This window comes from Vicia villosa, unplaced genomic scaffold (assembly GCF_029867415.1).
Source record: "Vicia villosa cultivar HV-30 ecotype Madison, WI unplaced genomic scaffold, Vvil1.0 ctg.001463F_1_1, whole genome shotgun sequence".
In the NCBI taxonomy this organism is placed as follows: domain Eukaryota; kingdom Viridiplantae; phylum Streptophyta; class Magnoliopsida; order Fabales; family Fabaceae; genus Vicia; species Vicia villosa.
This window is the reverse complement of record NW_026705625.1, coordinates 345,571-417,659: the sequence shown is the minus strand read 5'-3', so window position 1 is coordinate 417,659 and position 72,089 is coordinate 345,571. Positions and strand designations below refer to the sequence as shown.

General features: G+C 33.4%; 2 protein-coding genes across 2 annotated transcripts; one reads left to right on the top strand and one right to left on the bottom strand.

The window, feature by feature from the left end:
• Window positions 1-25,315: 25,315 nt before the first annotated feature.
• Window positions 25,316-32,202, top strand: LOC131635296 (linoleate 13S-lipoxygenase 2-1, chloroplastic-like). Its single transcript, XM_058905909.1, has 8 exons — window positions 25,316-25,748; window positions 27,898-28,166; window positions 29,514-29,751; window positions 29,884-30,204; window positions 30,287-30,372; window positions 30,458-30,568; window positions 30,657-30,958; window positions 31,047-32,202. Exons 1-8 carry the CDS (start codon window positions 25,331-25,333, stop codon window positions 32,074-32,076), a joined length of 2,775 nt encoding a protein of 924 aa, XP_058761892.1. The 5' UTR covers window positions 25,316-25,330; the 3' UTR covers window positions 32,077-32,202.
• Window positions 32,203-42,327: 10,125 nt separating this feature from the next.
• Window positions 42,328-46,864, bottom strand: LOC131635303 (linoleate 13S-lipoxygenase 2-1, chloroplastic-like). Its single transcript, XM_058905916.1, has 6 exons — window positions 46,388-46,864; window positions 44,958-45,226; window positions 44,295-44,850; window positions 44,120-44,205; window positions 43,912-44,022; window positions 42,328-43,818 (listed from the first exon to the last, which is right to left on the bottom strand). The coding sequence occupies exons 1-6, from the start codon at window positions 46,752-46,754 to the stop codon at window positions 42,487-42,489; spliced, it is 2,721 nt and encodes a 906-aa protein (XP_058761899.1). The 5' UTR covers window positions 46,755-46,864; the 3' UTR covers window positions 42,328-42,486.
• Between the last annotated feature and the right edge of the window lie 25,225 nt (window positions 46,865-72,089).

The following is a 72,089-nucleotide window of genomic DNA, read 5'->3' as shown; positions in this document are numbered from 1 at the left end:
ATGGCAGCAAGATTCCTTGGAGCAGAAAGACCTTCAACTTCTGGAGGATCAACAACTTCTGGAATGACCAAATTGGGGTCCTCCTCAAAAGGATTTTCCCTCAGAAAGTCAAACAGTGACTTGAACTCTCCAGTCAGAACTGGATACTTAGGTCTCCAAACAACAATCTCCCTACAAGGATTATCCAGCAATTCATCAACAAACATCTTCTCCTCAAGAACTCTCCTGTTTCTGATGGGATGATAGTATACACCATTATCAGCTTCTAGTCGATAGCCAGCATAACCAGGTGCAGCAGCCACTAGTCTCTTCTGGACTTTCATTGCTTCAACCTGAAAATTCTGTCGAAAGCTTCTCCAAAGGTTTCTAGTAGAAACATCATCAAGATCATTGAGGAAGGCATCTCGCAAGAGATCCAGCCTAGAGACAAATTCATGCTTGAACAACTCCAGGAAGATATGAGGTTCAGGTTCAGGAGGGATGAAGGTGAATTTGTAGTCAGGGTAAAAGAGGCAATATGGGTTGGATTTTCTGGGAGGTAAGGGATGGGATAGAGAAGGTGGAGCTGCTGTGGTGGATGAAGATGGAATATCTATGGGGAGGATTGATGAGGATGGGATATAAGAAGGTGTGGGAGGATAGACATTTAGTGGAGTGGGGTTCAAAACAGGTGTAGAAAGAGATGGTTGAGGAGGATTTGGAATGGTGAAGGTGTTGTGAGGTTCAGAAGGAGCAGGTTGAATAGAAGATTGAGGTTCAGAAGGAGGTGGTTGGTATACTTGCCTGGGAAAATTTGTAGTTCTTTCAGTACGAAAAGACTCCCTGATGCGTTGATCTTGATATTCTTTGGAGTTTACTTTGACAGGATCAAAGGTGACCCTCTGCTTTTTGGCTTTCTTGGCTTTTTCTTCTTGAGTCTTTCTCTTCAGCCTTGCTTCTTTCTTCTTCTGTTCCTTCTTCTGAAGGTCAGCCAGAGAAGGAAGCACTCTTCCACGAATCCATGCAGGATCAACAGAAGATTGAGCTCTTACAGACGCTTCCAGATAGTGCTTAACAACCTTTTTAAGTTCTGCTTGGAACAAGCTAGCAAAGCCTTCAACCAGAATTCTTCTGGTCAGAATATCTGGGAAGATTACAGGAACAGAAGTAATCTCCCTGATAAGTTCCAACCTTTGCAGATCAAAACCATTAATAACGTGCCCTTGAATAACTCCAAAGAACTTGGACGTTCCAATAGTCCTTAGGAAATCCATCAAATCACTTTCTATCATAATGTCTGAAATCATTCTGGCGAAAGGAATGGCAGTTTTTGGAAGGTGAGGATACTTCTCACGTTCTCCATCTCTTGACTCTTCAATAGACGTCTTCAAATTCTGAAAAAGAATGTTGGAGATGTTGAGTTCAATTTTTCTTCCAATGTAGAAGAGAGTATATTTATTATCAGAACTGGTGTACAATGAGGAGGATGATCTTCTTCTATGATGGAGAGATCCCAGAATAATCTCAGCCCAAACTTGGTAGAACGGCCTCAACACACCAGTTTGATGAGATTCAATACCAGTAGCATTGGATATTTGTCTATCAACCTGTGGCCAACAAACTCTGCCATGAAGAGGACCAGTACATCCTTCTTCACCAGCCAGGTTGTACAGCTTTCTTATCAACTTTTCAATTATCACAACTTCATGCCCTAACACGAAGGAGATGATTGCAGTTGGGGTAACCGTTGCATGAGCCCAGAAATCTTTCACAAGAGCAGGATAAATTGGTCCAACCAATCTATCAAGGTAGTTTGACCAGCCTTGAGCCATTCTCTTTGCTTCGGGTTTGAAACCATGTACTTTCAGATTTTCAAAATCCACTGAAGATTCACAAAGAACTTCCATTTCTGATGGTGGAATGGAACATGTCTTCAATGGAGCATACCCATGCTTGCTGAAAACCAGATGAGTGGAAGAAACTTCTGCTTGGCTTGAAGAACTTGACGAAGGATTCATGGTGAAATTCTTAGATGCAGACACAAACTAGGGTTTATGCGTTGAATGCAAAAGGAAAGAGAGAGACAAATGAAGAGAGAGTGTGAAAAAGATGAAATGAAGATGAAGAGGAGTATATAAAAGGTTGGGTGCAAGAAAATAATAAATGCAATATGGTTTAAGTGAAATGATTACAGAAAAACATGACATCAATTTGCATTTAATGAGATATGACGTTAGGGGAGATAAAGTGACAAATGAAATGATTTGCACAGTTACCTAGGGCGGCGTCTCCTCAACTGCACGCATGCTTGTCCAAAAATAGTGAACACGTGTTCATTTTCTGGAAAACTGGTGACAGCTGTTTTACTTTAAAAGAGATTCCGAATCAACTTAAATAATGAAACGTTAGTAGTAACAGAATCAGAACTTCTAATTGATCATTATCAGAACTTCTTATAAAAACATAATCCCAACATATTTTAGAACTTAGCCATACGTAAGACCTTCTCATCTTCTCATTCTGGACATAAATCCATACTGATATTCTTCAGAATGAACTTAAACCTATCTTCAGCAAGGGTTTTGTAAAGATATCAGCCCATTGATGGTCTGTATCCACAAAGTTTAAAGAGAGAACACCCTTCTGAACATAGTCCCTAATGAAATGATGTTTAATCTCAATATGTTTAGCTTTGGAATGTAAGATATGATTCTTAGATAAACATATGGCAGAAGTATTATCACAGAAGATAGGAATGTTACTCTCATATATTTGATAATCTTCTAGCTGACTCTTTATCCAGAGCATTTGTGACCTACAACCAGCAGCAGCAACATATTCTGCTTCTATTGTTGAGAGGGCAATGGTAGCATGCTTCTTGCTGTACCAGGAGATCAGGTGACTTCCTAGAAATTGACAACTTCCAGAAGTACTCTTCCTTTCAATTCTATCTCCAGCATAGTCGGCATCACAAAATCCTACTAAGTTGTATTCTTTAGATCTTTTGTAGACTAAACCAACATTAGTAGTACCTTTCAGATACCTCAGAATTCTCTTAACAGCAGTTAAGTGAGATTCTCTGGGATCTGATTGGAATCTAGCGCACAAAGAAACACTAAATAAAATGTCATGTCTAGAAGCAGTTAAATATAGAAGAGATCCAATCATACCTCTATACAACTTCTGATCTACCTTCTTACTTACCTCATCCTTACCTAGAACACACGTTGGATGCATAGGAGTTTTGGCTTCTTTGCTTTCAGAAAGATTAAACTTCTTCAGAAGTTCTTTCACATACTTCGTTTGATGAACATATGTTCCATCAGAAGTTTGATTGATTTGAATACCAAGAAAATACTTGAGTTCTCCCATCATACTCATTTCAAATTCAGCCTACATAGACTTAGCAAACTCCTTTCCAAGTGAAGCATTAGATGTTCCAAAAATAATATCATCAACATAAATTTCACAAATTAAAATATCCTTCTTAGATGTTTTTGCAGAAGAGAGTAGTATCCACTTGTCCTCTGGTGAAACCATTGTTCAGAAGGAAAGAACTTAATCTTTCATACCAAGCTCTAGGAGCTTGCTTCAACCCATACAATGATTTCTTTAGTTTGAAAACATGTTCTGGAGACTTAGAGTCTTCAAAACCAGGAGGTTGGTGGACATAGACTTCCTCATCTATATAGCCATTTAAGAAGGCACTCTTAACATCCATCTGATAGAGAGTGATGTTATGTTGAGTGGCAAAAGAAATTAATAAGCGGATAGATTCTAACCTGGCCACTGGTGCAAAGGTTTCTGTATAGTCAATGCCTTCTTGCTGACTATAACCCTGAGCCACCAGTCTGGCTTTGTTTCTTACCACTTCTCCCTTCTCACTAAGCTTGTTTCTGAAAACCCACTTTGTACCAATGATGTTGAATCCTTTTGGTCTAGGAACAAGATCCCATACATCATTCCTTGTAAACTGATTAAGTTCTTCTTGCATGGCAATTATCTAGTCTAGATCTTCTAGAGCTTGATCAACAGAAGTTGGCTCGATCAAAGAAACAAGACCTAATTGACATTCTGCATTGTTCTTAAGGAATGTTCTTGTTTTGATAGGATCATCTTTCTTTCCAAGGATCACATCTTCTGAGTGAGATGAGGTGAGTCTAGAAGATCTTCTGACTGTTGGCTCTTCAGAAATTCTGAGATTCTCTAAAGATGCAGCAACTTGATCTTCTAATCCTTTGCTTTTGAGACTTTCAGCTTCTGAAACTTTGCTTCTTGGTTCTTCAGCTTCTGATATACCAATATCTATATCTGCAAAATTCTCAAACTACTTTGGCTTTTCAAGACCAAGCTTATCATCAAATCTGATATTGATTGATTCTTCTACAACCAATGTTTCAGTGTTGTATACTCTGTAGCCTTTAGAACGTTCAGAATATCCAAGAAGGAAACATTTTTGTGCCTTAGAATCAAACTTACCAAGATGATCTTTAGTATTCAGAATGAAACAGACACATCCAAAAGGATGAAAATATAAAATGTTGGGCTATCTGTTCTTCCACAATTCATAAGGAGTCTTATTTAGAATATGTCTTATAGAGATTCTATTCTGAATATAACATGCAGTATTTATTGCTTCTGCCCAGAAGTGCTTAGCCATATTGGTTTCATTGATCATGGTTCTGGCCATTTCTTGTAGAGTCCTATTCTTTCGCTCTACAACTCCATTTTGCTGTGGAGTTCTAGGGCAAGAGAAATCATGCGCAATACCATTTTCTTTGAAGAACTCCTCAAAGAATCTGTTCTCAAATTCACCACCATGATCACTTCTGACCTTTATGATTTTGCACTCCTTTTCAGATTGAATCTGAGTGCAGAATTCAAAGAACACTGAATGAGACTCATCCTTGTGTTTTAAGAACTTTACCCATGTCCAGCGGCTATAATCATCTATGATGACTAATCCATATTTCTTCCCTCTGACAGATGCTGTTTTGACTGGTCCAAACAGATCAATGTGCAGAAGTTCTAACGGCCTTGAGGAAGAGACAACATTTTTAGATTTGAATGCAGGTTTGGAGAATTTGCCCTTCTGACATGCTTCACAAAGAGCATCTGATTTGTATTTCAGATTTGGGAGTCCTCTGACCAGATTTAGTTTGTTAATCTGAGAAATCTTTCTCAAACTAGCATGTCCTAATCTTCTGTGCCAGACCCATTGCTCTTCAGAAATAGACATAAGGCAAGTCACCTTCTGCTTCTCAAGATATGAAAGATCAATCTTATAAATGTTGTTCTTTCTCTTGCCTGTAAATAGGATTGAGCCATCCTTCTGACTTACAGCCTTGCAAGACTTTTGATTGAAGATTATGTCATAACCATTGTCACTTAATTGACTTATGGACAATAAGTTATGCGCTAATCCTTCTACAAGAAGTACATTAGTTATGGAAAGAGAGTTACCAATACTTATGGTTCCAGAGCCAATAATCTTGCCCTTCTGATCTCCTCCAAACTTGACTACTCCACCAGATTTAAGCACCAGGTCTTGGAACATAGACCTTCTTCCCGTCATGTGTCGCGAGCACCCAGAGTCCAGGTACCATGACATTTTGTCCTTTGTCTTCTTTGCTGCTAAGGATATCTGCAACAGAAATTATCGTCTCCTTAGGTACCCACAATTTCTTGGGTCCTTTCTTGTTAGTTTTCCTCAAGTTCTGATTGAACTTGGGTTTAGCATGATAAGTAACAGGAGGAACAACATGATATTCTTTAGGTTTGGCAGCATGATATTTTTTAGGTTGTGTCACATGCTTCTTGGTGTGTGTAGTGTTAAAGCTCTTGGCATGTGAAGTGAGCCTAATATCATGTGAGTGGCCATATTTGAACTGATCATACAATGGCTTGTATGTGATTTTCAAATCATCAACAGGTTCAAATTTGTGTGGGGTATCACCCTCATAGCCAACGCCAATCCTTTTGTTTCCAGAAACCCCATATATCATAGAAGCAAGATGACTTCTGCCAATACTTCTAGATAGAAACTTTCTGAAGCTCGAGTCATATTCTTTTAAAATATGATTGAGGCTAGGAATGGATTTTTCTGATTTAGAAGGAGATCCAACATCTTTGGATAATTTTAAAACTTTTTTCTTCAGTTCAGAATTTTCCTCTTCCAGCTTCTTAGTTTCAGATTCAAATAGCTTTTTCAGCTTTTTGTATTTGATATTAAGATGAGCCTTGAGTTCCAGAAGTTCAGTTAAACTGGAAACTAACTCTTCTCTAGATAGTTCAGAAAATACCTCTTCAGAATCTGATTCTGATGTAGATTCTGATCCGTCATCCACTGTGGCCATCAGTGCAAGGTTTTCCTGCTCGCCTTCAGAGTCTGATTCTGATTCTGATTCTGAATCATCCCGTGTTGCCATAAGACCTTTCTTCTGATGAAACTTCTTCTTGGGATTCTCCTTCTGAAGTTTTGGACATTCATTCTTGAAGTGTCCAGGCTCATTGCACTCATAGCAGATGACTTTCTTCTTGTCAGATCTTCTGCCTCCAGAAGATTCTCCTCTTTCAGGCTTCTTTGAACTTCTGAAGCTCTTGAACTTCCTTTGCTTGCTCTTCCAGAGTTGGTTTACCCTTCTGGAGATCATGGACAGTTCATCTTCTTCTTCTGATTCTTTAGAATGTACTTCTTCAGCCTGAAAAGCGTTAGTGCATTTTTTATAATTAGATTTTAATGTAATAGACTTACCTTTCTTCTGAGGTTCATTAGCATCCAGCTCAATTTCATGACTCCTCAGAGCACTGATCAATTCTTCAAGAGAGACTTCATTCAGATTCTTGGCAATTTTGAAAGCAGTCACCATAGGACCCCATCTTCTTGGCAAGCTTCTGATGATCTTCTTGACATGATCAGCCCTTGTGTATCCCTTGTCAAGAACTCTCAATCCAGCAGTTAGCATTTGAAATCTTGAGAACATCTTCTCAATATTTTCATCATCCTCCATCTTGAAGGCTTCATATTTCTGGATCAAGGCAAGAGCTTTAGTCTCCTTGACTTGGGCATTTCCTTCATGGGTCATTTTCAATGGATGTTTGTAACCATCCATCAGCAGATCCCATAAGTCACCATCTAGACCAAGGAAGTAACTTTCAAGTTTATCTTTCCAGTATTCAAAGTTTTCACCATCAAATACTGGTGGTCTAGTATAACCATTGTTACCATTTCCATTTTGTTGCTCAGTAGAGCCAGATATAGATGTATTTGTTGGATCTTCACCAGCCATCTTAACTTAAGCGTTTTTCTCTTCCAGAATCTTTTCTAAACACGGTTAAGTGCTTGCACCTTAGAACCGGCGCTCTGATGCCAATTGAAGGATAAAAAAACACTTAGAAAGGGGGGTTTGAATAAGTGTATCTTTAAAACTTGTAAGATAAAAACTATTTGCACAATGATTTTTATCCTGGTTCGTTGTTAACTAAACTACTCCAGTCCACCCCCTTGGAGTGATTTACCTCACCTGAGGATTTAATCCACTAATCACACAAGATTACAATGGTTTTCCACTTAGACAACTTCTAAGTCTTCTAGAGTATACTGATCACAACCTGATCACTCTAGGAACAAACTGCTTAGATACCCTCTAAGACTTTCTAGAGTATTCTGATCAACAACCTGATCACTCTAGTTCTTACAAATTAATGTAAACAAATTCTTTTAAGAGTTACAATGCTTCTTAAAAAGCTATTATCACAACTGTGATTTTCTCTTAAGTTTAAGCTTAATCTCACTAATATATTACAACAGCAATGTAGTGAGGTTGAAGATGAAGTTTGAGAGCTTTTTGAATTTGACAGCGTTTCTGTATATTTGCGCAAGTGTTGTATTTCAGCTTCTCATCAAAACTTCTATTTATAGGCGTTTGAGAAGATGACCGTTGGGAGCATTTAATGCTTTGCGTATTCCATACAGCATTGCATTTAATGTTTCACTCTTTTGTCAACTACCTCGAGCCTTGCTTTCGCTGTGTCTACTGACATTGCCTTTAATAGCTACTAACGTTCCTTTTGTCAGTCAGCGTAGCCTGCCATCTTGTACTTGCTTCTGATCTGATGTTTGTGTAAACAACGTTTGAATATCATCAGAGTCAAACAGCTTGGTGCAGAGCATCTTCTTGTCTTCTGACCTTGAAGTGCTTCTTAGCGTGATACCATGAGAACTTCAGTGCTTCTACTTCTGATCTCAAGTCCTTCTGATGCTTCCATAGACCATGTTATGATTCTGCTTGACCATCTTCTGATGTCTTGCCAGACCATGTTCTGATGTTGCATACTGAACCTTCTGAGTCAGTGCTTCTTGCGCTGATTTTGTGCATACTCTTTATGTGATTCCTGAAATGGAAATTGCATAGGATTAGAGTACCACATTATCTCATACAAAATTCATATACATTGTTATCATCAAAACTAAGAATATTGATCAAAACAATTTAAAACCAAAAGTTCAAATGAACAATTTAAAACAAATTGTTGTCTTGATCATCTTACAAACCAATATGAGCAAAAAGTTCAAAATATTATTCATTTGCAAAGTTTATGAAATAAATTATCAGCTCTCAATATTCCACTCATAATGGATTCTTCTATTGAATAATCTAATATTGTAAATGACTTGTAACTGCGCCTGAAGCGTGGTATGAAAATCGGTTTCAATGTTAAAAGTCCTCTACCTAGAAAAGAAACTAAAGTTAAAGATGACCCAAGTGAGGATATGAAGATTTTAAAAGCACTTTGACATAATTTATTTTTAGTTCCAGAAGAACTAATCAAGTACTTGAAATATGCAATAAAGAGATCTCGATAAATTATGTCATGGATGAAATGAAATTAAACTGACATTAGGATAACCAAATAAAGTCGACATTGGTAATGTATTTGTATCAATATAGCGCTAAATATGATAAATGATAACGAGGATCATGAAAGAAAGTCTATAAAAGATTATAGACAAAATGAGAATTGGTCAAAATGAACAAATCATGAATCAAAGTCTATCAAAGATTGTAGACAAAGTGAGAATTGGCCAAAATGAATATATTCAATTGAATAAGATTTAAACTCACTTTACAAGTAACTTGATTATCAGCATGTAGTCCGAACACCTCAAGGTGTGAAACCAATGGGACATAAATGAGTTTTTGTAATGGTATAAATTTTGATTTGTGGATTAATGATTTTCAAAAAGACCGAAGATTGGTTTTGATAAAACATATCCACCTGTAGTGGATTTAATTAATTTTTTAATATTTTATTAGCCTTGTAGTACATGAAGGGCTTAATATAAACAGGATGGATGTTGTAACATCTTATTTATGAAGCTCACTTGATAGTGACATTTACATAAAACTCCCTAAAGGGTTTTATATATCAGAGACACTTAATTTTGAATCTTAAGAAACTACTCCATAAAATGAATAAATCTCTATGGGCTGAAGCAATTTGGACGCATGTGGTATAACCGTCTTAGTAAATATTTGCTTAGAGAGTGATATACAATTAACTCCATTTGTCCTTTTATTTTATAAATAGACTAGGAAAAGAATTTCCAATAATAGTTATCTATGTTTATGACATAAATATTATTGAAACTCCTGAAGAGATTCCAAAAGCTATAAATTGCTTAAGAAAATTATTCGAGATGAAAGATTTGGGAAAGAAAAAGTTCTTACTAAATGAACATTTAGAAAATGAAACTTTTATATACCAAGAAGGTTATATAAAAAAAATTAAAACATTTCTATATGAGAAAATCTCGTATATAGAAAAATGTTAAAATGTTCTTATATGATAGACAAATCTCGTATGTTGTCTACTTCTATGATGTTAGATCATGGGATTTGCAGACGATTTTTTAGACCTCGAGAAGAGGATAAAAAAGTAATTGGTCCTGAAGTACCATATCCTAGTGTAATTTAAGCACTAATTTATCTTGCTTTCAATCTATTAGCAAGATACAGTTCTTCACCTACACAAAGACATTGGAACAAAATCAAACATATGCTTCATTATCTTAGAGGTAAAATAGACATTGGTCTATTTTATACCAAAATATCCAAATTTGAATTAATAGGTTATGCAGATGCAAGTTACTTGTCAGATCCACATAATGGTAGATCACAAACAGGTTATTTGTTTATTTACATGTGGTGGTACAACTATTTCATGAAGATCTGTGAAACATACAATAGCAACAAGTTCATCTAATCATGCAAAAACTTTTAGCACTACATAAGACTTTTCAGTGCAAAAGGATTGGTCTTTATCATCGAAGAAATAATTGTTCAGCGGAGGGGGAGAAATAAACATTCAGCTGAGGGGGAGAAATAAGTTTATTTTAAAAGGATATTGTACTCTTTTTCCTTTACTAGATTTTTTCCCACTAGGTTTTTTCTAGTAAGGTTTTAACGAGGCATATCCAAAACAAACATCCAAGGGGGAATGTTATGAATAATTGGATGATTTGTCTCCCAATCACTTCATTCCTTATTTAATCCATTTGTATTTATTATATTGTCTAGACGATGTCCTATAAATAGGACCAATCTCATTGTATACGATTACACCGATGAAACAATACGGAATTATTCTATCTTTCTCTCTTCTCTTTTATCTCCTGTCTCCTTATTTCATAACAATATTATATATTGATTTCATCAATACCATTTTTAAATTATTCTTACATTTTATCTGCTACATTTTTTTACTTTTTATTATCCTTACTATTCATTCTCAGTAATTTTTATGCATTTTAAGTTATTCATTGATGTCGGTCAAAGAATTTGTTTTAGTAATATAGAAGATTTTTATATTCATAAAAATGCAAAGGTTAAATTTTTATTAGTTTTAATATATTAAGTGACTACAAATTTATAAAATAAAACTTTTAAAAGTTTATAATATTTAACGGTTATAAGAGTTATAAAAGGAGTAAAATACTTTAAAGAAAATTAATTGTGATATAAATTATAAAATATTAATGACATATTTATTTGACAATTTTTTGTAAGCAAAATTTATTTGAAACTTACCTTTGAAAGAAATGTAAAATTTTATAAAATATTTTAAAAAAATGGAAAGTTTGGATTAAATAGAGAAGTTTGGTAAGAATGCCACATAAGCATCAAATTATGTGAGAATGCCACATCAGTAGGTTTTGTCTAGGGTTGTCATCATGAAAACCTTAGATTTATATTAAATAGATATATAGTCTGTCAAAGATTTATTTTTATATTAAAGTCTATTCAAAATCTTATTGCTTTTTTTTTATTATAAGGAGGGCCCTAAGCCCAAGGAAAAAGAAAACTAAGCAGCAACAATTCTAGAATAAACAAAACCACCCTTATCTTTCTCAAAAGCATCTTTGATCCACAATGGCATCTCCAGAAAGCTCTTGTATCCTCCATTCACACTCTTACCATGATTGGCTAACAAATTTGCACAACCATTTGCTTCTCTATAAATATGACTGATTTCCACATTCTCCAACAAAGCCATGTAGCCATGAATATGAAACACTAAGTTACCCATTGACAAATTATGCTTTTGGACTCTGTTAACAATATCAACAGCGGTTTTTGAGTCGGACTCCACCATCACCTTCGAGCAACCCTTCTCCACCACCAATTTCAAGCCTTCATGGATCCCCCATAATTCAGCCATAAGAGGACTACATCTTCCAACACATTTGGAAAAACCACCAACCCAGCTTCCCTCTGCATCACAAACTAAACCTCCACATCCGGCCAAACCTTGAACATCATGCGCCCCATCAACATTCAACTTCACAAAGTTAGGCTTCGCACACTTCCATCGAATTTGTTTCTCTACTTTACTACACTCCATAGCCATCTTAGTAGCCACAGTAGCTGCCATGTAATCCTGCACTTTCCTGTTGATAATCTCAGTGGAGTTAATTGGCCTAACAAACTTCTCATCATGAAATTCTTTATTTCTCCATTCCCATATGGAATGGCAGCCAATAGCCCAGTATTGTCTCCAATCCAGAGCTCCAGGAATATCCTCCACAAGATTCAAAGAAATCCACTTCTGAACATCATTTGTATAAAACTCATGCAACATGCTTTGAGGAATCCTGTTCACCCAAACCTGATTTGCATACTTACAGTCTCGCATGGCATGCAAGATAGTTTCACTCATGTTGCCACAAATATTGCACCTAGCTTCCCCAAATCTGTGATCCTGCATTCTCTGGCCAGTAAGAATTCTTTCATGCTTTAACAACCAAATAAAGCATTTCACTCTCTCCGGTACATTTAAACGCCAAATAATTCTCCAAATAGGATTTGTAATTGAATCCATATCCTCCCTCATAACACGATACATGCCTCCAATAGTGAAGGACCCATCTTCCTCAGTTGCTATAATTCTGTTATCTTTACAACTATCTTGGATAGGAGGAAAAATGGCTGCGATCTGAGTTTTGATAGTATTTGGTAACCAATCGATCAACTCCTAGTCCCAGACAACATCAATCCCAACAAGATCACAAACCTTCGCATTACTCAACTCACAAGGAATACTCACATCCTCCTCCATTATACTCTTGCCTTTCACCACCCAACTATCTCTCCAAGCATTTATATCTTTCCCATCTCCAATATACCACCTGCTAACATCCAGCAAAGAGGGAGATGTTTTAACAATAGCCTTCCAAAACTTAGAATCATAAGATTTAACTTGTAAACCACTATCATTCTCATCAACATTATACTTTCCTCTAATCACACGACACCATAAATCATCATCTCCATTCATCAGCTTACAACCAAGTTTCAAAATGCACGTTTGATTCATAATATCCAGATCTCTCAGCCCTAAACCACCATCTTCTTTGCTAGACGTCACTGTATTCCAACCCACCGCGTGATGTTTTTTCTTTAAATCCATATCACCCCAAATAAAGTTACGTTGAAGCTTCTGGATCTCCTTAATACACTTTTTAGGCAGCATATTAGACATCATTGGATAAACCGGAATAGCCTCCATCACACTCTTGGACAAGGTAACTCTCCAGCTAAAGATAAATTCCTTGCTTTCCAGCTCGATAGCTTACTTGAGATCTGCTCTAAAACATAGTTAAAATCTTCCTTTCTAAATGCTTTCCCAGTCAAGGGGACTCCAAGATACTTTCCAAAATTTAATGTTTCTTTAAAACCGGACTCCACTATCAGCTTGGCCTTGATGCTTCTGAGCATATATTGCTTTTGAGCATATGTTATTAAGCAATTCAATTAATATTAAATTTATTTACTAAATTAGAAGATTAATGAAACTAAATGTTAGTTTGTATTGACCAATCTTAACTTATCTAATAACATTAGTTTTGTGAGACTATTTATTTTTAAGTAATTATGAAACAACTTATGATAATATTCCTGAGGTTCTTTCAACTTATATTTTCATAAGTTTTTCAATATTATTACAGTTCTTTATTTTAATTTAAAATAAAATACAATATAATAATAATAAGTTTGTTTATATTTATTTAAATAGGTTGGTCGGAGAGATTTAAAAAACTTTTTATGACATATAGCCTATTCTTTTTAATTAAATATGCTTTTGAAAAAATTTAGACCTTTTTTATTTTAAAAACAAATCTGGTCTGACCTTGTACATCTCAGAATATGGGCGGGCCGAGTTGTAACTAAGTCGGACATTGCTCATAGACCACCTATGGGCGTGAAAACCCCGAACATGCATCTATTAGCATTTATCAAAAGGATTTGACATGTTCCCTTACACAATGATAATCGATTAAATGGCTATGAATGCTTATTATACTACTTAAATGGCATTTAAGCCTTGATCCTAGATCATGGGAACGTAATGAGTATATAAGAGGAATGCAACAAACCAAGAAAGGAAGACTTAATTATTATAGAGAAGTCATCCATTATGGATATTTCTGACCAACATCGAAGGAGTTATTCAATTAGTGTTTTGTGTGTGAACATCTATCATCCCCCGTGGTCTTTGGTAAAACTTGTATGGGCCACACAACAATATTTCAAATTATCGATCTCATCATTCATATATGACGAGAGCATGCAGCAACAATCAAGGATCATAGGTTGCCATAGAGGAATTACCCGCCAACATGGAAGACATGTGCCATCATAATGAACTAGTATAGGGCATCGTGCACGCCTTGTAGAAAAATTAACATCAACCTCTACCGAAGGACAAAGAATTGAAAGATCCGATCAATCCATAACCCCTGATAGTGGAAATCTAGGACAATCAAGTCCCTGATATTTTAAGCTACCCTCGTTGGCCACTTTTGATGGAAAGAGTACCCTCATGAGCATATGATAATGGCCAACACTTATATGGCCATCATTAGAGCTACCAACTCACTAAAATACAAGATGTTGGCGGGCACATTAAAGGATGTCGTATTACGCTGGTACATGAGCCTTCTCAGGTTCTCTGTAACTAGCTACCAAGATCTAGCCAAGAAAATGATACATCAGTTCTTCACCAGCAAACACATAAAGGTCTCGACCACAAGCATTTTCAATGTCCATCAAGGATAGATCATGTTGTTGCGAGAGTACCTAGCTCTCTTTAATGAGGAAACTATTGAGTTCGCTCACCCTAATCAAGATGTGTTTGTAGCGGCTTTTCTAAATGGCCTCAAAGTAAGGAAGTTCAACCAGTCTCTACCCCATAAGTTGGCATCTAAAATGGAGGAGATAATGACACATAGAGTGATACATTAAAAGGGAGGAGATCAATGCACATAAGGGGACAAGGGATGCAAAAAAGAAGGGAGTGTCAGAATAAAAAACTAACGGGCAAAGAAAACATAGGGATCAACCACCCCTAGAGAGAAAGCATTGTTCAAGACCAAAGAGAGGCCATGTGAATATTTCACCCCATTGAACACAAAGTAGGACATAATTTTGCAAGAGGTCTATCATACAAAGATCCTTCGTGAGCTGAACCCATCCAAGGGAAATGTGATAGGGATAGATACAGATAGATGGTGTACATACCACAAAGTGTGAGGTCACCATACTAACGACTGTCACCACTTGAAGCAGGAGATCGAGAAACTAATACAGAGAACCTGTCTTTAGAGATATGTACTGGATGTCAGTCAAGGTAGGGATAAAAGGAGATCTCCATAACAAGAAGCCTTGGTAATAACTCAAGGTTCAATGAAACATAAGAAATGAGGGGTTTGAATTGGGTTTCAAGTATGACCAACCAAAAAAAACTCAACAATGATAAAAATACTCAAGGATTTTCATGTTGGTTCACTATTAACAAAGTTAATTCAGTTCACTCATCAGAGTGAGTTCAACTTCTCAATAAGGACTTAATTCACTAATCAATATCATTCAAAAGATTAAGGGTAACTTAATCGTATACACTAAAAGATTAGGGGTAACTTAAGACAAACCCTTATTTTGCAATCGCTATTTCATTTCAACCTTTTTAAAGTTTCTTTTGAATACCATTCAGCATCATGCAGATCTTTTGGTAATTTAAGATCAAAGTTTGCATCAAATACTTTAGCATGTAAATCATTTATTTTAGGTAAATATGGCAATAGATGTTTCAAATACCCAGCCATCGTTGTAAGTCGTCTGACACTCCTCCACCATTGTTTTCATCCTTGGCTACCTTCACATCCTCGGTGACAGCCTTTGTTTCAGTAGTCATAGGTAAATTTGAATCTGTAATTAATTTGAATATGAATAAAATTGCATCATCCTTTATTTACAATATTGTATCCACATTGAAAGACTTAAGCATTCTTTACTTATATTTTGTAATTAATATTTTTTTTGTCTTTTGCCAGATAGGTATACATACACCTGTAATGATAAAGACCATATTAACTTATTAAAATAAATAAATTTTTCAATTAATAGAATTAATTACGTATGAATACCAATTAATATTTAATGCATTTAGTTACTAAAGAATTTTAAATATCATTTGATAAGTATAATAACTGATACTAATTTATATAAAGAATATTTATTTTCCGAAAGAAAACATAATTGTGAGAAGTAGAATGAACCTTAGGAATGAATTATAGTTGTATTATATTATGTTTCTTATACAAAATGAAAGGATGGTAAGATAAAATGTAAGTAATCAAAAGTTCACAATGTATCATCTCATTAAGTTTTTAACACGCTTTTATTGATAGTACATCACGTATAAAGCAAACATATTCAACCTTTATCAATTTTAACAGTGAAAATGACAATCTGAAAAGAAATATGATAGTGGATACACATAAATTAAAAATTAAATCGAATTTACACAAATGATAACTAACTAATCGTATATAATAAAAGATTAGGGGTAACTTAAGACAAACCCTTATTTTGCAATCGCTATTTCATTTCAACCTTTTTACAGTTGCTTTTGAAAACCATTCAGCATCATCTCTTGATAATTTAAGATAAAATTTTACATCAAATACTCTAGCATATAAATCATTTATTTCAGGTAAATATGGCAATAGATGTTTCAAATGCCTAGCCGCCGTCGTAAGTCGTCTGACACTCCTCCACCATTGTTTTCATCCTTTGCTACCTTCCCATCCTCGATGACAACCTTTGTTTCAGTAGTCATAGATAAATCTGAATCTGTAATTAATTCAAACCCAAAATTATGAATTTCTTAGGAGAGTGAAGAAAAAGAAAAACTCTAATTTGATAAAAGGGAAATAAGGTGTGCTGTTAAATTAACAATCTTTTTCATAGAAGCAGTAACTAGAAAACATAAATATATCACAGATATAATATTGTAAGTTGAAGAGTAAAACTATATCAAACATGATATAAATCATAATGCAAATATAAGTAGAATAATTTTTAAAAAATGCAGAAATCATGTGATTGATGAAAAACGGAAAAGTGGGTAATGAAAGAAGAAGTATACCCTACGAAGGAAGAAGCAAGAATGAAAGGTGCAGTGTAGAGGAATGAGATGAATGGAGCGTAACTTTCATAAATAACTGTAGAAGAATTTGAAGGGTTGTAAATGTTTTCAAGATTAAATTGACATTTTGGTGTATGAAAAACCATCTATAAATTGATTTAGTTAGGGCATTTAAGTAATTCTGATAGTATATTACTTTATTATATTAATAATAGATAAGATACCCGTGCTCCCGCACGAATAAATTTATTTGATATTGTATAAAATATATTTAGATGCATGTAAATTTTAAATGAGTGACTTAATTATAAATGAACAATGATCATATAAACTCAATTGTATTAAATAATCATATAAAAAAAATTGTGAGCTAAAAAAAAAAAGTTTAACATTTTAAAATAAAAATTATCTCTCAAATAATTATAATTTTTTATTAAAATAAAATAGACATTGTATTGATAATGTAAAATATTATTTGTAAAAAATTATTTGATGCAATGTCAAATATATTTAGATACAAATGCAAAATTTAAAATGACTTATTTAATTGTAAAATAAACCATTATATAAATTTAATTGTATTAAATTATCATACAAAAAGATAAGCAAAAACGTGAGATGAAAAAAGAAAAAAATTCTTATTTAAAAATAAAGATTTTGTCTTTTAAATTAAGACAATGGATGATTAAAATAAAATAAATATTGTATTGATAATGAATGACCCGTGGGATAAATAAATTTTTAATTTTATTAAAATTAGATTATTAGTATTTTTACTGATAGTAAATAAATAGAGGTAAAAATTAAAACAAAAATGAGAAAGTGTGAAAAAAATATAAAAGAGATTTGAAATCTATAATATAAGAAAATTAATGGTTGTGGAAAACTCCAAAATACCCTTAGTTGATTTTTTGCCACCACATTAAAATTGTCTTTATTTGGTCTTTGCACAATAAAGTTCTTAATTTTATTATTAAAATAATACAACTCCCATATTCTATCAAACTTACCAAATCTCTCTTCATTCTTTATTTTTTTTCTCTTTCATCACTTTCTCACTTCTTTCTTGGACAAAAAAATCTATTATTGATATATATATATATATATATATATATATATATATATATATATATATATATATATATATATATATATATATATATATATATATATATATATATATATATATATATATATATATATATATATATATATTATATAGCAAAAATAGTATTTATGATCCAAATATTTTTTATTAAAAAATGGTATACGGGAAAAATTTATTCAAAAAATCTATTATTGGTCTAAATATTTTTATATGTGAAAATTTAATATTGATCCAAATATTTTTGTAAATGATACCTAAACAAAAATGATATTTGTATACGAAAAAAAATCTATTATTTACAAAAAATGGTATTTATGATCCAAACATTTTTTATTTAAAAATGATATAGGGAAAAAATTTACTATTGAACTAAATATTTTTATATATGAAATTTACTATTGATCCAAATATTTTTGTAAATGATACCTAAACAAAAATGAAGTCTGTATATGGAAAAAAAATCTATTATTGATCTAAATATTTTTGTATACGAGAAATGATATTTATGATCAAATATTTTTGATCCAAAAATAGTATACGGCAAAATTCTATTATTGATATAAACATTTTTATATACGAAAATTTAATATTGAACCAAATGTTTTTGTAAATGATATCTAAACAAAAATAATATTTGTATACGGAAAAAATCTAGGCTAAATTACAATTTTGGTCCCCCTGTTTTGGTATTTTCACGATTTTGGTCCCCCTATTTTCTTTTTAAACAGTTTTGGTCCCCCATCCCAATTTTGAACCAACTGTTCATGTACTGTTCATGTACGGTCATGTACTGTTCATGTACGAATCATGCACTGTTTATGAACAAAATTGGGATGGGGGACTAAAACTGTTTAAAAATAAAATAAGGGGACCAAAATCGTGAAAATACCAAAACAGTGGAACTAAAACTGTAATTTAGCCAAAAATCTATTATTTACAGAAAATAGTATTTATGATCTAAATATTTTTTATTCAAAAATTGAATACGGGAAAAAGTTTACTATTGATCTAAATATTTATATATACGAAATTTATTATTGATCCAAATATTTTTGTAAATGATACCTAAACAAAAATGAAGTCTGTATACGGAAAAAAAACTATTATTGATCTAAATATTTTTATATACCATAAATGGTATTTATGATCAAATATTTTTTATCCAAAAATGGTATACGGAAAAAATCCATTATTGATCTAAATATTTTTATATACGAAAATTTAATATTGATCCAAATGTTTTTGTAAATGATATATGTAACACCCCATACATAACTGACTAGTATATTATGCATGAAACGTTAAAATTGATATTGAGTACATACAAAAGCTATAGATATAGAAAGATCCATATTGAATACAACATGAAATTCTACTAAAGTATAACAAAACATGTGTCTTCGATGGATCTGCACAGCGGAAAATGAGATCTAACAAGGTTTCCGAGCCATCACCACTTCCAAGTCTTCAGTCCAAACCTGCTACTAACCAACCACTACTAAACTGCACCTGAAAAATATATAAGTTGATTGGGTGAGATTACTAAATCTCAGTGAGTCCTCCTATCCTATGGGTCCACTCGAATCTACAGGGTACATGCATCAAAACCGAATCCACCATTGATCCGGGGTTTATCCTCACATCCGGTACAAGTTGGAGCAAACACATGAATTGTCCACCGTAGGAGTCATCATATCACAAGTATACAAATAGTACAACAAACACGTATGCCAAAACCCATACCCGTGTATGGGGAATCCAGAAGTACGTTAATACCACTACTAGGTTACAAACACACCCTCGGTGGGTTCACCCATGCCTATTTATCAAGAGACTTGCACAAGCACCCTGCTAGAGTGATTAAATGGGTTCGCACAAGCCTACATGGCTGCGAGATGACCTTGCCTAAGAGGCGACACCGTCCTATTAATCACCTGTACGCACGTGGTGTTAACAGCAAGTGCAACACGCCGTCTCGACGCATGAGCCCATCCGGGTAGGAACCTAATGATGTAGCCTACATGGCATCACTAGAGATGGTTTACCTGTTATGCGTAGGCTTACTTAGCCGCATAACGCCACCATACCGAGCACACGAGTTTGTTAACAACAAGTGAGTAAAAAGCCCCGTACGGCACTCACAAGCACACTGCAACGGTAGTTCAGGTGTGTGCCTCTGTGATCCACGATCAGGGCAGTCCCACGGACGACTCAAGGACCCACGGTCCGAATCGTAACCTAGTACCTGGTCTACTTCGATTTAAGCATACACAACATAACAAGTGTTAATCCATACAATACAAGCAATTCCAATCGTTTAACCAAATGACGGTGTCTATAGATTTTCATGTATAAAACATAATAGCATAACATTCTCAATTATGGATATCACATTCATAATAAACAATAGATAATCTATGCCATGCATAACATAAGAATTGTTAATCAATTGGTAAGATATAAGTTCTTATACTAATTCAGTGGTTCACTAAGTGGGGTTCCACTATTATTAAATCAAACATTCTGGTTTGGGAACCAATTTTATTAGAAAGTACACGTCGCTATCTTTCCAATGATATAAAGTTTGCGCGAAACGAACTTACGACGCAAAAGTTACGAACTTCCGAAGTTTCCTATTTTTTCCATTTCGCTCAGGGTAACCGATTACCCAAACTCAGTAACCGATTACTGGCACTGAAAACAGCCCAAAATTGCATTTTTAACAACGTAATCGGTTACCCAAAGACCCGTAACCGAATACCCTGTAGCAGAATCAATTTTTCTGCATTCTAAGAGTCCTAAACCAGTCCCAAATGCCCTATAATTGATTCCTTGCATCCTCAATACAGTCCCAACGAATTTTATATCATACATATATTCAGAATCATCAACATGCAACATGTACTCATCAATTAAACAAGTTGATCACATGCAATTATGGATTATCACTCTAACCCCAATTCCCAACATAAACCCTTGCATACAAATTCCCCAAGGTATCTAACTAAGGATTCACCTTGGATTAATAGAGGTTGAGAGGATGCTCTTTCTGCCATTGGACTTCCATTGATGCAAAAACTTCACCTCTAACATGATTAAGCCCGTAACCCTCTTGTACTCATTTTCAGCACCAGTCATCAATCTTCAAACTTGTTTATCTCCATCAATAAACCAGCTATGAGTGCGAAATTTATATGCAAACTGAAGAGAATTTTGTGTAGAATCCAAGGCTTCGAGAATTACCTGAATCGGAGTTGTGAGCAGAAAGTTATGGCACTTTTAGTGAAGGCTGTCCATGGAATACGAAACTGCCAAAGTGAATATGAGTTCCTCTTCCTCTTCCATGCTTTTAGTTCTTTTTCTTCATAAAATTCTGATTTGGATAACACCAACCCACCAAACATGCTCTTAGTCACATGCATCATAGTTAAGAGCATCTCCAATGGTAGTATTTTCTTTTGAGTTCTCCACATGGACATCAATATAATAATTAAATATTGAAACAATTTTCCATGTCATAATAGAGTTGCATTGCAATGCAACTAGTATAAAATTGTGGTACCCAATCAAATTAATTTATGAGGTAAAGTTGTGGGACCCATTAGAATTACACTAATAAAATAAATATTAAATAAATTATTTTGAGATGATATGGCTGGTGGGACCCATAAAGAACTCAAAAATGGGTTGCACCATTGGAGATGGTCTAAATGGCCAAAATGTCCTTCAACTAGGTGACATTTACTCTTTTGCCATTTAGTTTGTTTCCAACAATTCTCTTTCCATCTCAACAACTATTCCTTAAATTAGAGGTTATCCCATAATTTCCTTCTTAGCACTATATATATCCATATAATCATGCTTAAAATAATATGAGATATTACATTATCTAAAGAAAAATAATATTTGTATACGACACAAATCTATTATTTACGAAAAAATAGTATTTATGTCGAAATATTTTTTATTCAAAAATTGAATACGGAAAAAAATTTACTATTGATCTAAATATTTTTATATACGAAATTTATTATTGATCCAAATATTTTTGAAAATGATACCTAAAAAAAATGAAGTCTGTATACGGAAAAATAACTATTATTGATCTAAATATTTTTATATACCAGAAACGGTATTTATGATCAAATATTTTTTATCCAAAAATGGTATACGGGAAAAAATTCATTATTGATCTAAATATTTTTATATATGAAATTTACTATTGATCCAAATATTTTTGTAAATGATACCTAAACAAAGATAATATTTGTATACGTATATAAAATCTATTATTTACGAAAAATGGTATTTATGATCCAAATATTTTTTATTCAAAAATGGTATACGGGGAAAAATCTACTATTGATCTATATATTTTTATATACGAAATTTACTATTGATCCAAATATTTTTGTGAATGATACTTAAACAAAAATGAAGTCTGCATACGAGAAAACAATCTATTATTGATTTAAATATTCTAGTTATCTAAATATTTTTTTCCTTTTTTAACATTTTATTTAAAATAAATGATGCATCCAAATGCGTGTAATAGAACAGATTTCGTGCGTATGCACGAGTTTGTTACTAGTTTTAATGAGAGAGAGAGAGAGAGAGAGAGAGAGAGAGAGAGAGAGAGAGAGAGAGAGAGAGAGAGAGAGAGAGAGAGAGAGAGAGAGAGAGAGAGAGAGAGAGAGTGAGAGAGAGAGAGAGAGAGAGAGTAGACTATTAATAAAACATAGATGCAAACTATCAATATTACCAGGATTTAACTTGTCACCCCCAAATTATAACTGACACCCCATTTATTATTATTTTAGCAATCCTTTCTCCATTTCGCGATCTTTTTTTCTTTCTTTTTATATATTTATTTAATAAATTAAATTTATGTTATCATTATTCATTTTAGGGTTAAATATATTTAAAGTCCCTCTAAAGTCAAGTATTTTTATTTTTCATCCTTTCAAAAAATTTCGTTAAAGAATTATCCATTTAAAGTTAGGAAGAGGAAAGTCTTGAACATCTGATATTTAATTGTACAAACAATGTGGGCTTCTTGCACTCAATTATGAACTGGTTGGATATTAGAGATACAAGAAGTATTGACTTTAATTGGATTAAGAGGAAAACTAAAAGTAAAGGAAGGAAAATGGGGCTGCTTAAAGCTGCTGTTGCTGAAGTGTTCTGTGGCATATGGATGTATAGAAAATAAGATTTTTGAAAATATGGGAGCTTATAGAGATCATCAAAGTGTTACTAGGAATATTATAGATGCTATAGTATATAGAAGGCGGATGAAACCCAAATATAAGAAGCATATAGTTAACATTCTCATGTAAATATGGTTCATTTATGTGGCTTCTAAGACTTTGCTTGTAATTGTTTCTCTTTTCAATAAATAAAATCTTTTATTTAAAAAAAAAAAAAGTTAGGAATGTTAACTTTCGGTATATGGCAATACAATAATTGTAGGACTATTTAGTTTCAAAATGTAGGGTAGAGCCCGTTAGCTTTACATATGCATGGAAAAAAATGGATTGATATCAGATTTAAATGCATAAAAAATTCAATTTTGAAAATGAAATGATTTAAAATTAATTTTAATAAAAATAAAATATAAAATGTATTTCAATTTAACTTTAATAAAGAATAACAACGGTGAAGATAATAGAAATAAGTTAAGCTCTTCATATACAAATCTTAGAAATTTAAATTTAAACGTCTAAAAATATTATGAGTATGAAATTTTGTATTGTACATTTGAGGCACACAAAAACTAGATAGGTTTTTTTGGCAAGGCTATGAAATTCGAGATTAATGTAAGAGAAGATAACCTAATTAATAAAATAAAAAAATATTTGTTTATTTATTAATTAGGTCCTTTCAAATGTTTTAATTAGACTACTTATATTATACTAACAGTTTGGATATCAATGAATATAAGAGTCATAAAGATTATCATGTGTATGAGTACTTAGGTGATGAAGGTGGTATGATTGTAACATTGAAATAACATGAAATGGAGGAGAGTGTATATAAAATTTGTCATGGAAGATAATGAAATTTAAGAATGAAAACACCAATGGATATTCTTTATTAAGAGTATAATGTAAATTATAGATTCATCATGTGTTAAGTATAAATCTCAACCGTTAACACATTCAATCAAGTAGTTTTATAAATAGTCTACATTTAAAAAACAATAATAAATCATATATATATATATATATATATATATATATATATATATATATATATATATATATATATATATATATATATATATATATATATATATATATATTCACTTCATTTCGATTTAAATACATTTTTATCCTCCTATTATAATTTTTTTAACTTTTTAATTTCCTTTAAGAAAATCAACTAACTGGTCCCTCTCGTGTTTTTTGATGGCCCACTGCCCTGCACTTGGCAGTCAAATATATAAAATTTACTCTTGAAAAAATTATTTTTGTAATATTTTACTTAGAAGATTTGTATTTTATTTGTCATTAGCAAAGACTTTTTTAAAAATAAATTTTGTCTTTTGCCTTTTAAAGTAATATAGTACACCTTTTCTTCATCACATCTATAAAATCTAGGTAATCACCTATAAAAATGGAATTAATTCAGTTGAATAAATTATTAATTTAATTCACAACATAAAGCATGGTTAATTCATTTAATTTAATTAACTATAAGTTAAATTAATTATTACTCTCCCTGTCTCACAATAATTGATGTTTTCTTTGAGATTATCATATTTTTTAATAAAATGATTAATTATATTGATTTCAATGAAAAAATGAGTTTCATTTACTAAAATAATTTTATTAATAATAAGTAATAGAGTATTTAAATAAATTAAAATACAATAAATAAGAGTAAGTTAGTGGAAAAAAATAATAAATGTCATATTGATATTTTAAATGGACAAATAATTTGAAAGAAATAAAAATAGAAAAGTTGACACCTATTGTAAGACGAAGGGAGTAGTTAATTTGAATTAATCATATTTTTCTATGTAATTAAAAAAAAAAATACTGGAAGAATGTAAAACAAATTAAACGTATGTAAAGAGTTTTACCTTGAGCCTCATGCATTATACTTTCTTTTTCTTATCTAAATTTATTGAGTGTTGCCATAGAAAAATAGTGTAAACAGTTATACACGTGAAACATGTGTTTATATTTGATATTTCATAAAAGAAAATATAACTATACCTAGTGTCATAGTAGTATAAATATATCTCACATGGATGTATTTTCACCACATATAATCATTGATTCTCTCTCACAGAGTCACAAAACAGTAAGCATGCTTATGCAACAAATATATTGGAGGCCAAATTGTCTGATCTTGCAAAAGCCAAGCCTCCATGGCATTGGCAGTAGTAACCATAGATGTTTTCAGGTTGGTTTGTCAAGGCCATTGTTGACAAAGCAAAAGAAAGAGAGGAAGTTTAAGAATGAGTGCATGAAAATCAAAGCTGTGGCTGTGAGTGAAGAAGCAATAGAAAGAAAATCTGTAGAAGTAAAAGCTACAGTGACTGTTCAACCAGCAAGTGGAGGAGTTTTATCAAAACTGGGTTTACAAAGTGGTCTTGATGAAATAACTGATTTGATGGGTAAATCTATTCTCTTGGAGCTTGTTAGCTCCGAGCTAGATCCAAGTAAGTCATTTTAAAAAAAATGTAAATATGACTTAAAAGATTATTAATTTTTTTTTAAAAGTTTAATAATATTATGTTATTGATCTAAAGAAAAAATATTAATGATTCAAATTAAATTTAAATTTAAAATTTTATATAAAAGTTCAGGTTGGCGTGTTATCCTTCTAAACTATGTTTTTAATTGAGTCTCGATCTTCTATTTCTCTTTTTAAAAATGTTTGTTAATGTTTAAAAGATTATAGTTAAGATTAATGGTGTGTTTAAATTTTTATAAGTTAGGTGATATGAGGTTTGTAAACCTAAGTATTTAGGTGGGTTGGGTGTATGTGATCTTAGGCTGGTAAATTTGATCCTACTTGAGAAATGATAGTGGAGGCTGATTAATTACTGACACGCTTAGATTGTGACGCTAGAGTTTTGGTGTCGCAAGGTATGGTTCTCAAAAGGTTATGTCTCTTAAAGGGGGAATACTGCTTGTTCTATAATTAGCATCCCCACGGGTGGAGATATGTCTCTTTGTTGGGATCTTCGTCAAATATTCATTCAGATTGGCTTAAAATATATATATATATATATATATCTAAAAAGAAGCGGACTTCGATCTCCTTACCTCGTTTTAGGGTGATCATTGGATTTGTCTCTAACGCTTGAAGTTACTCTTATCCAGACTGTTCCAGGATTCTCTTTAAGAACTTGAAAAAATGGGGGAGGTGGGTCGTAGGGTCGATGGTGTACTAATTTGAGGTTTTCGATGGAAGAGGATGAACTTTTTTTATTAGAAACAAATAGCTCCTTGATGAGCTCTTTCAGTTCACCTAAAACATCATTCTCTCCCTTGAGAGGGACCTATGGTGGTAGAGCCATGATAAGGATGATGATTACTCGGTCACTGCGGGGTATTTCCTCTTAGTTGTTGCTCATCTGCCACTTGTTAATTGTAGACCTTGTTTTAACCCGTCTCTGACTTTCATCTAAAATAGTTTGACTCTTACTAGGTGGTTTTTTCTAGCAACTGTTGTAGGATAAAATTGCAATTAGAGTGAATTTGCTCAAACATAAGGTGATTATAGACCCGAAAAGTTGTTGTAGTAGCTTTGGTTCATTGGGGTTTGAAACTTCTTCTCATCTATTGTGACTTGTGAGAATTCGATGTGTCTGTGGTATCAAGTTTTTTTGGTGATTTGTTTGACCTTTAGTTTTACCTAGTTTTTTGTCTATGGTGTTAGATCTGGTTAGATTTTTAGGAGTCCACTGTAGTTGTATATCTGATTTGTTGTTGATTTGATATGTTGTGATTTGCCTCATTTGAAAAGTCAGAAATGAATTTTTTTTTGGAAGATGGTAGACATAAAAGAGTTGTTGAATCAGTGCATTATTTTTTTTTGAAGTGATATCTTGACAAGTCATCTGGATACTCTTATGCTTACTATGAACGACAGAAGTACCTTATCTTATGTATTAGTTATTAGTAGGTTGAAGTGTATTTCACTATTTCGCAAGGTTTAGTGATAGTAACATGTTGGTTGAGTTTCATTTCTAATTATTGCTTATGGATTAATTTTGAGTTTTTTCATCTTTTTTTAGTGGTGGTTTTCTACTCTCACTTTTGTGTTGATATGTTTTAGTTTTTTTAGCATGATTTGCTAGTTATTTTGTTTGTTTTATGATTTTGTCGAATTGTTTTGATAGATTAACGCAGTCTAATATATATGAATATAATTTTTTACTATTACTGAATTTTTTTTTATTAGTGTTTTTATATAGCTAAATGCAAATATGTTCAAATAAAATTTTAATTAAAAAATAATTTATTTTAAAATTATTGTTTATATATATTAATAATTTATTTATATTAATACATATTAGAGACTGTAGTAGTTTAAATCCGTAGTTTAAATTTATTTAACTCAAATAAATAATAAAAGTAATTTTAATAGTAATATATTAAATTTATTTATTTATGGTTTAATTAAAAACCTTAATAAAACAAACACTAAATTTTGTTTTACTTTATCTCACATGCCTTGTCCGGTAAGAACTAGTAAGAAGTTTAGCTGAACATGTCTCTTGAGGTCCCCTAGCACCTACTTTGTCCTTAACCATCACTTAACATTAATTGTAATTTCTTCCTTTGTTTTGTTTCAAAAAGAGACAAAATTAGAGAGGAAAAGGATCAAAGGTTACGTTCATTTGACGCATCGATCATCAGAAGAGGTTAAATATGAAGCTGAATTTGAAGTACCAGCAAATTTTGGAGAGATTGGTGCTGTTCTTGTGGAAAATGAACATCGAAAGGAAATGTTTATGAGAGAAATTGTTCTTGATGGCTTTCTCACTGGTCCTGTTAAATTTTCATGTGAATCTTGGGTTCACTCCAAGTTTGACAACCCTGCTAAGAGAGTGTTTTTCTCAAACAAGGTACCTCCACTTTTTACAAGTGACTTGAATTAAATGTCATTTTAAATTTGACATTATTTAAAAAAATAATAATTAATTTAAATGATTTTAATACTAAAATAAATATTATTTACAAAAATATATTTGTTTTGTGTAAATATTAAAATAATTATGTAGAGAAAAAATTAAATTTAATGAAAAAAATAATATATATTACATTAAGACTTTTTAAATGATAATTATTTTAAAACGAAAAAAATACAAGTATATCGTGTATTGAATGTGGTGGATGAAGTAACTTAATTGATATATGTTAATTAACTTAAACGAGTATAAAATATTATTTTATAGTCTAACCCTTGACAATATCATTTATTTATATTTATATATTAATGTAAATTAATTTTTAATATTTATTAATAAATAATTTTTAAAAATTAATATTAAATATTTTTGCCGATTAACCAATTTAAATAAAGAAGAGAAAAGAAAAATGTAATAATTTAAATTAGAATTTAAAATTAAATAAAATATTCTTATAATCAAATAATTAAATTGCATGTTGATAAATATTAAACAAGGGTTTTATCTTATTATAAAAAATAGGTACATACAGCACAGCAACCACAAAACTCTCATAAATTTTACATGATAAAAATAAGTTAATTGATAAGAAAAAATTATTTATCTATAGTAAAAACGTTTTAAAACCTATAAATTTTTTAAAAAATTGTATTAAAAACTCAAACTAAACTAAATTAAATAATTGGTTAAATTGTCAAATTAATTAAATTAATTTGATTGAGTAAAAACATATAAAATATTGTTGATAAATTTAATTGAACCGACATATATTTATATTATTATTAATTAAATATTTTGTTTTGAATTTGAATATGAAATTTTATAAATTCCTATTAATAATTGTTAATTTGTCTATCAATACATAAAAATAAAAATAAAAACATATGCTACATGACTCTAATCATTGAGTTTTATTTTTGGCAAATTTAAATCCTTGATTAAGAAATAGGACAAGTTGTTTCTTCAAATAAGAGGGGAGTATGAGTTGTCTGTGTCATTCAATTATGAATCTGAAGTAACAATTACTCCTTTATATTCTATTTGTAGTTATGCAAATATATGCAGTTGTTAATAAAATAAGTAGATGCATTAGTTTTAATAATAAAATTAAAAAAATAATTAAAATGTTTGTATTAATTATAGTTGATGAAATAGTTAAATAGAACAGTATAGTAATGAAAAAATTAAAAAATATTACATTGATAAGTTTTTGAATTATCATGTGTACAATTGACTTACATGCATGTTTCGTACCTAATTATTTCTTACTTAATTTTTGAACAGTCATATTTGCCATCTGAAACACCAGAAGGATTGCAAAAGTTAAGAGCAGAAGAACTAATAAGTTTACGAGGCAATGGAGAAGGCGAACACCAAAGCTTTGATCGAATATACGATTACGATGTGTACAATGACCTCGGAGATCCAGACACTAATCCTGATCACAAGAGACCTATTCTTGGTGGCAGCGAACATCCATATCCTAGGCGTTGTAGAACCGGAAGGCCTCGTTGTAATACAGGTATGTGTCCGTGTAGGACACTGATACTGGCACGCGTTGAATACCAGACATATCTGATTTTAAAGTCTAATGACTGTATATATACTTTTGTATGAAAGTCTAATGACTGTATATATACTTTTGTATGAACAGATCCATTATCCGAGAAAAGAAGTGACAATGTCTACGTTCCTAGGGACGAATGCTTCTCTGATGTAAAACAACTCACGTTTTCAGCAAATACTTTAAAATCTGCTTTCCACGCGCTTTTACCGGGTTTGAAAACAGCTGTAGTTGACAAGAATCTTGGATTCCTTCTTTTCTCATCCATAGATGACCTTTTCAATGAAGGATATACCTTGCCTCCTCAAAAGGAGAAAGGATTTCTTAGGACTGTACTACCGCGGTTGGTTAGGCTTGTCAATGATGCTACGGGTGATATTCTTCGTTTTGAGACTCCCGCCACAATGGACAGTAAGATATGATTTGTATTGTATTCCTGCGCGTGAAAATTAGTTATACTAGTTAGTTATAATAACTTGGTTTGATATGGCAGAGGACAGATTCTTTTGGTTTAGGGATGAAGAATTTGGAAGACAAACTATAGCTGGTCTTAATCCTTGTTGCATCCAATTGGTTACGGTATACTTCTCGCACAAGTTACCTTTTTTATTTATTATTTTTTTTAAAGAAAATTGAAACTCAACGATGATCATTGATAATGTAGGAATGGCCATTGAAAAGCAAGCTTGACCCTAATGTTTATGGTCCTGCGGAATCAGCGATAACTACTGAAATAATTGAGCAACAAATCCGAGGATTCGTTACTGTTGAAGAGGTATGTTCTGAGTTTAAGGATATTGAATAGTTAATATATTTTTACATGACAATGTTAACGTTTTGCAATGTTAACAAACTCAATACAGGCCATAAAACAGAAGAAGTTGTTCATTCTAGACTACTATGATTTTTTCATGCCATTAGTAGAGGAAGTTAGAAAACTTGAAGGCACAACATTGTATGGATCAAGGACTTTGTTCTTCCTTACACGCGAAGGTGCGTTAAGACCTCTAGCGATTGAGCTAGCTCGGCCGCCGATGAATGGAAAGCCACAGTGGAGGCAAGTATATACGCCTTCTTGGCACTCAACTGATGTTTGGCTTTGGAGACTTGCCAAAGCTCATGTCCTTGCTCATGACGGTGGCTATCACCAACTTGTTAGTCATTGGTATGAAACACTATACCTCTTTAATATATACTAGGATTGAAAAGAGAAAACAATAAACATAGCTTATTTGGTTTTCGTATTTGTTCAGGTTGAGAACTCATTGCTGTACAGAACCATACATCATTGCAACGAATAGACAACTTAGTGCAATGCATCCAATCTACAGATTGTTACTTCCACATTTTAGATACACAATGGAGATCAATGCACTTGCACGTGAAGCACTGATAAATGCGGATGGAATAATCGAGAGTAGTTTCACTCCTAAACAACTTTCCATCTTAGTAAGTTCAATAGCCTATGATAAACACTGGCAATTCGACTTACAAGCCCTTCCGAATGACCTTATCCACAGAGGATTGGCTGAAAAAGATCCAAATGCCCCTCATGGCTTAAAACTGGCCATAGAAGATTACCCTTATGCAAATGATGGCCTTGTTCTTTGGGATGCTATCAAATCTTGGGTCACTGATTATGTCAACCACTACTACAACGGTGATTCAAGAACTGTTGTGTCAGATAAAGAATTACAAGCATGGTGGGAAGAGATTAGAACAGTTGGACATGGTGACAAGAAAGATGAACCTTGGTGGCCTAATTTGAAAACAAATGAAGATCTTGTTGAAATAGTGACAACCATTGTCTGGATAACATCCGGACATCACGCAGCAGTGAACTTTGGTCAGTACACTTACGCGGGCTATTTTCCTAATAGACCGGCTATTGCGAGAAACAACATGCCCACAGAAGACCCTTCTGATCAAGAATTGGAACTTTTCTATGATAAACCAGAAGTGACATTGTTGAAGTGTTTCCCTTCACAAATTCAAGCTATGACGGTGATGACCGTGTTGGATATTTTGTCTAGTCATTCACCGGACGAGGAGTATCTTGGACAAACGGTTGAGCCAGCGTGGGAAGAGGAACCAATGATTAAGGCTGCTTTTGAAAAGTTCCAAGGAAGGTTGATGGAGCTTGAAGGTATTGTTGATGAGAGGAATGCTAATAAGAATCTGAAGAATAGAAATGGTGCTGGGATTTTGCCATATGAACTTTTGAAGCCAACTTCAGAGCCTGGTGTAACAGGAAAAGGTGTTCCATATAGTATATCTATTTGATTTGAACACATTGTGTATGAATTTGTTTGGTACTTGCTTGTGTTGTCTTGGTCTTTGAGTGTTCTATTTTAAGCTCACTGTAATGCAATTGACAGTAACTTCGAATAAAGTTTTGCTTATGATAAACATTTATTCTACCCCTAGTCTGATCAGGATAGTAGTAGAAAACTCTTATACGCCAGTTATCTTCAACAAAATCATCAACTTCAATATCAATGTGGTTTACAGAGAAATTCACCATGGTGCAGTTCAAAGTTGCTAGCGACAAGAGCGCCACCCTTCCAACTCTACCTTCTTTTTTTTTTTTTGGAAATAGCATAACACAAATCCTCAAGTTTATCTGAATTAACTAAAGTGTCGTACAATAAATTAACATTCGGTTGATATGTCACTGATTTCATCTTGGAGCACCAAGACATTGAGGCTCCATGGAATTGAAATAAGTAGTCAAAAGTGCTTCTTCTATCCTTTATATCTCCACACCAATCAGAGTTGGAATAGTCGATCAATTCAGCTTGTTTGTCATATGTTTGTGCAGGAAATAGCAGGCCAAGACTTGAGTGTTCCTTTACATATCTCATAATATTTTTAGCTGCCATCACATGAGATTAGATTTTCTAGGTTCATTCATGAAGTTATTTATAAATTCTAATGCATAGCAGATATCATGTATTCTATTGCGTAAGTACCATAATGAGCCTACTATTTGCTTGTTTGCTTTTACATCTATCCGTTCTTCATCACTGTAGTCCTCAATTTTGAGGTTAGCTTCAACTGGAGCAGATCATAAGGAGTTTTGTTTAAGATATGTAAGATATAAATTCTACTTTTCAACATAACACAACATATTTAATAATTCTGCACAAAAGTATTTCGCAATATCCGTTTCATTGAGCATGGTTTTTGCAATTTCTGATACAAATGATTATTTATTGCCTTCTAGTATAGATGAACATTTTCTTACCTTTTGAGGACAGATGATCATTCTTTTCCTGAATATAAATGATCACTTATTTTCTTGTGTATAATTGATCATTTCTTTTGCATTTGATAATGTCTTTATTTCATATAGATAATTGTAAATATGCTACACATGAAAATAAATTATATTAGAGTGTCAATTGTTCTTAATTATATTTATATTGTTATCAACAAAATCTTTCAAATAAAGGTAGTTGTTCTCTAATTATAGAATGATTGATGACTTCTAAGTAAGTGTATTGATAGTGTCGAAATAATTATAAAAAGATCGTTTTCACTAGGATTGTAATTTAACAAAAAAATTACGTGCGGAATGAAGTAATTAAAGATGGGATTTTTCGTTACTAAAGGTGTTTAAAACGAAAAATTAAAAAGATAAAATTTAAAATGCGAAAGTCGATTAGGTCTTTACTATTGATTCTCTTTACTTTTACCGGTTGATGAAGTGTGTATTTATTGAGTTTCAATTAAAGTATTATCTCATAGCAAATTAACATAACCACTACACTCAATTCTTTGGTGTGTAGCTCACTAATTCATACAATAATTCTCTAATTCAAGTCAATTCAAGGTTAAATTAGGCGTTCTAAGCGTGTTTTATTCATAAACAACAACTTCTAATTACATGTCCTTAGTTAATTATAAAGTTGAATAAATTTTCTATATCACATAAATAGACTATAACGGCCAGAAACCCCTAATTATTTAGATCGATTCGTACGCCTGTAAACGACAAAAAACATTAAATACAAGAACAATTTAAATAAAATAATAACATTAAAATTACTCATCAAACATATGATCCAACAGAGTAAAAAATAAGTTTCATCTCAAAAAGACCTAATCTAGAGAAACTTAGCTACTCATTGATAAATTAACAAATACCATGAGTGGAGAAGTATTCATCATCAAAATCTATGGAAGAATTGTTCTCCAATGTACTATAAAATCACCTCTTGAATATCCCTAGCTGTCACTTTCTATCTCTGATTCATAACCCTAAAAAAATAGCCAAACAGCCTTTTAAATAGCAAAAAGCGTGACACCCAAAAAGCGTCTCATCGCGCCGCGTCAAGTCAATATTGCGCCACAATGCAAGCCTCGTCAGGCCGCAATGGAATGCACCGCGTGCGCGAGAAATCTAGAAGAAAATTATGTGTCTTTCTTGTCTTGGCTTTTTGCTCAATTCTCACACTTTTACATGACTTTTGATCATTATTCCTCCAAATTCATCCGAATTTCCTCAAAAAATTCACGTAATAACGACTACCATCAATTACATATAGGAAATTATTAGTATATATGCTTTGTTTTGAGAATGACTTTAAATAAATAATGAATGTTGAATGTTGATTAAATATTTGATTGTATTCTTTGATATATAAAAACGTATTTATATACATGTTTTGTTTTGATAAATTCGTTCTGGTTATCTAGAATTGGCTGCTCACAAATCCATGTAAGTTATTGAAAAACATGTTTCTTTTAGACCATTAGTTATTGTGATTATTTTTATTGAAAACCATACAGTTGTTTTTATTTTGCTAGAGGACAAACAAAATGGAAAGTTGGAGAGATTTGATAAGTGTACAGACTTATTTTTCACCATCCAATTCACAACTTGATAAGTGATTTTATTTTTGATGTAATGATTATGATAGAACTCAGAAAAAAAGAATGAATAAAACAGTGTAAAGGAATGTGAAATGTAGTTTTTGTATTAATGGAAGGAAAGGAAATAGTGATAGTGTATAACCAGAGCAGAGCTCCTCCAGATAATACAATCTCCTAGTACAATAATAACAATAATCGTGCGTGCCTCTAACCAACACTCCCCTCCTCCCTATATCTCTCACTACTAACAAACTCCCTAAGAATCAGGGATTTCCTTTGCCACGTCACTAACAGAATTATTCCCCACTTTCTTACCTCTGCGCACGTATACTCTCCAAACAGCAGGATTGGGCCTTTCATTAGTAACAGGCCCAATAGTAGTGGTTCTATCATTACGTTCCCCAGAAACAACAGCCTTGTCCTCAAGGCTGAGAGAAGGGAACTGACTTTTTAAAACCGACTCATCCTCCCAAGTGGTGTCTTCTACTGCTCTTCCCTTCCAACGCACCAACCATTGTCGCACCCGCTGTCCATTTTTCGTAATTGACCTTGAAGCCAACAGTTCTTCAGGTTCTTCCAAGTCTTCTGGCTCTATCTCGAGCCCTTCCGGTAGTTGAGTTTCAGCAGCATACTCCCCAATAGCCTTCTTAAGTTGAGATATATGAAACACTGCATGTACTCGGCTTCCTTCAGGCAATTTCAACTTATATGATACTGCTCCTATTTTCTTCTGGATAGGAAAAGGTCCAAAGTATCGAGGGGCAAGTTTCTGATTAATCCTTCGAGAGACTGTTTGTTGCCTATGGGGTCGGAGCTTCAAGAATACCCATTCACCCACCTCAAATGAATAAGCTTTTCTTTTCTTGTCCGCGTACCTCTTCATCTGCTCTTGAGCCCGAATCAAATGATACTTCAATTGACGCAAAGCCTCATCCCGATCAACCAGCTCAGCTGCCACTGCCTCCACCTTAGTTTCTCCCTGTAGAAATCTCACCACAGTAGGTGGTTTTTTCCCATACACCGTTTCAAATGGCGTAGTACCCGTAGACACATGAAATGTGGTATTATACCACAATTCAGCCCATGGAATCCAATGTGACCACTCCTTCGGTTGTTCTGATGCAAAACAACGAAGATATGCTTCTAGGCACCGATTTACAACCTCCGTTTGTCCATCCGTCTCCGGATGATAGGAAGAACTCATACTCAACATAGTCCCCTGCAAACGGAATAACTCTTTCCAAAATAAGCTGACAAATAAGGGGTCACGATCACTAACAATAGATTGTGGAACACCATGGAGACGCACCACCTCCTTGGTAAAAATCTCAGCTACCTTTCTTGCTGTATACGAATGCTTTAAGGGAATAAAATGTCCATACTTAGATAATCTATCCACCACTACAAAAATAGCTTCATACCCCTTTGATTTTGGAAGACCAGTTATAAAATCCATTGAGATGTCCTCCCAAACTCTCTCCGGAATTGGCAGTGGCTGCAACAAACCCATGGGTGAAGACGCAGAATACTTTTGACGCTGGCACACGTCACAACTCTGTACAAATGTTTGAACTGACTTCCTCATTCCTACCCAGTAGAGGTTACCAGCTAATCTCCGATATGTACGCAAAAAACCCGAATGACCCCCGGTACTGGACGAATGAAACTCCTTCAACAATAAAGGTATACATTCAGATTCGGCAGATAGCACCAGCCTATCATGATAGAACAACCTCCCTTTGATCAATTGGAAACCCGATTGGGAGGTAGGTTTCAATTGCAAATCAGCCATTACTTTCTTTAAATAAGGATCATTCCTTACTTCATGTTGGATTTGTTGTTCCTGCATACATATTGGGAATGACATTATTCCCTTTAGTTCCACTTCTTCGTGCATTCTTGAAAGAGCATCAGCAGCTTTATTTTCTGGCCCGGGTTTGTACACTACCTCAAAATGATAGCCTAATAGTTTGGCTATCCAATTCTGTTGATCAGCTGTAGTAATACGTTGTTGTAGCAAGTGTCGTAAACTTTTTTGATCAGAATACACCACAAATTTCCTTCCCAACAAATAAGGACGCCAATGTTGAACAGCCAACACTAATGCCATCAACTCCTTCTCATACGCCGACTTACTCAAATTATTCTTAGATAAGGCTTTGCTGAAATAGGCTATGGGTTTCTTTTTTTGCATCAGTACCGCGCCTATTCCTCTCCCGGACGCATCACACTCAATCTCGAAGGGTTGTGCAAAATCCGGGAGGGTTAAAACTGGAGCTTGGATCATAACCCTTTTTAGATTCTCAAATGCCTTCAACTCTTCTAGTCCCCGATGAAACCCTTCTTTCTTGGTTAGCTCTGTTAACGGTTTAGCTATTTTACCATAACCAACAATGAATTTCCGATAATACCCCGTCAGCCCCAAAAAACCTCTCACCCCTTTGACATTATGAGGAACTGGCCACTCCAAAATGCTATTAATTTTTGCTGGGTCCACTGCCACCCCCTGTTCAGATATTACATGCCCAAAATATTCAACCTTCCTACTAGCAAAATTACACTTCTTTTGGTTAACTACAAAACAGTGGTGTTGCAAAACCTCTAATACTTGGGACAAGTGTGCTAAATGTTCCTTCCACCCCTTACTATATACTAGAATGTCGTCAAAGAAAACTAAAACAAACTTGCGAAGATATGGCTTGAAAATCTGATTCATGGTGGATTGGAAGGTCGCAGGGGCGTTTGTCAATCTAAATGGCATTACTAAAAACTCATAGTGTCCTTCATGCGTCCGAAAAGCCGTTTTTTGCACGTCTTCTTCCTTCACTCTGATTTGATGATAACCGGATTTCAAGTCAAGTTTAGAGAAATACTCGGTTCCATGCAACTCATCTAGCAATTCATCCACCACCGGTATAGGGTAGCGATCAGGAACTGTGACTTTATTCAACTCCCTATAATCAATACACATCCTCCATGAACCATCTTTCTTTTTTACTAGAATGACAGGGCTTGAAAATGCACTTGAACTGTTTCGAATGATACCTTGGCTCAACATACTTCGAACTTGTTTTTCGATCTCCTCTTTGTGGTGATGAGGGTAACGATACGGTCTTACGCTTACTGGTCCTGTATCCTTTTGTAACTCAATGGCATGATTAATTTCTCGTTTAGGTGGTAGCCCTATATTTTCTTCGAAAACTCCCTTAAATTTGCTCAACAATTCATTAAGCTCCTGCTTTTGTACATCGGTCAGTTCTTGTACTTCATCTGTTGGTACCACTTCTTCTTCTAACAAACTGTGCAAGGAGTCCATTGTTGCATGAGATATGTTGTTGGTTGACACATCTTTGGCAGTGAAGAATTGACCATGTAATTCCACCCTTTTTCCTTCCCATAAAAAACTAATGGTCATTTCCTCCCAGTCAAAGGTTACTTTTCCAAACCTTTGCAACCAAGCTACCCCCAAAATCATATCTAGGTCACCCAATTCAAGGACATAAGCATCAACACTGGTGGTAAAGTCATTCAAACACACCTCCAATTTTCTACATCTTCCTCTTGTCGATACTCTGTGACCGTCACCCAACTTCACTCCCATCAATCTTCCTTGCTCAACATTTAACCCTAATGCAGTGGCCACATGAGGTGAGACAAAATTGTGACTCGCACCGCTGTCAATTAGAATCACAATTGAGACCCCCTTCAAGCTTCCTTGGAGACGCAGAGTGGTGGGAGGGGTATTGTTCGACTTAATGTCTGTTTCGGTAATACCAAAGAGCCCCATAGAGTTGCAATCTAGCACCTCTTCCTCGTCTTCCTTAACTTCGATGGCTATCACCTCACCTTCCTCATTAATCATTTCATCATCTCCCAAAATCACCAACCTGAGTTGTTTCTCAGCACATTGATGAAGAGGATGATACTTTTCTCCACATCGGAAACACAACCCTTGTGCTCTTCGCTCCATCAACTCAGAATACGGCAAGTGCTTGAGGCCACGGTTGCGTTCTCCTCCATATCTCCTTCCTTCGTCACCCCTTGATTTGGCTGTGCTGGTGTTTGCATTCGCATTCCCACTCGGGTTAGATGGTGAAGAACCCGTTTTACTTTGCACCGATCCAGTGGAATAATTAGTAGACCCATTTCCCACTCGGGTCGAACCTGGGTTATGTTGAGACCCAGAACCTGTTTTCCAACTAAGCCCATATCCTCCTGACCCACTCCCCTTCCAATTACGGGACCCACCAGCACCTCTTGGCAACAACGACCCACGCATCTCCATCTCCACATCACGAGCGATCTTCATCGCCTGAACTCGTGAACGTGGATTCAATGTTCGAACCCTCAAACGAATATCCGTTTTGAGTCCTCCCATGAAATACCCCAGGTACAGTTCCTCCGGTAACCTCCCTACCTACGACGAAACATACTCAAAGGTGGTGATGTATTCGTCAACCGTTCCAGTCTGTTGTAAATCCTTCATTTCCTCAAAAGGGTTATCGCTCTGTCTTCCCCCATATCTCTCGATTAAGGCTTGTTTTAGCTTCAACCACGTCAAATCGTCCTCCGTCTCCCTCAACAAATTGAACCAGTGGATTGTTGCTCCTTCCATGCTTAGCTTTGCCAATCTGACCTTCACCTCCTCCGATGTACCCTGAACTTCAAAATACGTCTCAGCACGCGTGACCCAACCCACAGGATCATCACCATCAAACGATGGTAACTCCACCTTCTTCACCGCTGTTAGGTGCCAAATATTGTTAATATTTAGTTTAATTAGTGGCACCTTTGAACCGATTTTATCGAGTATGCTTTTAATTCTTTGAAGTTTTAGATAATTATTTATAATTTACAATTTTTAGCTTTCATTTTATGTTAATTTGTGTTTTTAGTCTTGATTGTGTAGGTTTTGGCCAATTTTGGGATGTTTGGAGCTTGTTTTGAGCTTGACAAGAGAGTGCCTGGCAGAAGTATGCGCGCGTCGCGCGGGCATGTGGGCGCGTCGCGCCCTGGGCAAGAGATTTTGAAGCTTCATCCAGAGATCTGCGCGCGTCACGCGCATGGGCGGTTTATATTTTATAAGTGTAATGGCGCGTAGCGCGCTGGAGGGCGCGACGCGCCCTGGACAGATTTCAGAAAAACTATATAAAGAGGTTTTCAGATATTTTGTGTTGGTTGTTTGATTTTGAGAGCTTAAGAACACTTGTCTACTGTAGCAAACATAGAGTTGAAGATTGGAAGCCTTGATCGTCGATTAATCGCCTTTGATGCTTGTTGATCTTCATCCTTTCCTTCTTGTGCAAGTTACCATTCTCATGGATAGCTAAATCCCTTTTGTATCAAGATAAGATGTAATCTTCCTAGCCTTTTGTATGTTTTTCTTGTGAATATATGTGTATGAACAAGTGATGATCAATATAGATGGTTTAGTTTGTTTATTAAAGCTTTTCTTTGGTATAAATGTTAGAGACATCAATGTTTGTATCTAGACCTAACTCATCATCTTTCAAACTATAATTTGCAGACATGGATTTAGAGTTTGATGTTTACTAAGTATCGGTTTTAAAACGTTATTTGTATTGTTTAAACGGTGGAGAAATCGTCGGTTAAACAATACGGTAAATCTAGCTATATCGTTGCGGACACGGACGATATAGGTGTCGGTACGTAATTATATTGATCGTTAGCAAGTTCATAAGCGTATATTTATAAGGAAACATACAAACTTAGGTCGATGAAATTGAATCTTGATGCATTTTCTTTAACTTAGAACTTTCATTAATTTACTCTTTGCTACTAAAATTGAATGATCTTTTGCAAACCTAAAACTAAAGTAACATTAACTCAAGACAAAATAGGCTATAGAACGGCGGTGATATCGCAATAATCCCTGTGGATACGATATAAACGAAAAGTACACCACAATACTCTTTCAACAACCGCCATCTTATACTCTGCCGCAGACTCCTCCGAGAACGTAGGCCGTTCCACCGTCCCCATAGGTCGTCGCTCCCACAGTTTCGTGAACTCACTCATCATGGTATCACGAAACTCCTGCATCATCATCTCACGAAAATCTTTCAACTCCTGACGCACAGATTTCTCCACCGCCGAGAGCCTTTCTTCTACTGTTTCCATTCGATCTGACAACTTAGGTGGCATGTACAAGACAAGAAATCACTGGTACCTCTCGAAGATCCGGCAGGTCGGACCAATGATAGAACTCAGAAAAAAAGAATGAATAAAACAGTGTAAAGGAATGTGAAATGTAGTTTTTGTATTAATGGAAGGAAAGGAAATAGTGATAGTGTATAACCAGAGCAGAGCTCCTCCAGAGAATACAATCTCCTAGTACAATAATAACAATAATCGTGCGTGCCTCTAACCAACACTCCCCTCCTCCCTATATCTCTCACTACTAACAAACTCCCTAAGAATCAGGGATTTCCTTTGCCACGTCACTAACAGAATTATTCCCCACTTTCTTACCTCTGCGCACGTATACTCTCCAAACAGCAGGATTGGGCCTTTCATTAGTAACAGGCCCAATAGTAGTGGTTCTATCAGATTATGTTTCGTTCTAGAACCAGAAATGAGAGGAGGAATGGCGGTGATGGTGGATCACAGCTTTCGGTACGGTGGAGTGGGTGGGGGTGAAAGATTAGCACTCCAACGCTCCAGTAAATGTGCGAGACAGAAGAGTGAAATAAAATTGAATTTAAAACTTGTTACCTCTCTCTCTCTCTCTCTCTCTCTATATATATATATATATATATATATATATATATATATATATATATATATATATATAAGAGTGCGAGACAGAAAAGTGAAATAAAATTGAATTTAAAACTTGTTACTTCAATTTGGTACTCTCTCTCAATTTGAAAGTTGTTACCTCTCTCTTAATTTGAAACTTGTTACCTCAATTTGGTACTCTCTCTCTCAATTTGAAACTTGTTACCTCTCTCTCTCTCTCTCTCTCTCTCTCTCTCTATATATATATATATATATATATATATATATATATATATATATATATATATATATATATATATATATATTAAAACCAATTTTTGATTAAGTATTCGTTAGATGTACTTCCAGTTGAGATCTATTGTGATCTTTGCGATGATAATCTTCGTGCGATGGAAGATTCAGGAAGGAGTGGAACCCCTTTCTGATAATTGGCCGGAGTCGATTTTGTCGGTCCATAATAGATTCTAAATGAGGGTTAGAATTAATTAGGAGTTGGTTAGGTAGTTAGTTAAATTGGTTAGCTTGTGACTCATATAAGTTACTTAAATCACAAGCAATTATAAAACCTAACTATCTCTATGCCTTTCATGTAATGCATTGTAATATTCATAAGCTGTGTGAAGATTAAGTGAAAAACAATTTTGAGCAAAACTTTCTCTCCCTTTTATGTTTTTATCATTCACTAATTCTATATTACTTGATTTGCAAGTTACAGCTTTTGCTTGGTCATTAATTTTATCACCTTTTGGAATGTTTATGTTTAAAGGATGCATAACATAAAAGAAAGCATCAATATCATCTTGTAAATTCAATCTGATGAGAGTAATACTTTTTGCCAAATTATAGACACATATTGAAGAAGCATAATGGAAGTTGGTTAGAGATGTTATCAAGTGGGAATGAATATAATGTTACAGCCAAATATATTTGGTTGTACATTAAAACTTTATTCAGAATTACTGTCAATTACATTAAAGTGAGCTCAAAATAGAACATTAAAGATCAAGACAACACATACAAATACAAGTCAAGTTCATCCACAATGTGTTCAAATCAAATAGAGATACTATATGGAACACCCTTTCCTGTTACACCTGGCTCTGAAGTTGGCTTCAAAAGCTCATAAGGCAAAATCCCAGCACCATTTCTATTCCTCAGACTCTTATCAGCATTCCTCTCATCAACTATACCTTCAAGCTCCATCAACCTTCCTTGGAACTTTTCAAAAGCAGCCTTAATCATTGGTTCCTCTTCCCACGCTGGCTCAACCGTTTGTCCAAGATACTCCTCGTCTGGCGAATGACTAGACAAAATATCCAACACGGTCATCACCGTCATAGCTTGAATTTGTGAAGGGAAACACTTCAACAATGTCACTTCTGGTTTATCATAGAAAAGCTCCAATTCTTGATCAGAAGGGTCTTCTGTGGGCATGTTGTTTCTCGCAATAGCCGGTCTATTAGGAAAATAGCCCGCGTAAGTGTACTGACCAAAGTTCACCGCTGCGTGATGTCCGGATGTTATCCAAACAATGGTCGTCACTATTTCAATAAGATCTTCATTTGTTTTCAAATTAGGCCACCAGGGTTCATCCTTTTTGTCACCATGACCAACAGTTCTAATCTCTTTCCACCATGCTTGTAATTCTTTATCTGACACAACAGTTCTTGAATCATCGTTGTAGTAGTGGTTGACATAATCAGTGACCCAAGATTTGATAGCATCCCAAAGAACAAGGCCATCATTTGCATAAGGGTAATCTTCTATGGCAAGTTTCAAGCCATGAGGGGCATTTGGATCTTTTTCTGCCAATCCTCTGTGGATTAGATCATTCGGAAGGGCTTGTAAGTCGAATTGCCAGTGTTTATCATAGGCTATTGAACTTACTAAGATGGAAAGTTGTTTAGGAGTGAAACTACTCTCTATTACTCCATCAGCATTTATCAGTGCTTCACGCGCAAGTGCGTTGATTTCCATTGTGTATCTAAAATGTGGAAGTAGTAATCTGTAGATTGGATGCATTGCACTTAGTTGCCTGTTTGTTGCAATGATGTATGGTTCTGTACAACAATGAGTTCTCAACCAGTGACTAACAAGTTGGTGGTAGCCAGCATCATGAGCAAGAACATGAGCTTTGGCAAGCCTCCAAAGCCAAACTTCAGTTGAGTGCCAAGAAGGTATGAAAACTTGCCTCCATAATGGCTTTTTACCTATAGGCGGTCGAGCTAGCTCGATCGCCAATGGCCTCACCGTGCCGTCTTCATTCAGGTAGAACAGTGTCCTTGATCCATACAATGTTGTTCCTTCAAGTTTTCTAACTTCCTCTACTAATGGCAAGAAAAAGTCGTAGTAGTCCAAGACAAACAACTTCTTCTGTTTGATAGCCTGTATCGAATCATTTAAATTTCATTAGTATTAGTAAGATAAAATAACACTTATATAATTATTACATTTTAGTAGTGTTAAACAAAAACATACTTCTTCCACAGTAGAGAATCCTCTGATTTGTTTCTCGACTATATCAGTGGTTATCGCCGATTCCGCAGGACCATAAACATTAGGATCAAGCTTGCTTTTCAATGGCCATTCCTACATGATTTTTTTTATAGCAAATTATCAATAATCATCGTTGAGTTTCGATTTTTTTAAAAAATAAATAAATAAGTAACTTGTGCTAGAAGTTTACCGTAACCAATTGGATGCAACAGGGATTAAGACCAGCTATAGTCTGTCTTCCAAATTCTTCATCTCTAAACCAAAAGAATCTGTCCTCTGCCATATTCAAATAATCACATAAATAATTTGTAAATTCTATACTCGCAATCGCATTAAACATAAGCAAAGAAGTATAAATATCTTACTGTCCATTGTAGCCGGAGTTTCAAATCGAAGAATGTCATTTCTGGCATCTCGAACAAGCTTGACCAACCTAGGCAAAGCAGTCTTGAAATCATGTTGTTGTTGAGGAGGCAAGTTAAATCCTTCATTGAAAAGATCATCTATGGCTGAGAAAACAGGGAATCCAAGATTTTTGTCAACTGCAGATGTTCTCAGAACAGGCACAAGCGCGTGGAGAGCCGACTGTAACGTATTTGCAGAAAATGTAACTTGCTTTACTTCTGAGAAGCTTTCGTCTCGCGGAACATAGACTTTGTTACTTGGTTGCTCCGACAACGGATCTTTAGCGCAACGAGGTCTTCCAGTTCTACAACGTCTCGGGTACGGATGTTCTTTGCCACCAAGAACAGGTCTCTTGAGATGGATATCCTTGTCTGGATTTCCAAGGTCATTATACACGTCGTAATCATATATACGTTCGAAAATCTTGCGTTCGCCTCGGCCATTGCCTCGTAAAGTTACCAGTTCGCCTTCTCTTAGCCTTTTCAATCCTTCCGGTGTTTCAGATGGCAAATATGACTATTCAAAAAGAGTTAGTTACGTTAGTTGTAATATTCAGTTATAATTAGTTATTAGTTAGTTAAGTTTGTTACAAGTTAGTTACGTCACTACTACGATAAATATACCTTGTTGGAGAAAAACACTCTCAATTGGGGGTTATCAAACTTGGAATGAACCCAAGAATCACAAGCAAATTTAATAGGACCAGTGAGAAAGCCATCAAGAACAATTTCCTTCATAAATGTTTCTCTTTTATGCTCATTTTCCACAAGAACAGCACCAATCTCACCAAAGTTTGCTGGTACATCAAAATCAGCTTCATACTTAATCTCTTTTGTTGATCGATGCGTCAAGTGGACGTAACCTTTGATTCTTTTCTTCTCCAAGTTTGTCTCTTTTTTATGCAAAACAATGGAACAAAATTGCAAGTAACTAATTAGTAACTCTTTTGGAAAAAATATAAACTGATTAATGACTTAATAAATTTTTAGCTTATTTTAACCGAAACTATCATGATTTTGTCTTCATACTTCATTATCATAATAAGCCAAATTATAGATTAGATGCTGAGACTAAACGGATGAATTTTTGAGAGGCCAAAGAAAAGTGTTTCGTTTACAAGATAAGGCATATTAGATTTTGTGGTACGTAAAATAATTTGTAATTCAAAGTTTCTTTGGCAAGACAAGAAACCAAACCAACAGCCAGCTTATAGAGATTTTTTAATTATAATTTATAAGTCCATATTATTAAGAAAAACTTGACTGATAAATGATAATTGTCTTTAACACATGTTTATAGTGCTTTTTAAGTAATTTATAATTTTTTTTTAAAATAAAAAACTTGTGTTTCATTTATAATCAAGATCAGTCCATTGTCCAACTCCAACAAGTTCCTATTTAGGATTCTAAATAAAAAATATTTAAAAAAGGTTAAATTTAATTAAAAATATATAACACTTAGATCTACAAAAATTGATTTTTTTTTTTTTTAATTTTAAAAGTTTTAAATCTTTAGATAAATTGGACTGACTTTATTTATTATATGTTAATTTATTCGATAATTGATTTTTATTTTTATTTTCATAATTTTAATATCTATTTTTCTGATCGACTAATCTTAGAAGATCAATTTTCCGCCTATTGGAAGAAGTCTCATTTAAAGTCAGAGATTATATGAAATAATTGATTTTTATTGAATGAAGAATATTTGCTAGTTTAAAAAAAAGGAAATGGTTGTTTCATTTAATTTTGTCTTTACTTAAACTCACATATGTTTACTATTTTATGAATTTTATTATTTGATTAATTAAATTCTAATTTTAAATTTGAATACAAATTGTTCTAATTTATATCTAAGTTTTAAATCAAATCAAATATAATCCTAAACTATTTTAAATTAATTTAATTTAAAATTAAAAGTGGAATAAACAAAAAAAATATGGAATAAACCAAATAAATATTTTTTTTATTCAAGAAACAAAACAAATATCCAGTACTAAATGGCAAAAATTCAAACATAATTTTCCATTAAATTAATATTAAGAAAAACTCACCTGGATCTAGCTCAATGCTAACAAACTCCAAGAGAATTGATTTACCCAACAAATCCTTGAAGTCATCATACCCTCTAGCACCCACTTCTCTGAAAAGTCCTCCAAGTGTTGGTTGAACAGTTACTGTAGCTTTGACTTTCACTGTTTTCTTGTCTACTGCTTCTTCACTCACAGCCACAGCTTTGATTTTATTGCACTGGTTTCTTTTAAACTTACTCTCATTCTTTTGTTTTGTCAACAATGGCCTTGAAGACCCAACCTTAAAACATGTTTGGTTACTACTACTTCCAATGCCATGAAGACATGGCTTGTGCAAGGTGAGACAGTTTGGTCTCAAGTTTGATACGTAACTTTGTTGCATAAACATGTTGGGTTTATTATGTGTTGGTGTTTCTTCCTTTACTCTTAATGTTTGTGGTTTGGAAGAGTAGAGGAAGAGGTTGGGAGGGAAAGAAGCTATGGAAATGGGATGGAAAATATGTTCTCCAATAACATATATTTATATTACGAAAATAGGCAAAATAAAATTATTTTTTTATTTATAAATATTAGATGATATAACAACATTGTTCACATGTATAATGGCATATACTGTGCATGATTTGTTGTTTTATGTAATGTGTCGAGAAATCTGAATAGGTGGTCACCCTCTTTTTAACGTTCTCTAAAATTATTGTATAGTAGTATATGATTATGTTATATAATATTTTGTTATTTCTACGTTTATATAGAAATAGAACGTAAATGGACAATAAGTTGTGCCAATATTTTTTTTAAATAACAAAAATATTTTTTAAAAATTTAATTTTATCGATGAAACACATATGAATCTTAATTAGTGACATTTTTTAACGTTATTTAATTTTTTTTATTGACGAAACACATGAGTCTCATAATTTTATTCAAAATTCATTTTAAAATGAAAATTCATATGTATTTTATTTATTAAAAAGTCATGGGTTATAGAAAGAGTTAAAAATAGGTTTTTCTAGCACTCATTGAATTGAGTTTATATGTATAACATTTTTTAAATAAAGATCATATATTGATAGAGAAAAAAGAGGGAATAGGCCAAAACTCAATTAAAAAGAGAAAAATTTAAAGAACAATCACATTAGATTTTTTTTATAAAGAACGATATATTGATAAAAGAAACCATATAAAAATGGAGAATAGGTTAAGCCCAAGACAACTAAGAAAATTTAAAAAAAGATATTCCTTTCTGATATCGGTAGGAATATGAAATCAAAAAAAAGTGATTGAGCTAGGGTTGAGCGTAAAATTCGCCAAATAATCGACACAAGTGTTTCCTTCCCTATATGTGCATGATTACTAAGTTAGAATATCTTCAAGTGTGACAATCACAAAAGCCCAGGGCCTGATGGATACAACATGGGATTTATCAAGAAGTGCTGGGGGACTGTTGGCGAAGACGTAATCCGTTGTGTTCAAGATTTTCACCAAAAAGCGTCTCTACCTCGCGCTTTCACTGCTTCGTTTCTAGCTCTTATCCCTAAGGTGGAAAATCCACAAGGTTTATCTGACTACCGGCCCATATGTCTCATTGGATGCATTTACAAAATCATCTCCAAACTACTGGCTGCCAGATTAAGCAAAGTGATCGGGAAGCTAATTTCGAAATCTCAAACAGCTTTTGTACCGGGGAGGCAGATTCTAGATGGGGTCCTGGTAACAAATGAACTTATTGACTATGCTAATAGAAACAACAAGTCGTGCATTCTATTCAAGGTGGACTTTGCGCAAGCCTATGATTGCGTAGATTGGGATTTCTTGAAAGAAATGTTGTGCAAAATGGGGTTCGGCCATAGGTGGTTGAAATGGTTGGACGCGAGTGTTTTTACAAGCAATATGTCCGTTTTAATAAATGGTAGCCCAACGGCAGAATTCAGAGCAAACCGTGGATTGCGGCAAGGCGATCCGCTGTCGCCGTTCCTTTTTTCAATCGTTGCTGAGGGTTTGGCAGGGATGGTGAGACAATCAATCCAAAGAGGAGGTTTCAAAGGTTTTGAACTTGATGGAGGGGCATCCTATGATCTTTTACAATTTGCCGATGACACGATACTAATAGGGGAAGGAAGCTGGAACAATCTATGGGCTTTGAAAGTGATCCTGAGAGGCTTTGAGATGGTATCTGGGCTTCGTGTAAACATGTGGAAGAGCAAACTCTATGTTGTTGGGACTGACAACCATTTCATGCAAGCTGCCAGTCAGTTCTTAACTAGTAAGTTAGATAAAATTCCCTTCAAGTTTCTTGGTCTGATAGTAGGAGACAATCCAAGGAGCATAAAATTCTGGAACCCCATCCTGCTAAATTTGAAAGCTCGTCTCAGTCCCTGGATAGGAAGACTTCTGTCCATTGGAGGTAGAGTCACTTTAATAAATTCTGTCCTAACTAACGTACCGATTTATTACTTGTCTTTTTTTAAAATTCCTAAGAAGGTGAACGCTGAGATTATCAAAATCCAACGAAACTTTTTATGGCACAATTCTTCGGAGAGGAAAGGGGTGGATTGGATAAGCTGGAAAACAATCAACAAATCCAAGGAAGAGGGTGGATTAGGAATAAAGGATATCTTGATTTTCAATAGAGCTCTTTTAACCAAATGGTTATGGAGATTTATTAGTGAAGATAATTCTATTTGGAAACCAATCTTAGAAGCAATATATGGGAGGCTGCATGAAAGAATTGTATTCAAAGTCAAAAAACAAACAAGAACCTCAAATCTGTGTGGTGGAGGGACTTGATGCAGATTGGAGATGACATGGAGGATTATGGCTTTGCACAGACGCTATTCATTAAAATTGGGGATGGAATCAAAACATCTTTTTGGCATAGCAGGTGGATTGGTCACCAACCTCTGAGGACAGCTTTCCCAACCTTATTTTCATGTGTACAAAATTCTGAGGGCAGTGTGGCTTCAATGGGGGAAAGAGTGGAATTGGGTTGGCAGTGGAACATTAGTATCAGGGAACAGATGGACGATACCCAAGTGCAACAAGAAAAGGAAGAACTCTTAACCATTTTAAAGGAAGTCGTACCAATTACTACAGCACGGGACAAGTATGTTTGGTCTTTGGGTGGTAGCGAAGGGTTTGCGGTCAAAGAGTACTACTTGAAAATACAGGAGGAAGGTGGTGGAAATGATATGATGGAAAATAGGACAGCTCTTAAAATCATTTGGAAAGCATGGATGCCATCGAAAGTAAAGATATTCGCTTGGAGAATGCTCAAAGACAGAATTCCGACTCGTAGACAACTTCAGCATAGAAACATTATCGAAGATGATGAAGACTGTAGGTGTGTGCTGGGATGTCCACTTATAGAAGATATTCAACATCTCTTTTTGGATTGTATCAAAGTGAGAAAAGTTTGGAATATGATATACCACTGGCTGGGAATTTTTGTGGATACGAACGTTGATTGCGGGAACCACTTATTACAGTTTGTGGAGGCTCTGAATCAACACTGCCCTGTCAAAAGAGCTGCGGCAATCTGGGCAGCTGTCTGCTGGTGTTCTTGGAAACATAGAAACGAAATTTTATTCGAAAATGCGAATGAAGATTTAGAAGACTTGGTGCATAAGGTGAAGATGTATTCATGGTGGTGGATGGCTCTAGGAAGCAAGAAGAAGCTGGCTTGTTCTTTCTATGAGTGGTACAATTACCCTTTATTATGTATGTCATTGTAGCTTTTTGTATTGCACAAACATGCTGTAACTAGAGTTAGTTTGAGCTGGCTCTGTATTTTTTCTTGTAAGTCTGTAAACTGTTTTGCACTTCTGGTGCTGAGTTTTTTATAAAATCCATTGCTTATCAAAAAAAAAAAGAAAAGTTAGCAGTGTCCGTACAAAAGTTACATCTGCTCCTAAGCTTCCAAGGGACTAATAGAGGGTTGAAGAAAGCTTTGACCACCATGCTAGAATTTGTCTCAATATGAAGCTTTAACCAACCATGACTGATACAAATTGCAATCACTTTAATAATAGTTGCAGACTTCGCATGAATAGAAGAGCCAGAGTTAAGCTTCTCAGCAAAAGCCAGCAAAAAATCACCATTATGGTTTCTAAAATACCTCCACATCCAGAAGCAAGCATACCACGATTAAAAGCCCCATCATAATTGCATTTATACCAACCCTAGATAAGAGGGTCCCAACTAACTTCTTTAATAAAAGGAGCTTTGAGAGTGTGAATATTACCATTAAAAGCTTTTATATATGAGAAGTCCATAATATTGATTTGAGATGTTCTGGTGGGATTGTTACCTGAAAGTTAAACATGTTACATAATCCAATCAATAGAAGCAGTTACATTGGGTTTGATCTTGCCATGCCTAACATTATTTTTGGACTATCATATCTGAAAAAGAACATTGGTAACAATAGCTCACAAGACCAAAGCTAACTAAGATGATTTGTTATTATATTAGAACCATCCTTAGATTAAGTTAGGATTATTAGTAATCCCAACCTTCAATTAAGCTTCACTTTATCTATGGATCTTTGTCAAGACCACCTGGTGAAGAATGTGATTCGATAACTTGGGATAGGCGCAGAACTATGATCACATTTGGGCTCAATAATTTAGTTGATTCAGAAATCTCTCAAAGCATATTATGGATGAAAATTGCCTCTAGCATTTGGAAAGAGATGAGAGACAGGTTCTATCATGGAGATATTTTCATAATTTTAGATATTCAGGAAGAAATATGTACCTAAAAAAAAGGTGATTTCTCCATCTCTTCTTATTACACAAAATTGAAAATGTTGTGGTAAGAATTGTTTTTTTTTTTCAATTCTTGTTTATGAATGTGATATTAATTGCCCATCCATTGACAAGATTCATAGCTACAAGTATTTTGATTAAGTTATTAAATTTTTTAAAGAATTGAATGATCAATATTCTATTGTTAGATCTCAAATCATGTTAATAGAGAATTTTCCTAACATTTGTAAAATTTACTCTTTACTTGTTCAACAAAAAAAAAAAACAAAGATACATGCTTCAAGAAGCGTGATTATCCAACACTTTAGCAACAATATGGTACTATCAATAACTTGGCCAATGATAAAAATCAAGATGATGGTTCTCATTTTGAGACTAATGAAAAACATTACTATGAGAAAGGTTATAATTTATTAGCCTTCACTTCATATCAGCAGCATAAAGCCTTATTGGTATTACTTGAACAATCATCACAATTGTCATCTCATAGTGTGAATCACTTTGCCACAAAATCCAATTCAAAAATAGGTATTATTTATGCAATTCCCAATTTCATTAGACCTGAAACTTTCATTTTAGATACTGGTGCTATTGACCATGTATATTTTTTCAGAAAAAATTTCACTGCATGAAGATAATTAAGCCCGTAACCATAAAATTACCAAATGGTTCCTTAGTTGCCACCAATTTTGAGGAACCATATTGTTTGATCAAAATTTATTGTTGACTAATGTTCTATACATAGCCAAATTTTCATTTAACCTCATATATGTTACAAAATTGACTCAAAATCTCAAATACCAACTTTTTTTATAATTCAAATGGTTTGATACATAATACTTACTCCAAAAAGATCATTGGTGCAAGTGAATTGAGAGGTGGATCTTACATTCTCAGTTATCCATTAGTTACTATATTACATACACCATCATATTTCAATGTCCTTTCTCTAAAAACGTACACCTTATGAAAGAAAAATTGTGTCAATTCTATTATGAACTTTAGTTTAGGACAGAAAGTTGATTGTAATATTTGACATTTATGATTTGGTCATCCTTCAAATGACAAACTGATTGAAATAAATAAAAGTTTTCTCTTTGTTAAAATTGTGCATTCTAGTTATATGTGTTTTTATACAAAAATATAAAAGACTTTTTTTTCTTCTCAATAGTACTTATAAATCTATTGCAAATTTTAACTTAATTCATATAGACATTTGTGGTCCTTTATCCATTCCTCCAATGAATAGTCATAAATATTTTCTCATAGTGGTTAATGATAAAAGTATATTTATTGGATATTTCTCATGAGATGGAACTAAAAAATTCTAATCTCAAGTCTTTTGTTTCTATGGTCCATACACGATTTAAAGAAAAAATCAAGTGCATAAGATCAGATAATGCAACTGAATTTATTCTTAAATATTTTTATAATGAAACTGGTATTTTTAATCAAGTTTCTTGTGTTGGTACTCCTCAACAAAATGATATTGTCGAGAGGAAGCACCAACACATTCTAGGCATCACTAGAGCTCTTTTATTTCAAGCAGATTTGCCAAAAATAATTGGTTTTATGCAGTTTGCCATTTGATTCAGGTCATAAATAGATTGTCAACTCATTTCTTGCACAACAAGTCACCTTATCATGTTCTACATAAATCCTTACTTGATATAAGTTTTTTTTTAATGATTTTTGTTTTTTTTTTTTTTTTTATGTTTTGCTTCTACTTTTCAAGTAAATAGAAAGAAATTAGATTTTAGATCTAGAAAATGCATATATTTGAATTTTAAAACTGGTATCAATGGACACACACTTTTTGACTTGCATTCAAAAGAATTTTTTCCCTCAAGAGAACTCATGTTTTTTAAACACATATTTCCTTATCAAACTAAGTCACATGAAGAAGATTTAAATCTTACTGCTTCTGAAACTTATAATACTTATGTTCTAGATGATTTATTTGATTTTACTTCCATGTCTTAACCCCATTCCCATGAACCTATACATGTCATCTTAGAAGCAACAACACTTGTTCCACACTCTCAAAATAAATCATCTCAAAAAATTTCTCACACTTCTATTTCACCTTCTCACCATAATTTTACAAATTCCACCGATATGCACAGTTCCTCTAATCCTATACATACCTCACCTACCAATGATCTTCAACTTAGAAGATCCACTAGAATTGTGAAATCTCTCTTATCCCTACAAAACTATCATTGCAACTTACTTGATACTACAATTCACAACTCAGGTTCTTCTATCACTCAAGAATCTTTAGAAAGTAAGCATCTTATATCATCTTTTATAGGGGTGGCAAAACGGGCCAGGGCCCGCCGAGCCGCCCGCGCACCCGCCAAAAAATGGCGGATTGGGTTGGGATTTTAGACTCGCCGCTCGCCAAAGTCCGCCTTGTCAAAACCCGCCGCCCGTCATACCCTCCCCGCCAAAGCCCGCCGCTCGCCAAAGCCCCATCCTCCTCCAAAACACACTCTTTTTTTAGTTAATTCTAGTAATTCCAATTTTTGATGGTTTATTTTATATATTTATTTATAAATATATGTAATATTTTTTAAGTAAATTTCTTAAAAAATTACTTTTATAAAAGATTGTTTTAAAAAATAAGTGAAAAGTTTAATTAAAAGGTAAAAAAAAGCCTAGTAATCTATTAAAAAAATATAAATAAAAATAGGCGGGTAAGCCCGCCGTCCGCCAACCCGCCATCTTGGCGGGGTGGGCATGACTTTTATGCCTATTTTACTTGGCGGACATGCCCGCCCCGCTCGTTTTTTGGCGGGCATAAGGCGGGGCGGGCGGCCCGTTTTGCCACCTTAATCTTTTATATCTTATCATAATTTCTCTTCTACATATAAATATTATATCCTTAACCTATTAGCTATATTTGAACTACACACTTTAAATAGACTAATAAATTAAAATATCAATAAGATGAAATATTTGTTTTTATTTATTTATTTGAGTTTATTTAATAACATAAGTTTTGTGATACTATTTATTTAAGAGAACTTATGAAAATAATTTATGACATTGTTTATAAAATTTTTTAACTTATAATTAAGTTTTATTTGTGTATTTTAATTTAAAATATAAAAATTACAGTATAATAAAATTAAAATAATTTATATTTATTCAAATAAATTTGTCTAATAGACTTAAATTTATTTATGATTTATGACCTAGTCTTTTTTTAATTAAACAGACTCATAAAAAAATTATGTTATTTTTATTTAAAATAAAATTGGCATAATCTGAATTTGTATAGGCTAATATCATAGACCTTAGTATGACTTATTCTTATCCCTATCCTTAGATAACTCCTAGATAGCACGCTAAATAAAATAATCTAAGATACTTTGTATTGGCTATTGAGAACATGTAAAACTCAAACGGAGAAAATCCTTTATAAATATAAATTAATTACAAATTATAATTTGTTGTATCTAATTATTTAATTGAGATAACATTCAAGAGTAAATTATGTTGGCCGAATGCATATAGAGTGAATTACGACAAGCATTCTCTCACAAAAATTAAAATTATTGAATGTCTATGAATGAATTTAAATGTAAAATTTCTGGTTATACTGAAATAGTGAAAATAAATTATTGCCCTCAAACATAGCTTTTTTAAAATATATTTTATAATTCTATAGAATTTTAATCATATGTTTTTTAAATGTTGAAAAAATCTTTTGACGTATAATCATTTACTAAAAAAGATCGACTAAGATATTAAAAATGAACTCCTTAGTTAGAAAGACACAATAATTCATCCAAACATGGCTACCGCGTGGACCACGTTGTTGTCAGTCATTTAGCAAAGAAGACAATCAACAAAAACAAAAGGGAACCAAACAAGATAGAGGATATAGAATTAGGATTTTCTTTAGATTGAAAGAAATAACGTAGTTAAAGAAATAAATATTATATAATCACATTTTTAATAAAAGTCTATTAACATGATATAGAGATTTCACATTCTAACAAAAGAAAAAAAAAACATTAATATTTATATTGTCGAAATTTAAAAATTAGTTAAGAAGCCGATGAATAAATTTAATTATGATTTTTTAAACAATTATATCGAGAAAGAATGTCTCTCTATTATGGGAATATTTATTGGTGTTTATTGATTGGGTCAAATTCAAATCAAATTATAGTTCAAACTAAACCATGATATTAAAGTCGGACATTTCTTTAGTTCGGACAAAAATCGAATCGAACAAATGAAATTCGTTGATAATTAGTTCAGATAATAGATTTTCAAAAGAAAATTTCTTTACCCACCTCCCTATGGGTGGTCACCTCCTGCGAAAAACCAAAACTACCCCTGCTTCGGAAGTTCATTTCCGAAAGCGTGTTTTTTTAAAAAAATTGACTTACTTCGGAAGTTCATTTCCGAAACAATTATTTCGGAAGTTCACTTCCGAAATACTGCGATTTCTGCAGATTTATCAAAACACTCCCCCTCCCCCAATCATTTACCCTAAATCAAAACAAAAAGTGGCAGAGGCGAAAATTTGTGCAAACAGAATTCCAAAGCTGCATCAAGGCTCCAATCACACTGCTAAACAACATTCAAAAGCCCTCAATCCTAACACTTTGTAAGTTTTGAAATTTTTAGATCTATTATTCAAATGCATGTTATATAGGGTTTTAATTGCATAAATGATATATGGCTAGGTTGTTAGTAGTATTTAGGTTGTTTAGAAGCATTTTGATTTGGTTTGAAGGTTGATTTAGGGGTCTGCCATGGAAGTTGCAGGAAATTGCATCGCAGGGGTGTTTCGGAAGTTCATTTCCGAAAACACCTCCATCCCAGTTTTCGGAAATGAACTTCCGAAATATATCAGAAGTTCAAATTTTTTTGTTTTTTATTTTGTCTCGCATATTAATCGATTTCAATTGTTTACAGGAACATGTCTTCTAGAGAGGGCGCTAAGGGAAGAAAGGATTCTTCAAAGAAAGAGGTGAAAGAGGTGAAGGAGGTGAAGGAGGTGAAGGAGAAGAAGAAGGTTTCGACCGGCTCTACTTCTCGTTCCCAGGGGGCCCGGGGCCCGGATGCTCAAGCTCAGTCTTCAGGCGTGAGAGTCGTGATCAACGCTGATGGTTCTGAGACTGAGTGGGATGAGGATTGGTATAATTGTCTTCATTCGGAGGAGTTCGCTCGTCGGGAAGAATAACGTGTTTTTTTTGTTTGATGTGTATTTTGTAACGCTCGTCGGGCAGAATAACATGTTTTTGTTTTGTTTTGTTCTGATTTCGGATTGTATCGCACAGTGTATTTGTATTGGATTTATCATGTTAGTTTTTGGAAGTGGTAACCGGGGTCGGAACATATGACGGATGAGGTGGATGTCTGGAGGAAGTAGAACTGGAGATACGTCCACCACGAGACAAAGTAGCCAATCAATGTAAGCTATAGTTTATGATTATCATCTGGGGACGTCATTTCTAAAAAATCAAGATTAAAAATAATAAGATTTTTTTTCCAATTTTTTGTAATGACGTCCCCTGATGATAATGATAAATTATAGCTTACATTGATTGGCTCCTTTGTCTCGCGGTGGACGTACCTCCGGGTCTTCTTCCTCCGGACATCCACCTCCTCCGTCATATGTTTCGGCTCCGGTTACACCTCCTCCGTCATTTGTTACTTTCAGTTGTACGTATTTTTATTAAAATAATAAATAAACCTTTTGAAATTTGGAAGCCTTTTTTTCTCCCCACCACTCTCTCATCCCCACCTACCCGTGTTTAACAATATGTAACTTTAATTTTATGTAATATTATCGTTGTAATTTTCACCCGATTAAATAAAGCGAATTGTTCATTTTCTTCTGTCCAGACCTATTTTCGGAAGTGCATTTCCAAATTCCTCCAAGGGGGGTGCGCTCGGAGATGAACTTCCGAAACACCACATTTTCTGAAAAGTGACTTTATTTCGGAGATGCATCTCCGAAATCAATATTTTATATTAAAAAAAACACGTTTTCGGAAGTTCATTTCCGAAAACACCTTTTTCAAGAAAAAAAGTACAGTTTCGGAAATGAACTTCCGAAACAAGGGGTATTGTGGTAAATTCACCGGAGGTGGCCAAGAAGGTTGGGAGGTGAGTGAAGAAATTCTCTTTTCAAAATTCTACCCGGAATCTCATCTACCCGAATCAATCATAATTAATTAGTATAATATAATATAGTATAAAAAATTTAACTTCAAGAAGAAAACCATGAAACGCCATTTGTGATATTAACAACTTATATGAAAAAAAAACTTACAGATTTTATATTATTTTAAAAAATTAGTTGATGTGAATTAAATATCTTTTAAAAATATTTTGCATATTTGTTTCTAATGTATTCGTTCAATTCAATCCAAACCATTATTGATTTGATTCGGCTTGAGTTTTATCGCAAAAATGTGCTATCCGATTTAAAATCAATCAATATATTTTTAATCAATTTGAATATCAGATTCTTTCAAAATTGAACAAAACCAACCCGTGAACACCCTTAAAAATATCAACAAGTTGAGTAATTTTAAAATTACTTAACTAGAAAATGCATAAATATAAATATCACAAAAAGATTAAAAGATAAAAAAAATATGTAAATAATCTCCTTAAATATCTGTGCTAAGAATACAAATGTGATATTCATAAGTAAACACTAGTGTTATTGGTTAAATTGTTGTTTATAAAATTAAACTTTGTCTAACTATTTGCAAAAATAGTGTGTGATTATTCTCTTTGTTTGATTTATGTGACACTTTATGCTTGGCTATATTCTTTTTTTCTTTCTTTCATGTAATTTTATGTTTCCTCTTTTACATGTGCATTTCCACCTTATAATGTGTCTGTATCACTAATGTAGTGGGATAATTTCATTATGCTTAAGCGAAGGTAATCTAATAGGAAACAAGGAAAATAAGACATATTGACGTCGGGAGAGCTCAAGGGTAGCGCCACAGGCCATCTAAAGATGTGCTTCTGGTCGCCTACTAGTTGGAATCACTCAGATGTATTTGGTTTGAGTCAGTTTGTCTCTCACCCGCTTATAAAGTGTGGGAAATGACGTACCCTTGCACACTAATGAAATAGAAAGATCAATGAAGAAGGGAGACCACATTCTCGATAATTATAAGAGAAATAACGACCCCCACATATCCCATGTTTCAAAGGGAAGAGGGAGAATAATCACTCCTTAGGTCTAAAGATTCAGACCAAATAGGCCTTTATAAATACCCCAACTTTAGATTGAAAGGGATCGAATCATTTTCACCCAAAATCACATATAATGAGCTTCTCATTACTATGTGTGAGCTAGCTCTAAACGCCATCAATAACTCTTAACATCATAAATAACCCTCAAAATACAAGGTTATCATCATTGTACATTTTTTTAGCAAGTACAATTGAGGCCCACTGTAGGATTCAATATAACTAACTTAGGCCATAGTCATTACCATTTTCCAAACACCTCAACCACCTTCTTTCACAAGATGGAGGTACAATGTGCAAAAGTTCTAAACAACACCATCGCAGGAGGATTCATCGGTGGTGGAGAATCCAACTCTTCTCGTCAGAAATATGTCATGCAGATTAGCACGGAACATTATACTTACTAGCCCTGAGGCATGTTTGGCGACGGAACCAGAATTCGAAATCACCTTTCCCTTAATGATATTATTGCCATCCTCCTTCATAAAAATAATCACATGGTCATTACGTACGGTGCAATGTGATGATTAGGACATAAAACGACTGTTGATCGACCTTTGAAGCTCGGCAAAAGTTCTTTTATAGGACGCTATTGAGAGACTTTGACTCAATCCAGAAGACATCTGAATGTTCCAAGGTTCTCTAGCCGGTCTCTTTGGCAAACATTTATAGGTGAAAGGTCAGATAATGCTCAAGATGATGTTCGGGTTGGACGCGAGTGCAAAGATAGACAAAGTCAAGTACCTCATAGTAGACGTCTCATCACCATACAACATAAATATTCAGAAGCCCACCCTTAACCTAATGAGGTCCATCACCATACAAAATCAATATTCAGAAGCCCACACATGGATATTATCAAAGAAGTCTCGAAATAAAAAGAGAGGAGATGGTCGTGGTCACCATCCCATAGCCAGACATGCAGGAAATAGATGCCACAAGTTTAGATCCCAAAGTGAAGGCAGCAAATAAAAGGTTCATTCCCAACGAGGATCTAAAAGAGGTCCATATTAGGCCCTCATATTCCTATGTCACCAAACTAGGTATCTCTCTATCTAAAGCTGAGGGAGAGCAGTTGGTCTCCATTTTTAGAAGTAATGATGACTTATTCACATGGGTTCCACATACATGTCGGGATGTATACCAGGGTGATTTTTCATCGCTACGCCATTGATTCCATCGTGAAACCATTATCCAGGAGGAAGCGTAAGGTGGGTGAGGAGAAACGGGCGAATAATGATGAACAGGTTCAAAAATTGAGAAGTGCGAGGAGGCGTTCTCCAATCTAAAGGCCTTCCTTGTAACGTTGTTCATATTGACATGCCCATAGGTGGACGCATCCCTCTATTTGTATCTGTTGGTTACTGATAATGTGATGATCTATGTGCCCATCCAGCAAAAAAAACTAAAGTTGAGCAGCCCGTCTGTTTCATTAGCAAAGTGTTAAAAGGCGTCAAAACCAGATATTTGAAATTCAAAGATTGGTCTGGCGGTCATGTAACTGCGAGGAAGCTTATACGAAACTTCCAAGGGTAGTGTGTCATGGTACAAACCAATTACCTTATTCTCCAGGTTCTGAAGTATCCAGATCTCGCAAGAAAGATGATTACCTAGTCACTAGTGTTACATGAGTATGATATCCAATATGTACCCAGTGAAGCATTATATTGCAAATGCTAGCCAACTTCCTGGAAAAGTTTAGTTCACCAGTCAATTAGGATACTCCCTAATGGACGATGCCTGAAATATGAAAGAAAGTGGTGCTAGAATAGTGCTAGATGGACCAAACGACCTCATGATATAATAATCTTTGAAGTTTGAGTTTAAAACCAAAACAACCAAGATGAGTATGAAGCTCTCATCGTCATCATGGTCTTCTCCCTAAAGGTGGATGCTTCAAGTCTCACGGCCATGAGAAAACTAAACTTTGTAATCAGGTCCTTGGACGGAATATAAGATGAAAGAGTCTCAACTGATCAAATATTTGAAAAAGGTACTTGAATTCTCTAAATGTTTCAAATCTTTTGAGATAATATACGTGCCCAAGGAATAAAACTCTATAGCCGATCTTCTTTTCAAGCTCATCATTACCACCAGATCAAGTTATAATTTGACTGTCATTCAAAAACTCTAGCCGCCTTCAGTATTGATGTGAGGGAAACCAATATTCTTGAAGTCTCCCAAGCCACCAGTTGGATGGCTCCCATTATTCGTTATATATTGTTAGACGAACTCCCATCAAATGAGTTGAAGCCGAAGAAGATCCAAAATATAGCGGTAAAGTATACCATGATATTATCGGCCCACTCTGATGAAGGATAGTACAAAATTCATCATAATATATGAAAAATGTCAGAAACACACCAACCTCCATTACAAGCCATCTAAGATGCCCCACTCTATCACATCACCACGACCATTTTACCAATAGGACATGGACATATTAAGTTCTTTCTAGTTGGCATTTAACCAATTGATGTTCTAATCGTTTGAGTTGACTATTTCCCGAAATAGATTGAATTTGAAAGTCGTCTCTAAAATCACAACACAAAGGCTTTGTCACTTCTATTGGTAATGGATCATATGCAGGTTCAATTTATTGGGACTTATCATCTCAGACAATGGCACACAATTCTCCAACTTCAATATGGTCGATTTCTATTAAGACCTAAAAATACAAACGAAATTCATTTCAATTGTTCACCTGCATACGAATAGGTAGGCCGAGTCGACGAACAAGGTAATTCTGGGTGGGATAAAGAAAAAGCTAGACAAAACCAATGGATTATGCAACAACTTCACCAAATATTATGATCAATAAAATAATAAGTAAAACAACTTTTAACCAAAGTTAAATTTATTTCCTTTTATATATACAATTGCGGAGCAGTGAGTCCTATAATATCTGCATTTGCTCCTTTAAGTGCCCAACTTTACATATGTAATTATATGTGTCTAACTGTCTATCACTAAATGTAAATGTAAGTATATCTTTAAGTTAATTAACTTTTAAGAAGATAGTAAAAAGGGTCCACTCAAATAATTAGTTAATTTATATTTTTTTTTAAATTTCATTAAAAAATTATATTTGACAAACATAAATAATATAATTAACTAAATTTAGTGAAGGCTAAAATATAATTATTCACTTAATTTTAAAACATTAAATAAATTATCAATTGTTAGTTAGTCCAGTGATAATTAGTGTTGAATTTGATAGAAAGGAATTGATCAAAACTGACCTCCGAATCGGATTATATCAGTGGTGAAAACCAAAAATAAATTTAAATAAATTTAATGAAAGATTCAATTAAGAAATATCATTTTTAACACATTTTAAGATATATATATATATATATATATATATATATATATATATATATATATATATATATATATATATATATATATATATATATATATATATATATATATATATATATATATATATATATATATATATATATGGCTATTTTTTAAAAATAATTGTTTTATTTGAGATACTCAAATTCTATTTTTTATAACACTCATTAACGAAACTCATATTTCTTTTCTATAAATGAATATAGATATAAATTTTGTCAATTTTTTCATTTTTTTTTTACGCTCTTCTATATTTATCTCTTCATATCATAGCCTCTCAAACCAAACACGTCTTTAAAGAAGATGAGAATCGGAGTCCGGAGATAGTACAAACGTGATTTTAGTTTTCAAACATGTGACAACATTATTGTACTAGGTAAAATTTTAAGATTTAAGGCCAATATAAATGCTACTATCCTTTACTGATGTGATGTTTGACTATAGATATAGACAGAGACCCTATATAATATCTCATAAATGATTAACATCAAATATTTTTTTAGTTTTAAAATAAACTCCCTCCATCACTCCAGAAAAAAAAAATACACTCCCTCCTTTTTATATTATAAGAAAAATTTACTTTCTAATAATTGACTTATTAAAATTAAAATGTAAATCAATTATTTAATTAATTTAAAAAGATAAAATTTATTTATATTATAATATGAGAGGAGGTGATGTATCGTTTAATTAATTTAATAAATATAAATTAAAACATATTATATTATTATAGAATAGAGTAATTAAGAATAATACGAACGACATATCTTATAAGAATAATAAAAAGATTGTCGTCGGAGATAATAAGTACGAGAGAATTACTATCTTTATTGCGGTTTAGAATTCTAGAGTATGTTAATCATCTAATGAAGTAACACTTAAATAATTAAACGGTTGAAAGCATAAACCTTTCATAGGACTTAACTGAATGGTTCAAACCTACAGTCTATTAAGATACCAAACACAATCAAGTAATTCATCTATGTTTTTTTGAAAAGGCAAATATAGTATATTAATAAGCGAAAAAGATAACAACCAAAAATCACAAAGACGACACAGAAATGACATAAGAAGTGTCAAACCAAGCCAAAACAATTGACCATAATATATTTTCTAATCATTATTATGTCAATCTATATTTGATTAATTAAAGAATTAGTCTAACAATCTCTCACTTGGAAGATAGTAATTAATTATTAAAAATATTAATTTTAATATTAGAATTTTAATAATGTTCAAAACACTAACCAATCAAAAGATAAGCAAGTGTAATAAGATGTATATATCCGACTCTGATACCAATTGATGGATTTAATTAAATTTGATAGATACAAATTAAAACATATTATATTATTATAGAATAGTCAAAAATAATATGAACGGCGTCCCTTGTAGGATCGTAGAGATTGTCGTCGAAGAGAATAAATATGAGAGAGTTACTACCCTCATTGTCGTCTAGGTTTTAGAGTATGTTAATCATCTAATGAGACATTACTTAAATAACTAAATGGTTGGCGGCAAAGACCTCTCGTTGAGCTTACTGAATGGTACAATCAATCACAATCCATTCAGATACACAACACAATCTATTAATTCAAATATATTAGTGTTTAATAACAATTGATTATAATATAATTTATTAACAATTAATTATGTCAATTCACGTTTGATTAATTAAATAATTAATTTAAGAGAAAGGAGTAGACAATTAAAGAAAGATAAATGTAAAAATTAATTTAAGAGAAAGGAGTAGACAATTAAAGAAAGATAAATGTAAAAGAAATATATTGATAAACGCATACGTCCATATTCAAGTTTGATATAGTCGTGCACTTGTTGCGTATGAGTTATACACTACAGAGTTGCTTGTAGAGTGATTTGATACCTGTAACATATCCCTAGTCGTGGCTTGCTATTTTCCAGAAGTTTGTAATTGCAAATGATAAGCTATGTTGATGCGGATTGTAAAAGGTGTGTGGATTCTACGAGGTTCACCTAAAAGTTTATGCTTCTTCCTTGAATCTTCTATTGTTTCATAGTATGCAAAGAAGCAATTGAGCGTGTCAAGATCAAATTTTAAAATCTATTATAGAGCTCCCTCCACATCCGCATGATAGCTAAAGTTAACCTCACATGCAAAAAATTAAATATGCATGTTATTCCATGAACGAGCCAAATACTTAGAAATAGTTTGCCACTTGGTGAGAGAGAAAGTTCAAAAAGGAATCCACGTATTGTTGGCAATTTCTACTCAATAACTATTGAGAGATTTTATTACCAAAGCTCAATCTCCTCTAAAGTTCAACCTCTTTTGTTTCCAAACTTAATTAATACATAGCATGCTCCAATTTGTGGGAGATTGATGAATAATAAAGGATTAAGTGAAAGTGTTATTGGTTCAAATTTTGATGATCAAAGAGTAGAAGAACATAATACACTAAATTGTTTGTAAGACAAATAATAACATACTCTTAGCTCAAAATTAGTTATAATTCTTTCCATGTTTTCAAGAAATTTGTAGCTACAATTCAATGTACACAAGTTCACTTTAGCTTATGTTGTACCTTATTCTTCTAGTACAAGTAAACTCTCATCATTATGTTAGTGCGTGAGGCACTTTTAGTGAGGAGAGAAAGAGAGAGAATAAAGAAATAAGGATATATTTATATAGAACTAACTAACTTGTATACTAAGTTTCAAACCTTAACCCTAACTAACTTGGGCTACACAACTTGGATTATATCACAATATACCCCCTATAATCCAAGTTGTCGAAAACAAATAATCATAGTCCATATGAACTATTTCTAATTTCTTTATCAAGGTTAGGAATCCATTGATCTTCAATCATTTGGTGAAAATGTCGGCCAACTGTGCTTCACTCGAGCAATGCCTCACTTCAAGTTCACCCTGCTTTACCTTCCCTCTTAGGAAATAAAACATAGCCTTAATATGCTTACTCCTTCCATGTTGAACTTGATTCTTTTTGAAATTTATGGCTGACTTATTGCCGATCTCCAACAACAGAGGTTTCTTTACTTCGACCTCCATCTCTTCGAGCACAGATTTGATCCAAATTGCTTGACACGCAACATATGATCCTGCTATATATTCATCCTCACACAATGATAATGCCACCCTATATTGCTTTCTCGAGCACCATGAGATTGGGACACCAAATACTTAAGAGAAATAACCAGTTGTGCTTCTTGGATCTTCCTTATCTCCACACCAATCAACATCTAAATATAAAGTAAATGTAGCTTATTTGCTTTCATAGTCTCGTCGAAATAGAATTACATGATTTATTGATCCTTATAATTATCTCATGATTCTTCTTGAAGCCTTCATGTGTGACATCCTTGGTTCACTCATGTATTTGCTCACTAATCCGATTGCAAAACCAATATCAGGTCGACTATTGCACACTTAACTCAGAGATACTACAATTTATTTGAACAAATTTATATCGACTTTACCTTCCTCTCCATGCTTCTCCAACTTCAAATTTGGTTCGACAAACGAAGATGTAGGAGTCGAATCATCCATCCTAAATCTCTTGAGTATCTCTTTGACATATTTCGTTTGATGTAGCACCATACCTTGCTTGGTAATTTAAAATTCCATGCCTAGGAAATATGACAAGTTTCCTAGATCCGACATTTCAAAATCCCTCATCATTAGCTCTCTGAACTTCGACAAGTTCTCCAAGCTATTTCCAGTTACCATCAAGTCATTGACATATAACTAGATGGTTGTTATATCTTCTGCCACAACCTGAAAATAGACACCATACTTAGAATTGCATTTGACGAATCCCAAATCGACATGAGTCGATTTTCTTGTTCCGTGTCTTAGCCTATTTGATGCCATAGAGCGATTTGTCCAACCCAATACTTTCCTTGCTTCCTCCTGAATCACAAAACCAAAAGGTTATGTGGCATATACCTCTTCGTCTCTGGTACCATTCAAAAATGTTGATTTCACACTTGAGTGAAATGTCGACCAACCTTGCTTGCATGCCAAGGTTACCACCAATATGATAGTCTCCAATCTTGCGACAGATGCATATACTTTAAAGTAGTCGATTCTTGCTCTCTGAAAAAATCCTCGAGTTACCAATGTTGCTTTATGTCTTGCTATCGACCCATCAACATTGTGTTTCAACTTGAACACCGACTTCATTTTGATAGCTATTGTGTATGCTGGAAATTTGACTAACTCCCATGTGTTGTTTTTATCGATCGCTTGTAACTCTTCGACCATAGCTAAATTCGACTGTTTATTCTTTAAAGCCTTGCTATAGTTGATTGGTTCAACACCTGCAAGTAAAGAAAAATGAACTAATTCTCCATCTGGTGTGACTTCATCATCACCAGTATCTTCATAGTTTTGAAGCCTTGTTAGAGGAACTCTAGTTCTTTGAGGTCTTTGGCTTGTGCTAGCCACACCCTTTTCTACTTCGACTTCGATTGTGTCGGGAATGTCAACAACTACTTCAACTTCGATAGGAGTGTCATCGACTAAAATTTCTTCATAGACGCCATAAATCATCAAAGTCTTGTTAATTGCATCACCATAATTCGAATCCCAGAAAAAATTCTCTTCAATCACAATATCTCAATTAATCATGATCTTTTCATTAATTGGATTGAATAGCCTGTATGCAACTGTTTTATGATATCCTACCAGAATCATATGTTCACTCTTGTCATCAAACTTCCTTCTTTTCGCATCAAAATCATAGTTTTCACAATATCTCGACTCATCACAATGTTCTCATTAATTGGAACATGCTTGTAACAAATAGAGGCAAACACCTTCAGATGGCTCACTGATGATCGTCAGCCACTCCACACTTATTCAGGAACCTTATTCTTCAGCTTCTTGGTAATGCGCAATTTCATAATATAGACAGCAATGGTGAGAACTTCACCCAATATGGATTTTGGCAGACTCTTCTTATTTAACATGCATCTCACCATACTCACTATGGTGATATTTCTTTGTTCTGCTATTCCATTATATTGAGGCGTGTAAGGAGTAGTTACCTCATGATTAATACCATATTCTGCACAAAATTCTTCAAATATCTTGGACGTGTATTCGCCACCTCTATCTATCAGCAGAACCTTGATCTTTTTTTCACTCTGGTTTTCAACAAGCATCTTGAATTTCTTAAAGATTTCAAATACTTCATCCTTTCGCTTGATCACATAGAACCAAATTTTTTTACTATACTCATTGAAAAACGAAACAAAGTACATGTTTCCACCATTGATATGATCCTCAAAAAGGCCACATATATCTAAATGTACTACTTCTAGTATGCAAGAGGATCTCATTGGCATAGTCAAAACGAAAGAATTTCTGAATTGCTTCCCTACTAAGCAACCTTCACAAAGTTTGTTGAGCATTACAAAACTAGGTATGCCAGTTACCATAACTTAAGTGATCAGTTGATTGAGTGACCTAAAGTTTAGATGGCCAAACCTCAAATGCCACAACCAACTATTCTTTTGGCCAATGACTATTTTCAGGCATTTATACCTCACTCGAACTGATCATGGTCTTAAATGTCATATTTGTAACACCCCATATTTTTCCATTATTTAGTTTGATTTGAATTTAAATTATTTAATGGGATAATTAATATTTTTGGCGAATTATTGAGAAATATCGTGGAAAAAATAATTGGGATTTGGAGTTGTGATTAGTAGAGAGGGGGTTCTAAGTGTGTAGGCCTCGCTAATCATTATTCTATTTTTCATAAAATTGAGAAAATTGAGAATAAGGAAAATTAGAAGCAAAAGAGCCAAGTCTGAAGAAGAGAAGATACGTGAAAGGGGAGATAGGAAGAAGAGGACCTTTGAAGAATTCAACTCTAAGGTAAGGGGGGACTCTTCTGGTTAATGACTATTATGCAATCAAGGGTAGTAGAACTGATTAGGATTGTTGTTTGATTCGATCGCATGTTTAGGTTTTGGGGTTCTGGGAGATTTAGGTTGTTTATGTTGATTTGATGCAATTGATGAATTGATGAATGATTTTTGTGTGGGAACTATTCTGGTACGAGTGGATTGAAATTGGGAGAGGAAGAATACTAAAATCGCACTGCAGAATTCTGGTTCAGGTGCGAAGCGTCGGGCGAAGCGATCAACTCGCCGGGCGAGCGAGCGCCCAGAGAGGTTCGTCGGGCGAGCGAGCCGGCGAGAGGGGTTTGAAAGTGGCCTCGCTACTGCCTCAGAGCGCCGGGCGGGACAACCCTGTCGCCGGGCGAAGGAGGCCAGTCTGTAACTTTTAATTTTTGTATCTTTTGATCCGAGTGTATGATTTATGTGCCGTTTTGGGCGTTGCGAAGCTGATTCAGAGTTTTATATGATATATTGGTGAAATGGGCAGTGACCCGAATTTATTTTTAAATCTTAATTTAATTTAAATGATGAATTATAGCATTGTGTACATGTATGTGTAAATGCAGCAATGTGTTGTATGGTGATGAAACTATTTTGATTTCATTGTGATTGGATGATGTTTGACATGAATATATGTGTTATGATCGAATGATTGCTAAGACATGTGCATGCTTACTAGTGATGAGATGGTGAGATGTAATTAGACGATGCGATGCCTCAGATCGGTGATGTTATAAGTATGTCATATGTGTGCATTCACTCATATGCATTTTGGTGATGGATCCCAGTGATGTTGTGGATCAAATGGTGGGCATAATTCCCATTGTGTGGAATTTGTGCCGGTTGGGATGTATCTTGGTGATGAATAGATCAGTCGGATGGATTTAGCCCATGTATGGTACCACATGCATAGTGTCAGTTCATTCATGTGCGTGATGATATAGTATGACTGGAGGATTTTAGCGTTATGTTTAGTGATGTGTTATTGGTAAGGTTATTGATTAACTATTTGGGAATTTGAATACATGTTATAATTGGTTGAATAATATTTCTATGACATTTTACTGCTTATGAGTGTATAATACTTATTAATTACGAATGAGACTCACCCTTACATGTTGATAATTTTCAGATTGAGGAGTAGCGGCCTATTTGCTTGGTGAGGATAGCTCGTAGAGTTTATCCATTTAATTCCGGGTCGTGTCGGTCATGCTCTGATCTTGTAACATTGGGAACGATAGTTTTAGAATTTAATCGTGATACTCTATTTTATTGGTTTTGAATTTTGTTTCCATTGGTTTATGTTGGTGAATGTTATACTATTCCGCTGTGATAAACATGAGATTGTTATTTGATGAATCGTTCCTAATAAGCATGATTGTTGAACTATAATTGGTTTTTAATTTCTTATTAATTGTGGCACCCTTGTTTTTATGTTTTACTCTGATTCTTTTAATAATTGCCACGAGGGTTTAGAAGGGTGTTGCAATATTCTCTGACAGAGGAGATTTTAAGACCAAATTATTCTGAGTGTCGAACAGTTCCAATGCTCTATCTTTCATAATCACTGAGAAGCCTTTTTCGACCAATTATCCAACACTCAGCAGGTTGCACTTTATTCTAGGTACATAGAGTACATCTTTGATCATAGCTTTTTCTACATTCCTCCTTTAAATAACTATGGTGTCAGTACCTTCTGCTTGCAACGAGCTATTATCAACAAGATTGACCATGCTCTTCGTGAGCTCGTCGAAATATGTCAACCACACTTTTCTACTAGTCATGTGATTCGAGCAACCTGTGTCGAGGAACGAGATCATGGAGTCTACATGTTCATATGCAACTGCAGCCATGAGCATCAAATAATCTGAATCATCAGAATATTGATGTACAAGATTTTCTCTTTCGTCCTTGCCTTTTGTCGCTCCATTTTCTTAATGAGAATTTGTTCATTAAATATTTTTTTATTAAATTAAAAGTGTATTTATTAACCGATAAAAAATATTATTTTTTTTACAAAAATTTCAATCTCTTAATTCATATCCAACTAAAATTTGTTATCACCATTAAACAAAATAAATTCTAAAGTTAGCCCTACATTTGCCTCGTACACTTATTTAGCATAATATTTTTGATACATCCTCCTACTTAAAAATCCTCAAAAATTTATTTAGCACAAATTTTTGTTTTTATTTCATCAACAAATTAATATGTGTTTCCTCTATTTATTTTCTTTATTCATAGCATAAATATAACATAATTGATATTTAAATATGAATATTTTTTAATTAAAAATTATTCGTAGTTTAATCGCTTTTATATATCACTATTCTTATCAATTATATTTTGTTAGATTAAAAAGTGTAAATTTTCAATATCTTAATCATATATTTATCATATATCACTATTCTTATCACTATTCTTATACAAAATAAATTTTATGTGTTTTTAATAATTTATATATTTATTATCACATTACATTTATTTCTTAGTTCATATCACAAATATGCATTAAATTTTATTTAAGTTCTTTAATTATAAAAAAATATAATAAAATTAATCTTTAAATATAAAAATTTTCTTACCTACAGTAACTTGATTTTATATTATTTTTGTAATATCTATTAAGTCGGTTGAAAACTTAACCGACCTAACAAAATTAAACTTAATTATGAAATTACCACTGCGTTGTTTATTAAGTCAGGTGACAGGAAAATTGACTCAAGAACATCTACTATAAAAGTATTTTTGTACTAGTGATTTTATTCATATTTAATAATTTTTATGAATAGTACAATTAAAAATATCTTTTCAATTATTATTTATTATTAATATTTTTGATGTTATATATAAAAGATAATTGGGTATATTTTGTAAAAATATTGATAAAATTATATAATTTAATTCCTACATATATTATATATTTTAATAAAAATAAAGGAACAAATTATCGATTATATAATTTAATACCATAATCATGGTTAATTTCTTGTGAAATTAAAAAGTAAAACATGTATTAGTTACTAAAAACATAATTAAAAAAATCATTATAAGTTTCATAAATTCTTATTTTATTATATATTTCTCCAATCAAAAGTTAAATAATATATTCATGTAAATAAAAACACTCATTTTGTAATATTAAATTTATAGATCTCCAAATGATAAATTAAAACAAAGTTTTTACCGACTATAAAGTTAGACAAAATCAAATTATCATACCTAATGAATTTTAATTTTGATAAAAAAATTTACAAAAAAATTGCTTTAAATTTACTTTATTTCAAACAATTTTTTGTTGTTATTGATCATTACAAAAGTATAATATATCTATTAGAAAAACTTCTATTAAAAATCTACAAAAATAAACAAAACACAAGAAATAACTATGTAATCAAGATTAAAAAATATTGAATTTTTTTATTAAATGTTTAAAATTAAAAAATATTTAAATTAAAAAATCAGTCATCGTTTTTAATCAAAACTTTTACCATTAGTCATTTTTACTTACAAATTTATATTTTTTCCGCCTTATTTATTCTCCTTTTAATTTAAAATTATAAAAATTATCTTTTAAATTTTTAACTATAAGTCCGTGCAAAGCACAGTTCATATTCTAATTTTTTTTATTTATTATAAATCATTTTTTTCACTTTCATAAATATTAAAAATTGTAACAATTATTATACGAAAAGAAATTATGAAATTTTTTATAAAATTATTTTTTATTAATAATATGAGAAAAAATTTAAAATTGAAAAAAATATTATAGATATTAAAATTATAATAATAGTAATAGACATAACATTAATGATTCATCAATATGATTAAAAAAATTATAATTTAATATAATTTTTTTTCATAATAACGTATAATGAAAAGAGTTAAAAGGTAGTGCACTGAATGAGTATATCATTAGACATTCTGATTCCTTAGTTTCAGAAAATCCAATTTTTTCTATCAAAATAAGACAAATTAATTACACAGATGATGGAACAACACGAAGCTATATATTTTTTAATATTTGTAAAAATAACAACAACAAAAAATCTTTAAAAAAAAGGAAGGAGGTAATATCTATAAAATGATTTATAAATCACGGGAGTGGCTGGGGTCTCTAGATAGAGCCACTAATGTTTAAATTTGGATTACAATAGAACACAAACAATATTTAATCTTTCATTTTTGCTAACTTTGGTGATAATTTAATGATCTTTTTCATAGAAACACACGTAAATCATCTATGCATGGCTACTGCATGGACCACCTTATCATTTAGAAGGACCACACTGCTCAACAATCAGCCCGATTTAAGCCAAAAATATTGCTCTTGTTAATTTGTTGTTTAGACCATAATGTTACGACACGAATCGATTTTGCGTTTTTGTTGTTTTCATTTTAGACCAAAGAAATCAGATAGAAGAATCTGCCACATGA

What these genes read in the sequence shown, in the direction of transcription:
- LOC131635296 (XM_058905909.1), top strand. Translation starts at nt 25,331, where the DNA reads ATGGATGTATTTTCACCACATATAATCATTGATTCTCTCTCACAGAGT. An exon ending in GACTCCCGCCACAATGGACA is followed by an intron (nt 30,205 to 30,286) that starts GTAAGATATGAT and finishes TTGATATGGCAG; the next exon opens with AGGACAGATTCTTTTGGTTT. An exon ending in GATTCGTTACTGTTGAAGAG is followed by an intron (nt 30,569 to 30,656) that starts GTATGTTCTGAG and finishes AACTCAATACAG; the next exon opens with GCCATAAAACAGAAGAAGTT.
- LOC131635303 (XM_058905916.1), bottom strand. Translation starts at nt 46,754, where the DNA reads ATGTTTATGCAACAAAGTTACGTATCAAACTTGAGACCAAACTGTCTC. An exon ending in GAGTGTTTTTCTCCAACAAG is followed by an intron (nt 44,851 to 44,957) that starts GTATATTTATCG and finishes CTTTTTGAATAG; the next exon opens with TCATATTTGCCATCTGAAAC. An exon ending in AACTCCGGCTACAATGGACA is followed by an intron (nt 44,206 to 44,294) that starts GTAAGATATTTA and finishes TGAATATGGCAG; the next exon opens with AGGACAGATTCTTTTGGTTT.